The 66162-nt window shown below is 42.6% G+C and overlaps 2 protein-coding genes and 1 non-coding gene across 9 annotated transcripts; all 3 read right to left on the bottom strand.

Annotated features, from left to right (window-relative positions):
* Positions 1-21417: 21417 nt before the first annotated feature.
* On the bottom strand, positions 21418-37358 carry LOC125449466 (zinc finger protein 239-like). Of its 2 annotated transcripts, none has more exons than XM_048525275.2 (3): positions 37283-37358; positions 33232-33322; positions 21418-22886 (listed from the first exon to the last, which is right to left on the bottom strand). In XM_048525275.2, the coding sequence occupies exon 3, from the start codon at positions 22822-22824 to the stop codon at positions 21820-21822; it is 1005 nt and encodes a 334-aa protein (XP_048381232.1). In that variant the 5' UTR covers positions 22825-22886; positions 33232-33322; positions 37283-37358; the 3' UTR covers positions 21418-21819. The 2 variants fall into 2 exon arrangements, with proteins under 2 accessions (XP_048381232.1, XP_048381233.1); XM_048525276.2 differs by having other exon boundaries at positions 37235-37319.
* Positions 37359-44453: 7095 nt separating this feature from the next.
* Positions 44454-58566, bottom strand: LOC125449463 (zinc finger protein 420-like). Of its 6 annotated transcripts, none has more exons than XM_048525269.2 (3): positions 58270-58566; positions 58052-58135; positions 44454-46885 (listed from the first exon to the last, which is right to left on the bottom strand). In XM_048525269.2, exon 3 carries the CDS (start codon positions 46762-46764, stop codon positions 45388-45390), a length of 1377 nt encoding a protein of 458 aa, XP_048381226.1. In that variant the 5' UTR covers positions 46765-46885; positions 58052-58135; positions 58270-58566; the 3' UTR covers positions 44454-45387. The 6 variants fall into 6 exon arrangements, with proteins under 6 accessions (XP_048381226.1, XP_048381225.1, XP_048381227.1 ...); XM_048525268.2 differs by lacking the exon at positions 58270-58566 and adding an exon at positions 53737-53793 and having other exon boundaries at positions 58052-58254; XM_048525270.2 differs by lacking the exon at positions 58052-58135.
* A 268-nt stretch (positions 58567-58834) lies between these two features.
* On the bottom strand, positions 58835-58906 carry trnad-guc (transfer RNA aspartic acid (anticodon GUC)). Its single transcript has one exon. It is a non-coding gene; the product is annotated as a tRNA-Asp (tRNA).
* Between the last annotated feature and the right edge of the window lie 7256 nt (positions 58907-66162).

Below are 66162 nucleotides of genomic sequence, written 5' to 3'. Positions count from 1 at the left end.
TCCTCAGACTAGTAGACCAAAACTGCACACAGTACTCAATGTGTGGCCTTACCAAGGCCTAGTATAACTGCAGCAAGACATCCCAACTCCTGTATTCAAATTCTGTCACTCTGAAGGCCAGCTTTCCTCACCACCTGCTGCATCTGTATGTCAACCTTCAGTGACTGTTCCACCAATAAACCCAGGTCTCATTGCATCTCGCCTCACAAGGTCCCACATAAAAGCACATGAGATCCAGGGTAACTTGGCAAGTTGGATCCAAAATTACTTTGGTGGTATGGACAGATGGTGGTGGTAGAAGCCTGTTTGTGTGACTGGAAGCCAGTGTACAGTGATGTACTATAAGGATCAGCATTGGGTAGCTTTTAGTACTGGAATAACATGTGACTCTGCTGAGCCATCATTTGATAAATGCAATATGGGATTGTGAACAGAATGGAGGGAACACAGTGGTCTGTGAAAATTGGAAAACCAGTTAAAGATGTAGGTTTACCTCATTTCCATTTCACAGAACCAATTTGTGAGAACTTGCAACCTTCAAGTTTGAATGAATGGAGTTTACATGTCCTATTTTGTTCCGCCCTCATTGAGAGAAAAAGGTATTTTCAACAGAGGAAGACTGGGAGAGAATTACAACAGGAAGGAAAATATTAGAAGAACAGTTTTTTCTGTATATTGGCTTTTTATTAACTTGTAGTATCCCAAGAGAAGAAACTGCATTGGTTAGTAAAATCTTTTTCTTGCAGTTCACTTCTGTAATAGTGTGTATTTATGTTTTGTAGCTGTGTAATCATTTAGAATTTTATTTCTCAAGACTGTCTTGACTGAATGTATAAAGACATCTCCCCAGTTTTTTAGTTAATTAACTTTGTAATAAACAATAGCATTCTTTGAACTTTCCTGGTCATTTGCTGTACCTGTGTATCAACATCCTGCAATTTATGCAGGACACCCAGATCATTCTTGATATGTTTCTCAATCCCATTCTCCTGCCTTCTCCCCATAACCCTTGATCCCCTTACTAATCAAGAACCTATCTATCTCCGTCTGAAACACACTGAATAATATGGCCTTTGTAGCCCTCTGTGACAATGAGTTCCATAAATTAACCACCAACTTGGCTGATGAAATTCCTCCTCATCTCCATTATAAAGGGCTGTCCCTCACTCTGATGTTGTGCCTTCAAGTCTTTGTTTCGCCTGATAATGGAAACATCATCTCCACATGTACCCTCTCCAGACCCTCAATTCTGTAAATTCCAATCAGATCCCCCCTCATTCTTCTAAACTCCATCGAGTATAGACCCAATGTTCTCAACCACTCCTCATGTGACAAGCCCTTCATCCTTGGGATCATTCTTGTCAATCTCCTATGGACCACCTCTAACACACAGTTCATTTCTCCACTTGTAATTGTCTAAACATGATAGTCTAGGTATGTGCCAGATTTTCTGCTTCTCTGATCGTGGTCAGAAGTCACATGACACCAGGTTATAGTTCAACAGGCTAATTTGAAATCACAAGCTATCACAGCACTGCTCCTTCGGCAGGACAAGAGAAGAGAAGCACACAGGCACTGAGATCAAAAGATACAAATTGTGTGAGTGGAGTGTCCACAGGCTGAATAATAAGGCCCTGCAGGTGATCAAAAGTGTCAGACAGTGTGAGTAAAGTGTCAACAGCTGAATAATAAGTGAAAGGAGGACCTAAAATCCGATTAATTGAGGCGAAGAGATAATTACAAAAAAATTAATAAATAATATGGTGCTGGTGGCCAAGTTCCATTTCCATGAAGACAGCCTCTCCTGTGATCTTGAGCTCATGTTGCGCTACATGTAACCCCATCTTTACTGTCCTGTATCTGTAAAATCTTCCTCTGCCCTGTTTTGACACCATTACCTTGATAATTTACTATGATCTCTCTACCTTACTTAGTTTGTACAGTTTTCATTAAACCCTCGGCGTGCGAGTCTTTTTCCTATCATTTTATTCCAGCCATTTGGCTTTGTCTGCAGCAGATCACAAACACACTCAAGTCAACCTACAACACAGACTACACTGAGAGACTCTGCCCATCTTACACACTCTTAATCACCTCGTACACTAGCAGCAGACACCACAACCTTGAAATCGAGACGGAGTCCATATTCTCAGCTTGCATTCAGGATATAGCAGACCAGTTATAAAACACTACCAAGGAGATGAGACAATGAATCTAACGCCACCCACATTCACACCATCAACAGAAAACTGCAGAAACTTGGCATCACCACCAGCAGTAACCATGTATTCCCTGGTACCATGGTTGAAAGTGGTACCATCACAGGGAAACCCATTGTCAATTTGTCTGACCACACCCTTCAACCAGATGAAACTGATGTTCTCAGCAAAGGGCTCAATTTCTGCTCCACTACCAAAATGGACTGCATCATGGCAGACGCAAAGGGAATTCATCAGGCAAATGAGGCTTTGGGAATTCTTCTACAAACCACAAGATGTTAGCAGCGAGCCTGATGAGACAAGCAATGAACCAGAACATTTGGCTGAGAGATCCGCAGTACAGTGACCAAAGAAGAAAGAATCGAATTGGATCTCTACGGAAACCCGCTGCCCTAGGTTTGACATGTATGTGCAAGTTGTCAGAAGATGCTTCAATGCCAGATTTATAAGCTGTGCTCACAAAGTGCAGAGCGTTAACCATGCACAATGTGCAATACCATCCATGCTCTCAAGGCCAATCACAATGTCGTCATCAAACCAGCAGACAAGGGAGGAGCCTTCATCACACAGAATAGAATGGGACTTCCGCAAGGAAGTGTTCTGGCAACAGAACAACCAGGAACACTACAGACAACTACCTGCCTATCCAATCAAAGAAAACACCTGTCAACTCAACAAACTGATCTAGACCTTTGATCCAGTCCTTCAGAGTATCCTATACACTCTCATCCTGCGTACTCCTCACATGGGAGACTCTGCTGCCTCCCAAAGATACGCAAAGCCAACGCACCTGAATGCCCCATCATAGCAGGCAATGGGACCTTGTGTGAGAACTTCTCTGGCTATGTCTTGAAACCCATTGTGTAAGGGCCCCCAGCTTCTGTTGTGACACTGCAGACCTCTTACAAAAATGGACCTGTCGAACCAGAAATATTCTTCATCACAATGGATGTTTCAGCACTCTGCGCCAGCATCTCCCATGACAGCAGCATTGCCGCAACAGCCTCAGTACTCAATACCAACAAGTGCCAATTTCCAGATGCCATCCTATAACTCATCCACGTCATCCTCGAGCACAACGTCTTTACCTTCCACAACCAGCTGTTCATCTCGACTCACAGAACAGCCATGGGGACCAAGTGTGAACCCAGTACGCCAACATTTTTATGCACAAGTTTGAACAAGACTTCTTTGCTGCACAGGAACTCCAACCAACACTATTCACCAGATACAATGATGACATTTTCTTCCTTTGGATTCATGGCAAGCAACTATTGAAATTACTACAGAACAGTGTCTACAAATTTCATCCCACCATCAGACGTACCACGGATTGCTCTTCAGAATCAGTCTCATTCTTGGACGCACGCATCTCCATTAAGGACGGATGCCTTTTTACCTCACTCTACCACAAACCCATGGATAACCTCACGATGCTGCACCTCTCTACCATCCACCCTAAATATATTAAAGAAGCCATCCCCTACAGACAAGCCCTGTGTATACACAGAATCTGCTCAGATGAGGAGGAACATTATGGACATCTAAAGATGTTCAACTCATCGATCGCCAGTTCCAACGTGCCACACAAAAAACCGCAATGACCTCCTCAGAAGACAGACACAAGACAACCTCTAGAGTACCCTTCATCGTCCAGTGCTTCCCTGGTGAAGAGAAACTATGCCACTCTCCTGTTTTGACACCATTACCTTTATAACTTGTTATGATCTCTCTACCTTTTAATTAGTTTGTACAGTTTTGGATTGCCTATTACTTTGGTCAGACCCTCAGCATGCAACTCTTAAACCTATCGTGTTATTCCAGCCATTTGGTTTGTCTGCAGCACTACCTTATTTTTAATTGTTTTGTAATTACGTCTCTGCTTCAATTAATTGGATTATAGGTCATCCTTTCACTCGCTATTCAGTTGTTGACACTTTACTCACAGCGTCTAACACTTTTGATCACCTGTAAAGACTAATAAATCAGTCTGTCAACACTCAACTCACACCATTTGTATGATCTTTTGATCTCTCTGCCTATAAATTCTGTGCCTGAATGCTTCTCTTCTCTTCACCTGATGAAGGAGCAGCACTTTGAAAGCTTGTAATTTTAAATTAACCTGTTGGACCATAAACCTGTTGCCGTGTGACTTCTGCTCTTGTCCACCCCAGTCCAAAACTGGCACCTCCACATCTCTGATCATGAATTCTTGACACTCCTGTAAATAATTTTCTAAATTTGCAAAATTGGTATTTGTATTATTCTGTGATCATAATATCCATTACATTCTCCAAACATTTCTCTAACCTGACTGATCCCAGAGCGTTTCTTTCTCCCTTGAAAATCCTACAAATGTCTGATTAGTTTCTTTCGTGTGCACCAAAATCTCAGTTAAGGCTGAGTCTCCTGACGAGCCCATTGCAGGAGGCTCTACTCACGCAGACTTTGTGAAAACTTCTGCCAGTAAAAAAAAGGTGGTGCCCAAATAAGCACAATAAATATGAGTAACGGGATGGAAGAATTTCTTTGGCCATACTAATTGTTCTCGGGGTACGGTTCTTGCTTTGGGGCTTTTTACGGGACACGCATGTGAGAGGTTCCAGGTTCAAATCTTGGGGACTCCCCCACCCACCCCCACCCCACACTGACCATTGCCAGTTTCCGTTTGGGGTGGTTAGCACTGCTGCCTCAAAGCACTAGGGACCTGGGTTCGAATCCAGCCTCAGGCAACGTCAGTGTGGAGTTTGCACATTCTCCCCCCGTCTGTGTGGGTTTCCTCTGGGTGTGCAGGTTATGTGGATTGGCCATGCTAAATTGCCCATAGTGTCCAGGGATGTGCAGGCTAGGTGGGTTAGACACGGGAATCACAGGGTTACAGGGATAGGGTAGGGGTATGGGTCTGTGTGGACTTGATGGGCCAAACAGCCTGTTTCTACACTGTATGGATTCTATGATTACTGGCTGGTGTACTGCATATGCACACTGGAAGAGGTTTGGGGTGTCAGCAAATATCCTCTTCAGTTCATAAGCTTTAGATACAAGCTCACGAGCATTGAATATTGCTGCTTTGACAGTTTCATTTGCTGCAGATCGTTCTCTGATGAGATGGTGTACATTCATAGCTGAACCTGTCAAAATACTTTGTAACATTCAGGTACAAATCTCTCTTAGCCATTTTGTCTGTCCAACTACCTGCTCAAATGAAGTAAAATATGTTTTGACTCCATCATTTTTGAATTTAGGCACAAAGCACAGTCTCTTGGGTAAATCATTTTCCTCAGTGGAATCATAATCATGTTTCAGGCTACTACCTATTTCTTCCTTCTCATCTAAGCTTTCCTTTGACAAATGCATGTTCTCCAATTTCCTTATCGCTTTACAGTTTGTTTATTTTAAATCCATATCGTTTTGCATTTCTCTCTGCTTTTCTGTCTCCATTATTCCATGTTTTTCTTCATCATCTTATCCCATTACTCTCTGTTTTACATTTTCCTCAATTTCTAGTCTTATTTTTATTTTTCACCAAATCCTGTCATTTTTCAGTTTCACTATATATCAGCTAATTCCAACTGAGACAACCTGGTTCTAAGTTTCTTACAATTCTTCAAAATTTTTCCAATTCTAAATATCGTATAATGACTTGAAGTATCATGTCATTACAATATCCTACTCCAACTCAACCTTCAATTTATCTGCTAACTCTAATTTATCTTAGATAATCTATTATTATATCTTGCACTGCCAGAAAACATCCATTAGCAACATCCAAAGCCATTATTAAGTTTCGTGCAATAAATTTCCCCATTACACAATTGCTTCATGCCCCAGAACCATTCCATAGCTGTCAGTTTAACAAAACACACACCGATCTCTTTAAAATACAACTTACTCTGAAATCCCATCAAGTGCCCCTTGTTGACATTCCCTGTTATAATCTCAGCTGATTTTATTGTTGAGAGCCAAACAAAAACCTGATATTTTGATTTGTTTTGATTTTAGTAATACAGTCTCTGACTGAAACATATGCATACAATGCTGCAGATTTTGCTTTAACAATAAGACGGAAATTTATTGTCAAAAGAGATGAATATAAAACAAAATAAACCAGCTATTTATTTAATAAAAGAAATTCAAAGTTTTTTTAACAGCACATAAACGTGTAATCCCACTAATCACAATAAAATCATTTTTGTATAATACCCAAAACACCACTCATTGAAACGTAGAAACCAGGAGCAGGAATAGGCCATTCAGCCCTTCGAGCCTGTTCCACCATTCATAATGTTCATGACTGATCCTCATCTCTACCATATGCTTACTTTCTCCCTGTACTACTTGACGCCTTTAAAATTTAAAAACTTATCCACCTCATTCTTGAACATATTCAGTGACTTGGCTTCACAGCCTCCTTGGTAGAGGATTCCACAGGTCCACTAACCTTTCAGTAAATAAATGTTACCTCCTCTCAGTCCTAAGACTTTTGCATAACTCACACCAGAGTCCCTGTGTCTAACACCTTCATAGGTTTAAGACACTTGTGGCTTCAACATTTGGACTGGAGCTCGAGATATCTTCTCCATGGAGCTACACCTGGCCTAAAATATATTCAGCTTTAAATAATGGCTTGAAGTTTTAATCCCAACATCCCTGGTCTGGTACAAATGCGACCTGCTCATTCTTAGGTTACCTCGTTCAATATATCTCCTTGCCTCTTTGGACCATTGTTTTGCACAGCCACCCTATTCCAACAACCTCAAAAGGCTGTTCAAAACCCGAAGTGAAACTGAAACTCCAGTTTCCCTCTCAAAGTAATGGGCATTATCCTTAACTGTTTAAAAACAAAAGTTCTGGGAGTCTCTACCAAACCTTGCGGCCCCATAACTCTTCTTACAGGATCGCAAAACAATCTAAAATGATTGCATTTTAGCAGCCAGGCCTGCTGTGTTCATCCAGCCTCACATTTCGTTATCTTGGATTCTCCAGCATCTGCAGTTCCCGTTATCACTAAGCCAATGAGTTGTTCTTTTAAAGTGGAGGGATCACAGTGGAAGCTAAAAAGCTGCAAGTGAATGTATAGCCTAGTCAAGGGTTTTGTGGAAGAAAATGCCAGATCTCTTTAAAGAGTTGACTTCCGTGGGTAAGGTTCACTCGTGTATACCAAGAGGAGTGCGTAAAGACATTTAGATTTTAAGAGATATAGGAGCGAGCCAATCTTTGATGGTGAGAAGAGAGGAGATATGTAATTCAGAATGGGGTATAACAAGAAAAGGTGGTAATATGTGGAACTCAAGATGAGAAGAGTTGTTTTCCATTAATTAAGGTGAGATTAGAGAGACTGGTGAAAAGTGGAGAAGTGGTGATAGGAATAATAGAGCAATTTTCTGTCCCAGAGATACAGTTTATCCTCAGGAATGATGTAGCTGGATCATAGGTAAGAATGATGCCTACTGTGGTTGAGAAGCCAGTGGAAAATCAGGCAACTGAGGTGTTACAAGAAGTACATCCTGGGATTTTTCCTGACAGTGTGGTAACAAGGTCACAAAGCCATAGGCTAAAACAGGAGGAGAAATCAGGGTTTACACATAGGGACTTTGAAGTTCAGTTATCAAAAATTATTTTTGATCAAATGGTTGAGGATAAAAGAAACAACAGAAGTGGACAAAGTGGATATTTTTAGTTCAGAGAAGTTAGCTGAATTACAACAGAAAGATGAAAAATAAAGCAGTTGTATCAAAAAAACATACACAGAAGACAACTCCGAGTGTATTCCAGAATGCTACTAGCTTAAAAATGAAGTCTTAATGAGGAAAGGGAGACCATTATATGTACAGGCAGATGAAAAATGGGCAGAAGTTCAGCAAGCTGTATTACCGGTGGGTTATAGAAAGGAGGTATTGTGGGTAGCACATGAATTTACCAATAGGTGGTCTTTTGTGAGTAAGGAAAACTCAACCCAAAAGACAGAAACATTTTTATTGGCCTAGACTGCATAAAGATTTGATTGAATTTTGACCAACATGTCACATGTGTTAGGAAAGATCATTTCCTGAGGTTTATCTAAAAGCAACACCCTTCATACCCAGTCCAGCATTTTGAGGAATGTTTTACAAAAGTCTTAATTGATTGATTACGCTCTCTAAAACAAAAAGTGGGAATCAGTATTTGATGACTATATGGATGTGTCTACTAAATTCCCAGAGGCTGTTCCATTACGCAGTATCACGGCCAAAAAGATTGTGGAACAGTCGCTCAGATTTTCTTCTAGATACGGACTACCTACAGAGATGCAGTCAGATCAAGGAAGTTATGGATAGTTTAGGAATAAAACAATTTAAATCCTCTGTGTACCATACAGAATTGCAAGGAGCATTAGGAATTCCATTTGTACTTCTTGTAGGTAGGGATGCACCTAATGAATCTATCAAATTCAGTCCATTTGAATTAGTTTTTGGACATGAAGTGAGAGGACCACTGAAATTAATTAAGGAAAAACTGGTGAGTCAGTGTTTAGAACTACATTATTGGACTATGTCAGATGTTAGGCAGAGATAAAATAGCGTGGGTGAGTTGGTTAGATGATATATAAAAGTGTCACAACATGTGATGAAACAGGAAGCAGCCAAGAGATCAAAAATTCATAGTTTTACTGGTGAAGATAAAGTGTATTACTACCACTAGTAGGTGAACCTTTAAAGGCAATGTTTAGTGGGCTTTATCAAATCAAAAAGAAATTGAGTGAGGTGAATTATTTGATAAGAACTCCAGATAGTTGGAAAGCTCAGATTGTGTCATGTGAATATGCTCAAGCAGTATTCTGATAGGGAAGGAAAGCAAAAGGAGAATGTGTTACTGGTTGCAACTCAGAGTGAAGAGTCAAATCCAGATGCTTCTGAGTTTGATATTCGTCAAGTTAAATTGGACAATGAAGAAGCTCTCAAAAATTGGGATTATTATTGAGCTACCTTCCAGAGAAAAGTAAAAATGGCATGGTCATTTAGGGCGCATGGTGGCTCAGTGGTTAGCACTGCAGCCACACAGTGCCAAGGACCCGGGTTCAATTCCAGCCTCGGGCAACTGCCTGTGTAGGGTCATTCTCCCCGTGTCTGCGTGGGTTTCCTCCGGGTGCTCCGGTTTTATCCCACAGTGCAAAGATGTGCAGGCTAGGTGGATTGGCCATGCTAAATTGCCCATAGTGTTCAGGGGTGTGTGGGTTATAGGGGGATGGGTCTGGGTGGGATTCTTCAAGGGGCGGTGTGGACTTGTTGGGCCGAAGGGCCTGTTTCCGCACTGTAGGGAATCTAATTTAAAAAAAGAGTTGTTACAATGACATGGAGAGATATGTGGGAATAAGCTAGGAATTACTAAACTGATTATGCATGATGTAGATAGAAGAAATTGCTGTTCCAATTAAGCAAAATCCTTATAGGTTTAACCCTCTAAAATTGGCATAGGTTCAAAAAATGATTAATAGCATGTTCAGAAATGATACAGTTGAAGTGAGTTGCAGTGAATGGTGTTCACCCATAGTGATGATGCCAAAACCAGATAGTACTGAATGATTATGTTTGGACTGTTGAAAAGTCAATGCAGTTATGAAATCAGATTCATTTTCTATTCCACATTTGGAAGACTGTATTAAGAAGGTGGGACAAGCAACTTATGTTTTGAAGCTGGACTTATGCAGAGGATACTGGCAGATGCCTTTATCCAAAAGAGTGAAGGAAATGTTGGCTTTTTGTGACAACAAATGGACTTTACCAGTTTAAAGTCATGCTATTTGATATGAAAATGCACCAGCCATATTTCAAAAACTAACTAATAAGGTCATTTTGGAATTACCCAGTTGTATGGTGTACATAGATGATCTGGTGATTTTTATTCACACATGGAAGGAACATTTGGAGCACGTAGTGGAATTGTTTGATCAACTTAAGGAGGTAGGCTTGGTGATAAGCCTAGCTAAGAGTGAGTTTGCAAAGTCATGTTCCCAGGCCATATCTTTGGACATGGCAGATGGCCCTAAAAGATAGGACAATTCCTGGGACTGAGTAGTTTTTATCAAAAATCCATACCAAATTTTAGCAATGTGGTTCCTCCACTAACTGACTTGTTGAAGAAGTGCAGAAAATTTCAGTGAATGGAAGAGTGTCAGAAGGCATTTGACAGCCTTAAAGATGTGTGGACCACTGCTACTGTGTTAGTAACATCCACTTGCACAAAACGGTTTGACGTGGCTATCAATGTGAATTTTCAGTCATGACACGAGCTCAGAATCTTTGACTATCCACCCTGACACACCCTGTGCAAAATCCCCACATTCTCCAGTCCTTTGTATAGACAGGGGTTTAAGGGGCAAGCATGTGATCAATGTTTTAAATTTTCAAACTGTGCTAAGACATTCAACAAGAGGATAAGAGATCGAAGTTGGAAATTCAAGATTGTAATAGCTGCAATATGCACAGGACAGAAAGAGTTATATCTGAGATTAATGCTGAAAACAAGAACCTCAGCAAATATCTCCATGATCTTCCCAATCCTCTGGCGGGGGTTTTAGGGCGGAGAATCTTAGATGCTAGTTTGGACCAATTTTCAATGCTTTCAAACCGTATTGTTGTCATCACTCTTTCTTGTTTTTCCCTGTTTGTAACATGAAAGTCAGTGCTGTGCTAACATAGAACATAGAACAATACAGCGCAGAACAGGCCCTTCGGCCCTCGATGTTGCGCCGACCTGTGAACCAATCTAAGCCCATCCTCCTACACTATCCCATCATCTTCCATATGCTTATCTAAGGACTGTTTAAATGCCCCTAATGTGGCTGAGTTAACTACATTGGCAGCAGGGCGTTCCACGCCCTTACCACTCTCTGAGTAAAGAACCTGCCTCTGACATCTGTCTTAAATCTATCACCCCTCAATTTGTAGCTATGCCCCGTTGTACAAGCTGAAGTCATCATCCTCGGAAAAAGACTCTCACTGTCCACCCTATGTAACCCACTGATCATCTTCTATGTCTCTGTTAAATCCCCTCTTAGCCTCCTTCTCTCCAACGAGAACAGATCCAAGTCCCTCAGCCTTTCTTCATGGGTTCTGCGCTCCAGTCCAGGTGACATCCTGGTAAATCTCCTCTGCACCTTTTCCAATGCTTCCACATCCTTCCTTATATGGGGCGACCAGAGCTGCACGCAGTATTCCAAATGAGGCCGCACTAGCGTTTTGTACAGTTGCAGCATGACATCACAGCTCCAGAACTCAGTCCCTCTACCAATAAAACCTAACACACCGTAAGCCTAAACAGCGCTATCAACCTGGGTGGCAACTTTCAGGGATCTATGTACATGGACAGCAAGATCCCTCTGCACATCCACACTACCAAGAATATTTCCATTGACCCAGTATTCTGCCTTCCTATTATTCTTCCCAAAGTGAATCACCTCACATTTATCCATATTAAACTCCATTTGCCACCTTTCGGCCCAATTCTGCAGTTTATCCAAGTCTCCCTGCAACCTGCAACATTCTTCCACACTCTCCACCACTCCACCGACTTTCGTGTCATCTGCAAACTTACTAACCCATCCACCTATGCCTGCGTCCAAGCCATTTATAAAAATGACAAACAGCAGTGGTCCCAAAACAGATCCTTGAGGCACACCACTAGTGACCTGACTCCAGGCTGAATATTTTCCATCAACCACCACTCGCTGCCTTCTTACAGAAAGCCAGTTTCTAATCCAAATGGCTAAATCTCCCTCAATCCCGTGCCTCTGTATTTTCTCCAATTTAACATCAGATGGCTGTGGTGAACAAACCTAAAATATCTGACTAACTCATTGAGAAACATTTGTCCCAGCTTTACAGATTTAAAACATTTCTCACATTTTGTATATCTCTCAGGCTCTTGCAGATGAAATACAACAAGATGTGAACAGTAAATTGAACGGATATTTTGCATTGCTTTCACTTTCGAAGACACAAGCAATATTTGTATTTTATGCAGGACATTAGCCTCTAAACCTGGGCTGGAGTTTTTAACATCAATAAAACAGATCCCAGTAAATATATTCAGTTCTTTGTGATAAACAGCAACATACAATCAATGCAGTTACTTGTGAATTCACTGTTGTCTCAACAGGTTGTTTGACTGAGCAAATCTCTTCTCACACTCCATACACTGAATGGCCACTCTGTAGTGTGAATGTTCTGGTGTCTCAGCAGGGTGGTTAACTGAGTGAATCTGTTCTCACAGTAAGAGCAACTGAACTGCCTTTCCCCAGTGTGAACTCGCTGGTGTGTCAGCAGGTGAGATATCTGAGTAAATCCCTTCTCACACTCCAAGCAGCTGAATGGTCTCTCCCCAGTGTCAGTTCACTCGCGTACAGTGAGTTGAGATGACTTCTTGAACCCAGTCCCAGTGACAGCACCTGAATGGTCTCTCTTCAGCATGAACACGTTGATGCAATACCAGTTCCCCAAAATGTTTATAGCAATTCCCACAGTCCAAACACTTTAAAGGTCTTTCCTCAGTGTGAACTCGCTGGTATTCCAGCAGGTGGGAAGATGGAGAAAATTCCCTCCCACATTCTGAGCGGGTGAATGATCTCTCCCCAGTGTGAACTCGCTGGTGTCACAGCTAGTGGGATAATCCCTTTCCATGCAGTGAACAGGTGAACAGCCTCTCTCCAGCATCAAATTGCTGGTGATCTAGCAAATTAGGTAACTGAGTGAATCCCTTACCACACTCAGAGCAGGAAAATGGCCTCTCGCCAGTATGACTGCACCGATGATAATTGAATCCCTTCCCACAGTTCCCACATTTCCATGGTTTCTTCCAGGTGTGACTGTACTTGTACTCTGACAGGCCAGCTGATCCACACACAAGTGTACAGTTTCGGTCCACTGTGGATGGTGCTGTCCTTCCGACTTCAAAACCCCATGAAATTCAGGTTACAATTCATAGGGTGACTGTCAGATCATTACATGATGGTGGATTTGAGTTACCAGGCTGTAAATGTTCACTTTCTAATGCACTGAAAATCACTGATTGAAAACAGAACAAAGGGAGTGATAGAAAACAAACAAAAACACAAAGATAGTTTGTGAAATTAAGCAGAATTGCTCTCATAATTTGTGAGGCCGGCACAAAGGAAATGTGAGCATGAAATGTGAGCTGGATTGGACTTCTGCATTTCATCATTCCCAGGATCATGTGCCCATCACAGTAACAATAAATAACTCTGCCCAATCTCACTTCATCTCAGTTGGGCTCAATACTAGGGTTCCCCAGCCTTTTGTGGTATATATTATTAATTTGGAGGCTAATTTAGGAGGCATGATTTAAAAGTTTAGAAGTGCCCCTGTGATTAATAGCTGAAAGATACAGTAGACTTGTCAGGTGGGCAGAAAAATGGCAAATGGAATTCATCATGGAGAGTGTAAGATGCTGCATTTACTTCTGTAAAACAAGCCACAAGAGATGTAAAGTAAGTGAAGGACAGTGGACTGAAAGTCAATATTCCCTGAAGATAGCAAGACAGGTACATAAAGTAGATAGAAAGGCAATGGAAATGTTTCCTTTATTAACAAAGTTATAGAAAATAAGAACAGGGAGGTTATGCTGAGACTTTATAAATCATTAATTAGGTCAAAATGAGTAGAGTGTGCAGTTCTGGTTTGTACTTGATTAGTGAGAGTAAAGAGAGGATTTGTGAGGATGTTACAAAGGGTCCATAATTTTAAGGGGAAGGGCAGAATGTTTAAAGGCAATTTGAGAAAAGTTTTTTTCACTTAGATTGTGGTGGAACGTGCTGGCTAGGAGGGTTTGGAGGCAGGAACCCTCACAACCATTAAAGTAAATGGATCAGCAGTTGAAATGTTGTAAAATGCAAGCTATGAGCCAAGTGCTGGAAAGTGGGATCAATGTAGATAAGTCAGCACAGACACGAAGGGCTGAAGGGTCTCTCTGTGTTTTATGTGTCTGTATTATGTAAAAATAAATGAATTAGCAACAAAGGTCAGCCATTTGGCCCCTCAAGCCTGCTCAACCATTCAACAAACTCATGATTGATCTGTTTCCATTTCAAGTTCCACATTCTCATTCACACCTAATAACCACTGATCCATTTGCCCTACATGTAATTACCTCCCTCTGTCTTAAAAATACTCAACGATCCTGCCTTTTAAGGGAGATAGTACCAAAGCTGTACGTTTTGACAGAGAAAACAAATTCTCCTAATCTGTCTCCTAAAAGCCTGTCTCCTGATTTTGAATCAGTGCCCATAGTTCTGGAGAAAAGGAAATATCCATTTCACATCCACTTTGTCAAGACTTTTAGGATCTTATACACTTCAATAAAATCTTTTCTCACTCTTTTAAATATGGGTATTCATCAAGAAATCTCCTCTGAACTGCCTCCAATAAATTTACATCCTTCCTTAACGAAGGAAACCAAAAATGTACTCAGTACTTCATATGTGGTCATACCAATTGCGTTTTATCTTCAATTCTTCTTTAAATAAAGGGTAGAATTCCTTTAGCTTGCATAATTACATTCGGTTGTCAAGTCTGGAAAAATGCAGGTGCGAAGATATACTGAGTAGGCATACTCCCTGTAACAGATGAGGCTGAGGAGTGATTTGATTGAGGGGCTCAAACACAGTAAACGGATAGGACCCTTTTAACTTAAAGAGATCATTGACAAGTGATTATACATTTAAGTAACTGGTTGAAGGATTGGAGAGGATTATTCTTTCAACCAGAAAGTGGTAGGGTCTCAAATTTAGTACCTGCAAAAGGGATAGAAACCTTCTACTTATTTAAAAGGTGTCTGAATATCCTGAAACAGAGGCTGAAACCATCTGCCCATTTACAGGGATGCCTGGATATGCACCTCAAGTGCTGTAATTTGCAAGGCTACCAGACATATGCTGGAGTGTGGGATTATGCTAGAGGCTTTTCTATGTGGGTTTCCTCCCACAGTCCAAAAATGTGCAAGTTAGATGGATTGGCCATGCTAAAATGTCCTGTGTCCAGGGATGTGCAGGCTTTGTGAATTAACCATGGGAAATGCAGGGATTTGGTTGTGGGAGGGAGTGGTTGGTTTGTGTGAGATGCTCTTGAGGGTCAGTGTGGCCTCGATGGGCAGAATGGTCAGCTTCCACACTGTAGGGATTCTATGATTATTGACATTTATAAATTATGAGGGGCATAGATAAGGTGAGAAACAAAAGGTCTTTTCCTTAGGCTGAGGGCATTCAAATTTAGGGGCATATTTTTGAGGTGAAAGGAGAAAGATGTAAAAAGAGCCGGGGTTGACATTTTCACACAAATGATTTGTCTGTGAAATGGACTGCCAGAAGAAGTGGTAGATGCAGTACAGTTACAACATGTAAAAGATATTTGGATAGGTACATAGAGTGATACAGTCATACAGCACAGAAACAGATTCTTTGGTCCAAGCAGTCCATGCCGAACATAATCCCAAACTAAATTACTCGCACCTGCCTACTCCTGGTTATAACCCTCCAAACTTTTCCAATTCATGTACCTACCTAAGTGTCTTTTAAATGTTGTAATTGTACCCACATGCACCACTTCCTCAGGAAGCTCATTCCACATGTGAACCACCCTGTGTAAAATAAATTGCCTCTCTTGTCTTTTTAAAATCTCTCTCCCTGTCACCTTAAAAATGTGTCCCCTAGTCTTGAAATACCCCATCCTAGAAAAAAGACAACTACCATTAACTCTATCTATACATCTCACTATTTTACAAACTTCTATCAAATTGCCTCTCAACTTCCTACACTCTGGTGAAAACAGTCCCAGTCTATCTGGTCTTTCTTTATAATTCAAACCTTCCATACCCAGCAACATCCTAGTAAATCTTGTCTGAACCCTCACCAGTTTAATAATATCATTCCTATAACTGGATGAACAGAACTAGGCACTATTCCAGAACAGGCCTCACCAATGGAGTTTGCACATTCTCACAATGTCTGTGTGGGTTCCCTCCAAATGCTCCAGTTTCCTCCCACAGTCCAAAGACATGCAGGTTGACTGGATCGGCCATGCTAAATTGCTCATAGTTTCCAGGTATATGCAGGCAAGGTAGATTAGCCATGTGAAACGTCGGGGTAAAGGGTAGCACAGGGTGGGTCAGGGTGAAATGCTCTTCAGAGGTCAGTGTGAACTCAATAGATCAAACAGTCTTCCACACTATAGGGATTCTATGATTCAATGTGCTGGACAACCTCAACATAACTTCCCAACTCCTACACTCAAAAGGACTGAGCAATGAAGGCATGTCAAACCACCTTCTTAACCATCCTGCTTATATGTGACGCAAACCTCAAAGAATTATGTACCTGCACCCTGAGGTTCCTCTGTTCGACAGTACTACCCAAGGCCCTACCATTAATTGTATAACCCCTACCCTTGTTTGTTGTACCAAAATGCAATACCTCGTATTTATCCAGATTGAATTCCATCTGCCATTTTTCAGCCCATGAACAGGATAGAGGGAAATGGGCCAAACACTTGCAAGTGGGACTAATCTAATGTGGGAAAGTTGGTTGGCATGGACCAGTTGGACCAAAGGGTCTGTTTCCATGCTGTATGACTCTGTAAGAATGAATGTGGTGGATTACAGGGATACAGTGGACGTGAGAGCAGCTTTTGAGATCCACCATCATCTCCAGTGTGTTAGTGCAGACTTTGGCTGCCTGAGAAAAGGAATGTTTGAGAGCAACAACATCAGATCCAACACCAAGATCATGGTTTACAGTGCTGTGGTGGTTCTTGTCTTCTTATATGATGCTGGGACATGGACTATCTACAGCAAACACCAGTACCAATAATGGTGCGTGTGCAAGATTCTGCAAATCCACTGGGAAGAAAGATGCACCAACACTTGTCCACAACCAGGCCAACTTCTCCAGCATCAAGGCACTGACCATCCTTGATCAGTTACAATGGGCTGGGCATATTATCTACATGACTATCAGGAGATTCCCTAAGCAGGTGCTCTACTCCCAAGTTCAAAACACCAGGCAAGCGCCAGGTGGACAAAGGAAGCACTTCAGTGATAGCCTCATGGCCACAGACAACTAGGAGTCACTAACCCAAAAAACATCCAAAGTGGAGGAGGACCATCCGTCAAGACCTTCAGACTTGCCATCCTGAAAAGATGGAATTTAACAAAAACGGTGCGCTTCCACACCAATGTCCCACCCGATCCTTCCCATGGCCACCACCTACCCTGAGTGTAAGTCTGCAGTAGCTGCCTCAGTCTGTGGAACTACCTATGGAGTCAGCCTGAGAGGAGAAGAGTCATTCACATTTGAGAATGACTGCTGACGATGATGAGTGGAGGTGACAACACAACTGACCAGTTTGTTCAAGAGTCAATGAACTAAAGGACATCATGTAAATTCATCCTGGTATCATCGGGATAAATCTGCACTGCTCTCCCAGGACGGTTCACATGGTCTATCCTTCCTCAGGTGTGGTGAACCAGACCTGATAGAACCTTCAGGGCCTCTGTGGGTTGAATTTTGAATCTCCCAGGACTTTTCCAGTGACGCTGATCTTTTCCCAAAAACAGTAAAACCCCGATGATATTGAGGTGCTTGTTACTGGAGTGAATCTGTCAAATCTTGCCATGATCAGAGATAATGGGAACTGCAGATGCTGGAGAATCCAAGATAACAAAGTGTGAAGCTGGATGAACACAGCAGGCCAAGCAGCATCTCTCGGATGAAGGGTCTAGGCCCGAAACGTCAGCTTTTGTGCTCCTGAGATGCTGCTTGGCCTGCTGTGTTCATCCGGCTTCACACTTTGAAATCTTGCCATGATGTTTGGTTGATTTTGAGTATCTGGAAACTGCTTCCCATTGAATGTGCAGCAAAAGAAGTGTACAAAAAGCCCCTTCCTCTGTGTTCAGAACAGATATTTAGTGCATTCTCCTTCCCAAGCCCAGGACCACACATGCACACAGCTCATAGCCTATCAAAACGGCAAAGACAACTAGGAAACAGACTTTGGTGGCAGGGAGGGAGCAGCATCACTGCTATTGTAATTGATGCAAACTAGGGAAAGGTAGCTTTTTTATTGAAGTCCCAAAATCTTCAAAGATGTTTCCAAAGCTTTTCAGTCCACCCAGCAGTTCTCCTCTTCTCCTGGCCCCACACCCCAATCTTCCAATATGGAATACACATAGCCACCTCAGGAACTAGCATTGTGCATGCTCCAGTTGTAGCCCCATTCCTCATTTTCTGATTAGTTGGAGGTCTAGCCACTCATGCTGAGTCCACTGACCCCTCGAACCCCACCTAGAATTCCCTAAAGTGTGGATTGCATTGTGGATTGAATTCCAGAGTATGGGAACAGACCATTCAGCCTAAGAGTCCACATCAACAATCTGGAGAGCAGCCTTCCTAGACATATCCCTTACCCTATTACTGTAACCCTACATTTCCCTAGTTAATCCACCCAGCCTGCACTTCCCTGGCCACTAGATGGATTTACCATGCTAAATTGCCCAATCGGTACATGTGGACTGTGGGAGGAAACTGGAGCACCCAGTGGAAACCCACACAGATACAGGGAGAATGTGCCAACTACACACAGACAGTTACCCAAGGCCATAATCAAATCTGGTTCCCTGGTGCTACGTAGCAACAGTGCTAAGCACGCCACTCTCTGTCACTCTGTCCTCATTCAGAACAAACCAGACTGAAAATGAGTAACTCAAAAGATTTTATCTTGTCATGTGTGAAATGAGTGAGTCCAGCACAGAGGTGCAAAAGGTAAAGCTGCATGAAACATTTCCAAGAATCTTCAGGCAGAAATGTGAGATGATGATCCAGGCAGACTCCATGGGTCGAAGTGCCATTTTCTGTGCTGTAGACCTGGACAATCCTGAAAATAGAAACATCAGAACAGCAGTAGGCCACTAGGCCCTTTGAGCCTGCCCTACCATTTAATATGATGATAGGCATACAACATAGAAAGACAGCCTTTGGTCTGGCCAATCCACACCAACATAATCCCAAACTAAACCAGTCCCACCTACCTGCGCTTGGCTCATATCCCTTCAACCTTTCTTATTTATTTATGTATCCAAATATCTTTTAAAAATTATAGCTATGTCCAAATCCACCGCTTCCTCTGGAAGTTCATTCCACACATGAACCACTTTGTAATAAAGTTGCCCTCATGTTCTTTTTAAATCTTTCTCTTGTTACCTTGAAAATATGCCCTCCACTCTTGAAAACAACTACCATTCACCTTGCCTATACCTCTCTTGATTCTAAAAACCTCAATGAAAGGTCACCCCTCAACCTCCTATGCTCAAGTGAAAAAAGTCCTAACCTATCCAGCTTCTCCCTAGAACTCAAACTTCTGATTCCTGGCAACATCCTGGTGAATCTTTTCTGAACCTTCTTCAAGCTTGATTTATATTCTATCCATAAAAGGGCAACCAGAACCGAATATAGTATTCCAGAAGAAGCCTCACCAATGTAGTGTACCTCAACTTGACGTCCCAACTCTTATACACAGAAGATCTGAGCAATGAAGGCATGCGTTCTAAACAGCTTCTTAACCACTCTGTCTATGTGATGCAAATGTAAAGGCACTATGTACTTGAACCCCTATGTCTCTGTTCTACAACACCACCCAATGCCCTATTTTTAATTGTGTAAGTCCTGCCCTTCTTTGTGTTACCAAAATGCAATCCCTTGTGTTGTCCAAATTAAACTTCATCTTCCACTCCTCAGCCAACTGCCCCAATTTTTATCAGAAAGTACTCACTCAGCAATAACCAGCTCACTGATGCTGTGTGTTCCACCAGGGCCACTATTGTTGATTTCTGGGAAAAATCCAACTGATACACTATAATGCCCTTTAGGGAAGAAATCTGCCACACTCACCCAGTCTGGCCTACATGTAACTGCAGACCCATAGCAATGGGGTTGACTCTTAACTGCCCTCAATGGGCATTAAATGCTGACTAAGTCAGTAATGACCACTCCACAGGAGGGAGTTGGAAAAGAAATCCAGGAATGTGAAATACACAGTCTGATAATTTAGCAACAGTGAGAATAAAGAAGAAGCAGGGTTGTGTCCTGAGGTCATGTTGGTTGATTTCATTGGACATATGAGAACTTAGTGCCTTTTGATGATGTCACCGAGTGGCAGTGTGTAGGTGGGTACGGGTGGGTGTGTGTGTAGGGAAGGTAGATCCTAGGGGAACATCACATTCCAGATTATTTTGGAGAGGAAAGAGAGTTTGAAATGAAGTCAAGGTGATTGTCACCAGATGGATTTAAAGTGTAAGGTACCATACCAGACGAGAACTGTTTACAATTTCAGGTAACAGGGAGGTTGGATGCACAGCAATTTCATGGAAAGTGGGTCAAGGGACTAGGTGTTGGGTCTCACGGACATGAAGAGCTCTGGAGGTAGGAGAGGAACTGGAGAAAGATGCAGGTTCAGGACTCAGACAAGACGGAACTTCAGAGACAGTTTCAGGGAAAGGAGGGACACTGAGGAGACAGCTGATCAGTTTGTCTCAATCTGAATGAAGAAGCAGCTCCATGTACTTATATGGATGATATCTCTAGAGGGTTGGAATTTAAAAGCAGCAATGTGCTTCTGAGGCTTTATAAAGCTCTAGTTAGGCCCCATTTAGAATACTGTGTCCAATTTTGGGCCCCACACCTCAAAAGGACATACCAGCCCTGGAGCATGTCCAGCGGAGATTCACACGGATGACCCCTGGAATGGTAGGTTTAACGTATGATGAATGGCTAAGGGTCCTGGGATTGTACTCATTACAGTTTAGAAGGTTGAGGGGAGATCTAATAGAAACTTAGAAGATAATGTATGGCTTAGAAGGGGTGGACGCTAGGAAATTGTTTCCGTTAGGCAGGGAGACTAGGATCCGTGGGCACAGCCTTAAAATTAGAGGGAGTAAATTTAAAACTGAAATGAGACAACATTTCTTCAGCCAGAGAGTGGTGGGCTTGTGGAATTCATTGCCGCAGAGTGCAGTGGAGGCTGGGACGTTGGATGCCTTCAAGGCAGAGATCGACAAATTCTCAATCTCAGAAGGAATCAAGGGCTACGGGGAGAGTGCAGGGAAGTGGAGTTGAAATCCCCATCAGCCATGATTTAAATGGCAGAGTGGACTTGATGGGCCGAATGGCCTTGCTTCCACTCCTATGTCTTATAGTCTTATGGATATAGAAAGGGATGAAAACTTCAAAAGAAAGTACTAAGCACGTTAGAAAGCTTTAGTCGTCTGTTTAACACAAACCTGATACAATTGTTTTTTTTTTAAAACAGATCCATAACTAAGCTGGAGGAGTTTAAAACCAGCAGAAAAAGACCTTAGGGAACATGGTTGTGTCTTAATGTGATTAACAGCAAAATCCAATTCCTCCAGTCAGAAGGAGATCAATTCCAAGAGCGTCAAACATGTATTAGAGATTTTTAAAGTATTGTTACATTACATTTAAGACAAAACATCATTGCTAGACAATCTGGGTGGCAGAGTGGAAGGGAACTATATTTATTACAGTAAAAGCCAGTCATTGTCACTGTTCATGAACTCGCTGGTGATGTAGCAGTTTGGATTTCATAGTGAATCCCTTCCCACATTCAGTGCAGGTGAATGGTCTCTCCCCAGTATGAGTTCGCTGGTGTACAGTGAGTTGGGTTGACCACCTAAACCCAGTCCCGCAGTGAGAGCATCTGAACGGTCTCTCATCAGTGTGAACACGTTGATGGGACACCAGATCCCCAGATCTTTTGAAGCACTTCCCACAGTCTGGGCATTTAAAAGGTCTCTCCTCTGTGTGAAGTCGCTGGTGTTTCAGAAGGTTGGATTTCTGAGTGAATCCCTTCCCACACTCAGTGCAGGTGAATGGCCTCTCCCCAGTGTGTGTTTGCTGATGTACAGTGAGTTGGAATGACTGCCTGAACCCAGCTCCGCAGTGGGAGCACTTAAATAGTCTCTCATCAGTGTGAACATGTTGATGTGACCTCAGGTCACCAGATCTTTTATAGCATTTTCCACAATCTGAGCATTGAAAAGGTCTCTCCTCTGTGTGAACTTGCTGGTGTTTCAGCAGGATAGATTTCCGAGCAAATGTCTTACCACATTCTGAGCAGGTGAATGGTCTCTCCCCAGTGTGAATCCGCTGGTGTTCAATGAGGTCAGATGATTGCTTGAACCCAGCCCCACAGTGAGAGCAACTGAAGGGTCTCTCTCCAGTATGAACACGTTGATGCAACTTCAGGGCCCCAGACCTTTTGTAGCACTTTCCACAGTCTGGGCATTTAAAAGGTCTCTCCTCTGTGTGAACTTGCTGGTGTTTCCGCAGAAAGGACGATCGAGTGAATCCTTTCCCACACTCTGAACAGACGAATGGCATCTCCCCAGTGTGACTGTACTTATGTTGTGAGAGGGCAGATAATCTGCTGAAACCTTGTCCACATGTAGAACATGTGTGCAGTTTATCCTCACTGTGAATTGTGCTTTTTCCTTCCATGTTCAAAATCCAACGATATTCAGGCGACAATAAACCGGGCAGTGCCATCAGATTGTGTAGTGATATTTGGTGTCAAGCCTTTTCACTGCAAATTCTCCCCCTCTAATACCCTGTCAAATTGGTTGAAAACAAAAAGTGAAGTAAGTGAGAATGGAGGAAAAAAATAGAAAAAGACAATAAGTCTGTAAGATGTAGAAGTAGGCAATTCAATCTATAAAGTCTGCTGTCACCGTTCAAAGAGATCACGGCTGATCTGATAATCCTCAGCTCTACTTGCCTGCCTTATCCACTAACCCTTGATTCCCTTACTGATTAAAAATCTGTTTATCTCCGCCTTGGATACACTGGGCAGCCCAGCCTCTACAGCCCTCTGTAGTAAAGAGCTACAGATTCAGTACCCACTTAGAGAAGGGATCGCTCCACATCTCAGTCTTAAGTGTGTGATTGCTTAACACCCATCCCCCTATAACCCACTCATCCCTGAACACTACAGGCAATTTAGCATGGCCAATCCACCTAGCCAGCACATCTTTGGACTGGGATCAATCTCCTGAACATTCTATAGACTGCCTTTTGGAAGATAAGGAGGCTAAGACTGTTCACAGTATTGCAGGTGTGTTCTGACTAATGTCTTATACAATTTTAGCAACATATCCTTATTTAACGGGAATGGGGTATAAAAATAAAAGCCAACAGACCATTTATCTTCCTGATTATCTGCACGTGGCTGCTAATTTTTTTGTCTTTCAAGCACAAGGACTCCGTGTGTGCTGCAGCTTTCTGTAATATCATTCTCCATTTAAATAATGTTCACCTCTCCTAATCTTCCAAACAAAATGAGTAAACATTAACTTTTCCCACATTAGATTCCAGTGAGTTTTTGTCCACTCGTTGAACCTGTCGTGCTATGTCATCCTCACTACCTGCCTCCATCTACTTTGTATCATCTGCAAACTTGTCATCCAAGTGTTTTGTATATATTGTAAATAATTGTGGCTCCAGTATTGATCCTTGTAGGATTCTACAAGTTACAATATGCAATCATGAAAATTCCCCTCTTTATCTCAACTCTTGCCTTCAATTCATTATCCAGCCTTGATCAATGTTAATATGTACCCCAACCGTGTAGGTTTTTGGGTTCTTATCTTCTAAGTAGTCTGATATGCAATACTTTACTGATTGCTGCTGTTTGGAAATCCATATGTATTACATCTTCTGGTTTCTTCCTTATCTATCTTGCATGTTACCACCTTAAAATATTTCAATAAATATGTCAGCTGTGACGTCCCCTTCACGAAACCATGGTGACTCTACTTGATCGTATAATATATTTCTAAATGCTCTGTTATTCCGACTTTTATAATGGACTCTAGCATTTCCCAATGATAGAGTATGTTGTGAAATTGAGGTAAATTAATCTGGTAAGCTTGTGGAGCTGGAAAATGCCCCACATCAACTCTAGCCTCCCAGTTTGCCTCAATCCCCTGCAACTTGCCTGCTGGTGAAACAAGTCCATAATGGATATCATTCCCTAGTCCTACGCTCATCCCTGGAACATATGGATAACAGGGTCACCTATCTCAGGCTCCTCCTCATCAACTACAGCTCTGCCTTCAACACCATAATCTCTATCAGACTAATTTCAAGACTCCATGACCTAGGTCTCAGCTCCACCCTCTGGAACCTTAGCTTCCTCACCCACAGACTGCAATCAGTGAGGATAGACAACAACATCTCATTCACAATAATTGTCAACACTGCCAACCTGTAAGGATGTGTACTCCGTCCCCTACTGTATTCCCAGTACAGTCACAAGACAACAGACTTACTGATGACACTACCATTGTAGGCCGGATATCAAACAATGATGAGTGAGAACACAGGAAGGAGATAGAGTGCTTGGCATCATGGTGCAATGATGACAATCTCTCAATGTCAGCAAAACAAAAGAACTGATCATTGACTTCAAAAAAGGAGGAGGACATGCCCGTGCCTACATCAACACAGCTGAGGCGGAGAGGGTCTAGAGTATCAAGTTCCTAGGAGTGACAAGAACCAACAATCTGTCCTGGACCTCCCACACAGATGAGACAGTCAAAAAGGCATAACAACGCCTCTTCTTTCTCAGGCAGTTGAGGAAATAAGAACCCTCACCAACTTTTACAGATGCACCACAAAACCCATTCTGCCTGGGTGCATAACAGCTTGGTACAGAGAAACTACAGTAAATTGTGCACACAGCCTAGATCATCACAGAAGCCAATCTCCCATCCACGGACTCCATCTATACTTCTCGTTGCCGTGAAAAGGCTGCCAAATCAAAGACCCCTCCCACACCGGTCATACTGTTTTCCATCCTCATCCATCAGGCAGAAGATACAGAAGCTTAAACGCACACACCAAAAGGTTCAAGAAGAACAGTTTCTTGCCTGTTATTAGACTCCTGAATGGACCTCTCCAATTTCAACTCTCATGTTGACCTTGCACGTTTGTGCATCTCCTGTGCAGCTGTAACCATGTATGCCTTGCTCTAAGCACCCTATGATCTGTATATCCTTGTTTGCCATGATCTGTCTGTACTGCTTGCTTTTCACTGTACTTAGGTACATGTACCAACAATAAATCAAATCAAATGTGATTATGAAAGCTACCAGTTGTCAGAAAAACTTAAAATGATTTACTAACGTCCTTCAGGGAGGGGAACCTGCCATCTGGACCGCTTACAGAGACTCTGGCTTTCGTAATTTGGTGGGGGTGGGAGGTGGACAAGACAGAGGGAGGGAGGGAGGGAGGGAGGGCTGGAAGATTGGTCACTCAGCCATAAATTTAACAAAACCTTCCAAACCAGCCACTTCACTACCACAAAGGACCAGGCATATATGACCACCACCATCTCAAAGCTCCCTCCATCTTCTAGTGGATAAACAGAAATTTCCTCCAATTTAATCTAGAATTAGAGGGCACAGTCTGAGAATCAGGGCTAAAGTGTTCAGGAGAGGTGTTGGGAAACACTACTGCACACAAGGGTGGGAATGCTTTTGATCTCTTCAAAAAACTGCTGTTGACGCTCAGTTGTTTATTTTAAATCTGAGATAAATGAACTTTTATTCAGGAAAGGTGTTCATGGATATGGGCCAAAGGTAGGTTCATGGAGTGAGACCACAGATGAGCCAGAATTTCATTAAACGGTAGAACAGACTCAAGTTGCTCAATGGCATACTCCTGATCCTTTGTTTACTGAAAGCTACTGGCTTCAATCTCTGCTACAAACTTGCTAACTCCAACTGTATCTCCCTCCTTAGTAAGTGTCTGAACCAGGCCCTTTGCAGTATTGGTGGAATATTGGACTTGGGGATAAGCTTTTGACCAAAAAGATACATCTCACTTTCGTGTTCTATTTCCACATCAGTGACTGATCTGACTTCAGCACAGTCTCAGCTGCATGTGCTGAAAATCTCATCCAGTCCTTTGTAACCTCGAGACTGAATGATTCTAACGCACTCCTTATCCACTTCCTACTTTCAACCTCCCTGTAATCAAGCTCAACTAACACTCCACTGCCCACGTGCTCACTCACGCTAAGTCTTGTTCACCTCGTTCTGACCTAAAATTTCCTTTCCTTATTTCAAAATCCTCCATGATAGTGATCATTCTTATCTCTGTAAACTCTGCCAGCCACGCAATCCTTGACGATATCTGTACTTAACTCATTCCAGCCTCTTGAGCATGATCAATTAATCCCCCCACCAATGGTGGATATTCTTTCAGTTTCCTAGGTCTCAAGATCTGGAAATTGCTCCCTAACGCTCTTCAACCCTCTCCCCCACCTTCCTTATTTGGTAACCTGACCTAGCACCTCATGGTTTGACATGGTGTCAGATGCTATTTTGTAACATTTCCATGAAATACCCTGGGGCATACCTTAAATGGGAAATTAGCGATGTAAGCAAAAAAAAATACTCTTGTTATTGTGGGTGTCTTCAATCCGAATATAAATTGGGCAAATCAAATTATAAACCATACCATACAGGAGGGATTCCTAGGGTGTGTATGACATCGTTTCCTGGATCATTACATTGAGAAACTAAACGGAGGACAAGCCATCCTAGACTGCATATTGTGGAATTGGCAGGGGCCAGCTAGCTCAGTTGGCTCGATGGTTGCTTTGCAATGCAGAGTGATGCCAAAACCGCAACTTCATTTCCTGTACCAGCTGAAGTGACCACGAAGGTCCCATGTTCTCAACGTTACCCCTTGCCAGCAGGATGGGTGACCCTCAGATTAAAGCACTGCTAGTCATCTCTTTCCAATGAGAGAGGAACTCATGGTCCTGTTGTACAATGGCAATTTAAGTTCAAATTTTTAATTGTATAATGAGAAAAGAATAATTGGCATTCTAGTTTTGTGAGGTTCCTTGCGGAAGAGTGAAGAACTCAGAATAATGGAACTCTATCTTAATAGAGAGACTAAGAGGGTTGACAGACAAAAAATTCCCAGTTTTTGATAATCTACTCCCCAGAATACTTAACAAAGTGGCTCAAGATACAGTGGACGCATGCTGAAACTGGGAGCTTAAACTAAATAGAGAAAATTGATGATTGTCTTTCAAGATTCTATACACCCGAACAGTTCCAAAACAGTAAATGTAATGCCATTATTTAAAAAAGGAGGTAGAGAGAAAACATGCAATTGTAGACTAGTTAGCCTGACATTGATAGGGAAAATGCTAGAGTCTAATATTAAAGATTTAAAGCAGTACACTTGGAAAAGTGACAGGATTGGACAGAAACAGCCTGGATGCATGAAATGGAAAACCATGCTTGACAAATCCACTGGTGTTTTTCAAGAATGCAACTTGTAGAGTTGTGTAGGAGGCAGTGGATGTGGTATACTGGAGCTTTCAGAAGCCATTCAAAATGTCCCAAAGAGATTGGCATGATAAAATTAAGTACATGGGATTGGATGTAGCATACTCACTCGTTCAGAGAACCGTCTGGCTCTCACGTGACCTTGCACTATAGAAAATTGTGCAATAACCGCAATACTTAAAGTAATGGGGACAAAATCACATTATAGCCAATACAGGTAAGAAATTTCATGTTTTACAAACAGTGTTCTCCTATTCTTTGACTGTGTTCAGTCAATTTGCATTTACTGATGTGAGGAAACGTAAATATCATATTTCCAAGCTTGCACATAACATGAAGCTGGATGGAACAGTAAACTGGAAGGAGGATGCAGATATGGTTCAGTGTGATTTGGAGAAGTTGACTAAGTGGGTAAAAGTGCACAGCAGATGAAGAATAATGCAGATAAATGTGGGGTTATCCAGTTCGATCGCAAGACCAGGAAGACAGACTATTTTCTGAATGGCGACTGGTTGGAAAAGGGGGGCGTGCAGCAAGAATTGTGACCTTGTACACAAGTCACTGAAAGTAAGTATGCAAGTGCAGAAGGCAATGAAGGCAGCAAACGGTACATTGGCCTTTACAGTGAGAAGATTTGAGTACAGGACCAGTGATGTCTTGCTGCAATTGTACAAAATCTTGTTCAGACCACATCTAGAATATCGTCTGCTGTTCTCAAATCATTGTCCGAGGAAGGATGTTATGACTATGGAAAGAATACAACAGAAGTCTACCAGACTGATTCCTTGGATAGTACGATTGTCGCATGAAGACAGACTGGATCGGTTAAGACTTAAGTCACTGGAGTTTAGAAGGATGTACTCAATGACTGGGGAGTCCAGAATCAGGGGTCACAGTCTAAGGATATGGGGTAGGCCATTTAGCACCGAGATGAGGAAACATTTTTTTACCCAGAGTGGTGAGCCTGTGGAAATCTCTACCACAGAAAATAGTAAAAGCCAAAACAATGAACATTGCCAATGAAAAAATTGATATAGTTCTGAAGGCTTAAAGGATTGAAGCAAATGAGACGAAAAGTGGAAACAGGCCACTAAGTAGCATGATCAGCTACTGAATAGTGGAACAGGATTAAACACCACAATGGCCTACTCCTGTTTCTATTTTCTATATTTATATTTTGTTAAAGGTGGCATATAAAAACAAATTGATTGTAACTGACAAAGTTATCAGCACTGCCTTAAAACCACTCGATGAAAATCTATTAACTCCTTACCAAACAGCAATCCAGGAGCACCTTCACCATATAGAAAGTCAAGGTGGTGCAGAGGGATTCTGGAAGCTTCTGGACTGACTGCTCTGTCTCTCGTTTTCTATCCAATTATCAATTGTTGAATGTTCTGAGAACAGAGCCAGTGTGTAGAAAAGTAACTAACTATGCATAGACGTTTGCTGAAACTATTGACATTCACTAGTGACTTAGAAATTAGATGTGCATGTGAAAAATTCATTATCCAAGGACTGCACAAAGGCTTGGCATCCATTGCTTGAAACTGTTTAATTCAACTGATAAACAGAAAATTAGAGAAATGTAAGTTAATTTATTCCCTGTGTGTGACTATTGGTCAAAGTGGGGGTTATAAACAAAAGAAGACTGGGCTTAAATCATTGGCATTTATCAAATCGCCGAGTTGTTCATCTTCATTTTGCTCAAGTTATTGTTATTTCTTCTTTAAGTTAAAAACTTGGTGTCCAAGGTCTGTTATTCAAAGTCTGGTTTGGAACATTGGGGCAATTTTGACAATCAAAGTTTCAATTTCACTGTGTTGTGAATCCAGTGTAGTGAGGCTAATTTGGTTTGGTTTCTATACTTGTGTCATAACAAGTATCTGATGGTCAACAGTAGCTCAGAAGCAGAAATCATCTCCAGTACATGACAAACAATTCCTGACCATGGGAAGAAAAAGCTGGGAAATCAGCAGCATATAAACAGAGATAGTAGGAACTACAGATGCTGGAGAATCTGAGATAACAAGGGTTTAGGCCCGAAACATCAGCCTTCCTGCTCCTCTGATGCTGCTTGGCCTGCTGTGTTCATCCAGTTCTACACCATGTTATCTCTTACATATAAACAGAGATGGGCAGCAATAGAAACCTCATTGAGACACACTCAACAGAAATAATAACAAAATACCAAACAAGGTTTAAATAAATCCAGTATTAGAGGATCAGACAACAGCAGAGATGATGTGCAGAGGTAAAACAAAGCAATAGATGGACATGGATTCAGATCCACAGTAAAGGACTCATGCAGTCATCAAGTCATACAGCATGGAAACAGACCTTTTGGTCCAACCAGTCCATGACGAACATAATTCCAAACTAAATTAATCCCACTTGCCTATTCCTGGTCCATCTCCTTCCAGACCTTTCCTATTCATGTGCTTATCCAAACATCTTTTAAACCCACATTCACGACTTGATCAGGAAGTTCACTCTACATGCAATCTACCCTCTGTATAAAAAAAATTTGCCTCTTTGCCAACTACCATTAACTATCTATACTTGTTACTATTTTATAAACTAACATCAGATCACCTATCAACCTTCTGCACTCCAGTGAAAAAAAGAGAGTTCCTAGCCTATCCAGCTTTTCTTTATAATTCAGACCTTTCATTCTTGGCAAAAGCCTGGTAAATCTCTTGTGAACCCTCTCCAGCTTGATAATATCCTTCTTACAACTGGATCACCAGAACTGGACACAGTATTCCAGAGGACACCTCACCTATGTCCTGTACAACCTCAACATGACTTCCAACTTATATACTCTAAGGACTGAGCAATGAAGGCAAGCTGCCAAATGCCTTTTTAACCACCCTGTCTACATGTGATGCAAACTTCAAAAGAATTATATGTGCAGCCCTAGGTCCCTTTGTTCTACAACACTACCCAAAGCCCTACCATTAATTGTATAAACCCTTTGATGTACCAAAATGCAATACCTTGCAGTTATCCAGATTGAACCTCATCTGCCATTTTTCAGCCCATTGATTCGTTTGATCAAGATCCCTCTGTAATCTTAGAAAACATTCACTGTCTACTATGCCACCAACTTAGGTGACGTCTGCAAACTTACTAACCATGCCTTCTATATTCTCATCCAAATCACTTATAGAAGTGACAAACAAAACAGGACGCAGAACCAATCCTAGGAACACTGCTGATCACAAGCCTCCAAAAAGCAACTCTCCACCATCACGGTCTGTTTCCTGCTGTTAAGCAAATTATGTATCTAATTGGCAAGGTCACCCCGATTCCCATGTCAACTAATTTTACTAATTAGACTACCATGCAGAACCTTGTCAAAGGCGTTACTAAAATCCAATTAAACATTGTCTACTGCTCCGCCCTCAATCTTTTTAGTAACTTCCACAAAAAAAACTCAATAAAGTTTGTGAGAAACAATTTTCCTTGCACAAAACCAAGCTGACTATGCCTAATCAATTTTAGCCTCTCAATGTCCATAAATCCCATCTTTTATAATCATCTCCAACAATTTACCCACAACCAAAGTCAAACTCACCAGTCTATAGTTGCTAGCTTCTCCTTAGAAGATTTCTTAAAACAAAGGTACAACATTCGCCACCCTCCAGTCATCAGGCAACCCATCCGTAGTTATAGATGATGCAAATATTTCTGCAAGGGGTCTCAAATTTTTTCCCTTACTTCCCACAACATTCTGGAATACATTAGGTCAGGTCCGAAGATTTATCCACCTTTCTATTCTCAAAGACCTCCCAAACTTCCTCTTCTGTAATGTGAGCTGTTATTTAAAAACATCAAAGTTTATTTCTCTGCATTCTCTAGACTCCATTTCTTTCTCCACAGCAAAAACTGACATAAAATATTCATTTAGTATCTCTTTCATCTCCTGGAGGTTCATCACAAAGACAACCTCCTTGATCTTAAAGAGGCCCTATCCTCCCTCTAGTTACCCTGTTGCTCTTAATGTAGTTGTAGAATCTCTTTGGATTATCCTTAACCTTATTTGCCAATGCTATCTCATATCCCCTCTTTACCTCCCTGAGTTCTCTCAAGAATTACCCTGCACTCTCTACGTTGATTAACCGATTCAATTGAACCAAGTTATCTATATCTAAAATAAGATTCTCTTTTATTCTCGACTAGAACCTCAATATTTTATTCATTCGTTGTTCCTTAATCTTACCAGCCTTACCCTTCACTCTAACAGGAACAAAATGCCTGTGAACTCTCGTCATCACACTCTTGAATGCCTCTCACCTGTCAGACATCCTTTTTCCTGTGAGCAGTCTACTCCAATCAGCTTTTGAAAGTTCTTGTCGCATAACCATTAAAGTTTACCTTATATCAATTGAAAACTTAATTTTTATGGAAGATTTATCGTTTTCCATAACCATTCTGAAACTAATAGAATTATGATCACGGGACCCAAGGTGTTTCCCTACTTTTATTGAGTCATCTTCCCTGCCTTATTGCCCAAAAGAAAGTCTAGTTTTGCTCATTCTCCAATAGGAGCATCCATATATTGATAAAGAAAATTTTCTTGGACACATTTGACAAATTCATCACCATCCACACCCTAACACTATGGTAACTCAGTCAGCGTTTGGAAAATTAAAACCCTCATTACTGCAACCTTATTATGCTTACATATTATTGGAGATTGCCTCATATTTGTTTCTCAATTTCCCTCTTACTATTGGGGAGCCTTTAGTAATATCCTATCAAAGTGATGTTTCCTTTCTTATTTGTAATTTCTCTTCATATGTTTTCACTGGACAATTTTTCAGAAATATCTTAGAGTTCCATCAGTAATGTATTCCCTAATCTAAAATGCCACTTACGTCCCCCCACCCCTGCAACTTTCTTGCCTCCTTTTCTAACCTTCCTATAGCAACATTGAGCTGCTAGTCTTGTCCATCTCAGCCAAATTTCTGTAATAGCTACGATGACCCAATCTGATGTTCTTAAACATGCCTCGAGTGCATCAGCCTTACCTGCAAGACCCCTTGCATTGAGATAAATGCAATTTAGTTCTTCTGAGTTACTACTTACTGATTCTTTCTTGTCTCTTTCTTTTCTAATTGACATGCTGTCCTCACATTCAGAACCATCCCATCAATCCTTCTGTTTACACTTCCTTAGAATTCCTCTACTCCTCCTCTCTATTAGAATAAAGTCTCCTTTAATAGAATGAGCAAATCTCCCTGCTAAGATAGTGGTCCCTTTCCAGTTTAAGTTGGACACATTCTTTTTGAACAGGGCTTTTTTTAAAAATCCCAGAAGACAGTCCAATTGTCTAAAAACCTGAATTCCTAAACAATGCACCAGCTCTTCAGTCACTGTTTTATCTTTTTTAACCTTCTGTTCCTTCCCTTGTTTGAGTTTGGCTTTGGGGGTAAACCAGAAATTACTACTTTCAAGGTTCCATTTTTGAAACTTCTACCTAACTTCTTAAATTCACTCTGCCACATCAGCATCAGGGCTATGGAACCACAGCACTGAACAGAAAAATTGAAATTGTACATGAATGCTCAAAAATACTCACCTCCCAAAGAATCCAACAGTTTCAAATCTTCCACTGGAGCCTGCAGCTGGAAAGATATCAGAAACCAGGAGCCTTGAAATCACTTAAATCCCTAGAAAATGAGATAACAGAAATCAGAAGTTTCAGTCAAGGTTACAAATGCAGCAGACAGGGTTCCAGGGGATTGGAGGGAAAGTAGAGTTGAGGTCAAAATCAGATCAGCTATGAAGAGCAGAACAAGCTCAAAATCATAGAAACCCTAGAGTGTGGAAGCAGGCCATTCAGCCCATCATGTCCACACTGACTCTCCAATAGAAACCCACCCAGACCTAGTCTCCTACCCTAGCCGTGTAACCCCACATTTCCCATGGCTAACCTACCTAGCCTGCACATCCCTAGACACTATGGGCAATTTAGCATAGCCAATCCACCTAATCTGCACACCTTTGGACTGTGGGAGGAAACCTGAGTGCCCAGAGGAAACCCATGCAGACACAGAACGAACGTGCAAACTCAACACAAACAGTTGCCTATGGATGGAGTCGAATTTGGGTCCCTGACGCTGTGAGGCAGCAGCCCTAACCACTGTGGCAGTGGGTTGAATGGGCCAAATAAGGCCATAAGATATAGGATCAGAAACAGGCCAATCCACCCACTGAGTCTGCTCTGCCATTTGATCATGGCTGGTATGTTTCACAACCCCATTTTCAAGAACCAATCTGTCTGAAATACACTCAATGAGTTGGCCTCTACAGTCATTTGTGGTGATGCATTCCACAAATTCATCGCGTTCTGACTGAAGAAATTCCAACCCATCTTAGTTCTAAAGGGTTGTCCCTTCACTCTGAGGCTTGCCCTTAGGTCCTAGTCTCTCCTACTAGGGGAAACATGTTCTCTACATACATTCTGTGCCGGCATCTCGGTGTTCTGTCAGTTTCAATGAGAGCCCCCACATCCTTCTAAACTCTGAAGTACACATCCAGAGTCCTCAACTGTTGCTCATGTGACAAGCCCTTCATCAGGGATTGTTCTTGTAAATGTCCTCTGAATTTCCTCCAACACCAGCACATCACTCTTCACTCAAAACTGCGCACAATGTTCCGAATGCGGTCTGACCAAAACCTTATGCAGTCTCAGCTATTTCTCGGAGGGCCCCATATGTACCTTCCAGTATAATCCCCCTTTAAAACTGACAGTTGTTAACCCCAGCCTGCGCTGAGCTTCTGTTGGCAGAGTGAGAATAAAATCAATGGGTCAAAGATTTTCTCTTGGACACTGGGACTCTGAAGACCCTCCTTCTCTGTGTCATTTCACCATGATCCTCACAGATGCTCAACACTCCCTGGTGAACTATGATGGTTATTGTTCACCTAAGTGTGAGATTATCCATTTTCAAAGAAGGCAATAGAATGGGCGGGGGGGGGGGGGGGGGGGGAGGCAGCAGAAGGAGGCAAGGCCTGATGGGTGGGGTGGGGGTGCACCAGTGTCACGAAAGGGGGTCTGGGGAGGCAACAGATTAGTAAACAATGAGCCAGAGGTTGGTGCGGTTTAGGAGCAGAACGGCCCCAATCTCCAAAGCCCTCATCCCACTCAGTTCTTTCCCCACCACTACCAGATCCGTTCTCACAGCATCTTACAAGTGGGCAGGTAGCTCAATGACAAAGATGCATTAGCACATGCACAAGTGTCTCCCAAGAGCATTCCGCATATACTTCTCAACGAACATGGCACACCAGCTCAGCTGCCACAGTGCTAGGGACCAGAGTCAGATTCCACCCACGGGCAACTGGTGTGGACTTTGCACATTTTCGCACTATTTCCATGGGTTTCCTCCAGGTGCTCCAGTTTCCTTACACCGGTGTGAAGTCGGGTGGATTAGGTAGGTTGGCAACTTCACATGGCCAGTTGTGCCCAGGGATATGCAGGCTAGGCAGATTAACCTTTAAAAAAAAAGTTGCAAGGACAGTGTGGGTCTGCTATTCAGAAGATCAGTGTGGACTCAATGGGTCAAGTGGCCTGCGTCCACACCTTAGAAATTCTGTGAACACTGCAATGTCTGAACTCAGTAATCTTTGATTTCAGCCCCATGCACATCAAAGTCAGATAAAATCATAGAATTGTGCAGCACAGAAAGAGACTCCTCAGTCCAACCAGTCCTTACTGACCATAATCCCAAACTAAACCAGTTGCACCTGCCTACGCTTTGCCGGTATCCCTTCAAACATTTCTTACTCATGTATTTACCCAAGTGTCTTAAATGTTGTAACTGTACTCGCATCCACTAGTTCCTCTGGAATTTCATTCCATACATAAGCCATTGTGCAAAAACAACAATGCCCCCATGTCTTTTTAAAATCTTCCTCTTCTCACGTTAAAAATATGTCCTCTAGTGTTGAAATCCACCACCACAAGGAAAAGACACCTGCCACTCAACTTATCTACACCCATGATTTTATAAACCTCTAAGACCTCTCAACCCTCTGTGAAACACCTCCACATCAAACTAGTGAAAAAAAATTCCCAGCCTATCCATATAACTCAAACCCACCCCATTCCTGGCAACATCCTGCTAAGTCTCTTCTGAACCCTCTCAAGCTGAATAATATCCTTCCTATAAGACAGCAACCAGAACTGGACACATACTCCAGGAGAGGCCTCACCAAACATCCTGTACAACCTCAACATAACATCCCAAGTCTGATACTCAAAGGCCTGAGCAATGAAGGCAAGTATGCTAAACACCTTAAGGGATAAGTGATAAATAACATCAAGTAAAAAATAAACTGACCAGAATACTTCAGTAATTTCCATGATGCATTCCTTCACAGGTACATAGGATTGTCAAACCTTAATGCTGTAGCGTCAACAGTCAAACTCCTTTTCTCAGAAAACCACAGTTCCAAATATTTGGAAAAATCTCCAACCCTCCCTTCTGTTTTATCATGTTCTCTTCCAGACTTGCTAGGCAGGTACTGACCCCATCAAGGGCCAAACAACCCCTCTCTAGATAAGCACGCTTCCATAATCCGCAGTCTACAGAGTTCTTCGATCAAGGACCAATTTACAATGAATTTCCAGGCCTGACCTCAAAAACAAACAGCTGCCTGTTTATTCTTTTCAACACAAACAACTGCTCATAGTCCAAAAGTCACCACTCAGCTTTCAGATTCAAAACAAAAATTTTAAAAATCAGTGAAGGTTCTAACACAGAGCACTGACTATGGAAAGAGTTTTAACTTTACTGAAATGAATCACACCATTCACAGTCGAGAGAACCTACATGGATGTTCTGTCCATTAGACTGGAATTTATCTGATCATCCAGCCAGGACAGACAAGAGATCGCTACACGATGGAGATCCTGTGGAAATATCAGGGAAATGACAGAGATAGTTTCCCACCTGAGCTGGCCACCCGATGGTGCAATGATACTAGGGACAAACCATTCCCCTGCGTCATGTGCAGGAAGGATTAAGTCTTGAGACCTCTAAGTTTACAGGGGGTTGCAGGAGTTGGATTCTGGCAGGATTGCTGCTTTTTAATCACATCCAGCATCATCTCACCTTCGTATTGCACTTTTACCGCAGTAAACCCTCCCATTGGGAGTAATCAAACTGCAGAGCCACAGATGGAGACATTCGGGCATTACTGGGTGAGACTTTGAAGAACAGGAAACGTGGTGGGCTTGGGAATACAGCCCCGCCCACTCTAACCGCGCCTGCGCACGCCTCCCCTCCCTTCCCCCAACCTCTCCAGCTGAACAAAGAACAGTGACCGTTAGCCGGGGTAACAAGGTGTGGAACTGGATGAACACAGCAGGCCAAAGCAGCATCTTAGGAGCAGGAAAGCTAACGTTTCGGGCCTAGACCCTTCATCAGAAAACCGTTGACCAGGGCCCCGTTTCAGGAAGACTCCTGAGGTGTCTCTGACACCGGAATACCGACGGTTGGGGACTGAGACGTTACTCGGCAATCACGAATTCTTCTCGCCGGAATAATGCACCGAACGCTAGTCTCCGCATTAACCTTTTACACACAGCCGTTGGATACGGTAGATGTACATTTACTCCCTACCATCGCTCGTGGCACGCACGTTCGAAATCCAAATCAGCTATGCGATTGCACCAGCACGCCACCGGCTTGATTGACGAGGTCTCAGGGCCAATTGTAAATAGGGGCGGGATTAGAGGCTGAAAAGGGCGTTGCTGACTATCCAACCAGAGTGAGAAAGAGGGGCATGAAAGCCGCTTCAACCAATCGGAGAAAAAGGAACCATCTGGACCTTACGCCTATCAGAGATTGTGAAGGGCGGGATTAAACTCTCAAACAATCAGGGTACGGGGACTCGGGGATGCAGCTGTTGTGACTGGAGCATGCGCCATCCGGGAGCTGGAGCTGGAAATTTTGAATCCTCCTGGACTGAGTGTAGAACATAGTAACGTAAAAGTAGGCGCAGGAGTACGTTTTTCGGCCTTTCGAGCCTTCGCCACCATTCATTACGATCATGCAATCTCAGTATCTCATTTCCACCCTTTCCCCATACCCCTTGATCCCTTTAGACGTCAGGGCCACGTCCCGCTCCCTCTGGAATGTGGCTCATAACTGGCCCCAACGACTTCCAGTGGGAGAGAATTCCACAAGTTCACAACTCTCTTGAGTGAAGAAATTCTTCCTCACACTGAAGCCTCTTAGCATCCTCCTGGCAGCACACAATGCCACCCTGCTTACTGTCATCTGCAAATTTGGATTTGTGGCATTCTATTCTTTCATCCAAATCGGTAATGTATCTTGTGAATAGCTGAGGTCCCAGCACTGAAGTCTGCGGCACCTCACTTGTCACTGCCTGCCTCTGTGAAAAGAACCTGATTTAGCACTGTACAAAACAGGAACATGCCCTTCGGACCACAACGCTGTGTCAAACATGATGCCAAATTAAACTAATCCCTCTGCCTGTCCTTGGTCCATATCCCTTCATTCTTTACACATACACATGCTTACCTAAAAGTCCCTTGCATGCCTGTGTTTTGTCAGCCTCCATCACCAACCCTAGCATTGCATTCCAGAAGCCTACGACTCTGTTTAAAAAAACTTGGCCCTCACTTCTCTTTTGAACTTTCCCCCTCACCTTAAATGCATGTCCCCTAGTTTTAGACATTTCAATTCTGGGAAAAAGATTCTGACCGTCAACCCTAACTATGCATCTTTTAATTTTATAGACTTCTTTCAAGGCTCCCCTCAGCCTCCCCCTCTCTAAAGAAGACAACCTGAGCATTTCTTGCCTCTCCTTATAGGCCATACCCTCTGATCCAGGAAGCATCCTGATAAACCTCTTCTGCACCCTCTCCAAAGCCTCCACACACCTCTTGTTATGTGACGACCAGAATTGAATGCAGTGCTCTTTAACTGTGGACTAACCAAAGTCTTATAAAGTTGCAACATGATATCCTGACTCTTGTAGTCAATTTCCCAACCAATAGAAGCAAGCATGCCACACAACTTCTTTAACACTCTCTCTCCTTGCATGGCCACTTTAAGAGGCTTAAGTCCCAAGATCCCTCTGTACATAAAAGCTGTTCAGGATTGTGCCATTAACTGTATATTCTTCCTTAATATTTGATCTCCTAAAGTGATCTCCCTTACACTTAACCCAGATGAAATTCCATCTGCCATTTCTCCATTCATATCTGCAACTGATCCATATCCCGCTGTATCCTTTGACAACCTTCCACACTATCCACAACTCCACTGATCTTTGCATCTTCTGCAACCTTACTAATCCACACACTTACATTCTCATTCATGTCATTTATGTATATCACAAATGGCAGAAATCCCAGTCCGGATCCTGTGGAACATCGCTCCTCATGGACCTCCAGCCAGGAAAACATCCTTCCGCCACAGCTCTCTGCCTTCCATTGGAAAGCCAATTCTGAATCCACATAGCCATGTCATCGTGGATCCCATGCATCTTAATCTTCTGTATAAGCCTACCACGATGGACCTTGTTGAAAACCTTACTAAAATCCATGTAGACAATCTCCACTGTGCTACCCTCATCAATCACCTTTGTCACCTCATTCATTCATTCAAGTTAGTAAGACATGACCTGCCCTGAACAAAGCTATGCCGACTATTCCTAATTCAGCTGTTTTTCCAAGTGTGTATAATCTCTAAGAATTCTCTCCAATAGCTTCCCAAGCACTGATATGAGACTCACCGGTGTGTGGTTGCCTGCATTATCCCTATTTCCCTTCTTGAACAGAGAAACAACATTAACTACTCACCAGTCCTCCAGGACCTGTCTAGTGGCTCACTGATGTTGGTCAAGGCCCTAGCAATCTCCTCTCTCACCTCTCTCAATTACCTGGGGTAGATACCATGTGCCCCTGGGGACTTTTGAGAAACCCAACACCATTTCTTTCCTGGTTTTGAAATGCCGTACATATTAGCATGCTGCACACTAATCTCACTCTGGATTCTTCCAGCTCAGCGAGCAAACTTACATCCAGAACCTCAACCTGAGCTACAAATCTTCTCAAAACCCGCTACTAATCTCACTATCCTCCACATCCTTCTCTTTGGTGAACACCAATGCAAAGTACTCATTTAGGATCTTGCCCACGTCTTCATTCTTGCATGGTCTTACCTTCTACCTCGTTATCTTCTTATTTTTAATGTATTGAATACCTTGGGATTCTCTTTAACCCTGCTTGCCCGTGGTGATTTCATGGCCCCTTCTGCTCTCCTAATTCCCTGCTTGAGGGATTTTTTTCCTTTCTTTCCTTCTGTCTTTCATGCTTTCTTTATATTCCTTGCTGGCCTTGTCTGATTTTCTAAACCTTACATATCCTTCTTTTGCTGCTTTTGACTAACTTCACAACCTCCCTAATATCTAAGGTTCCCTTACCTTGCCATCCTTGTCCATCCTAATACTGAAACATGCCAGTCCTGAATTCTTATCAGTACATCTTTAAATAATTCCCACGTCAAATGTGAACTTCCTTGATAACAGCTCCTCTCAATTAACACTCCCTAGCTCCTGCTTAATACTGACATAATTTGTCTTCCCATAATTTAGTACTTTCCCACAAGGTCCTGAATTATCCTTATTCATAGTTATCTCAAAACTTGAGGAGTTGTGATCACTCAGAGGTAGCAAGAACTGCAGATGCTGGAGTCAGAGACAACACAGTGTGGAGCTGGAGAAACAGCAGGCTAGGCAGTATCAGAGGAGCAGGAAAGTTGATGTTTTGGATCAGGACCCTTCTGTTTCTGTTATCACTGTTTCCAAAATGCTGTCCCACTGAAAGATCAGTCACTTGGCCAAGTTCATTAGCCAATATTCATATTGTATACTTGTCCAGTATGGCTCCTCCTCCAGTTGGACAATCCACATACAGTTTCAAGAAATCCTCTTGGATGCACTTAACAAATTCTGGGCTGTCTAAGCCTGTTGCTTTAAAGGAGGGAAGCTTTCTTCCACTCTATTGACCGCATATTCAGTGACAACTATTAGACAATAGGTGCAGAAGTAGGCCATTCGGCCCTTTGAGCCAGCACCACCATTCATTATGACCATGGCTGGTCATCCACAATCAGTATCCTGTTCCTGCCTTATCCCCATAACCCTTGATCCCACTATCTTTAAGAGCTCTATCCATCTCTTTCTTGAAAGTATCCAGAGAGTTGGCTTTCACTGCCTTCTGGGGCAGAGCATTCCATATATCCACCACTGTCTGTGTGAAGAAGTTTTTCCTCAACTCTGTTCTAAATGGCCTACCCCTTATTTTTAAACTGTGTCCTCTGGTTCTAGACTCACCCATCAGCAGAAACATGCTTCCTGCATCCAGAGTGTCCAATCCCTTAATAATCTTATACATCTCAATCAGATCCCCTCTCATCCTTCTAAACTCGTGTGTACAAGACCAGTTGCTCCAATCTTTCAACATATGATAATCCGCCATTCCGGGAATTGACCTCGTGAACCTACGCTGCACTCCCTCAATAGCAAAAATGTCCTTCCTTAAATTTGGAGACCAAAACTGCACACAATACTCCAGGTGCGGTCTCACCAGGGCCCTGTACAGCTGCAGGAGGACCTCTTTGCTCCCATACTCAGTATTTCTAGATCATCAATTCCAAGCAGATATCACAGCAAGATCGAATAGAGTCACTCCGCTCACAAGCATCTATATGTCATCGTTCTTTCATCATGCAAGGTAAAACATTTGTTGGTCTGTGCGAAAAGATTTCCGAGATTAGTGTCACTGGAAAAGTGTCAGTGGTCTGGGTGCTTCACCTGAGGAGAGACTGGGGAGCAGTGAGAATTTGTCCCACTGATTCCTGGATTATATTATGAGCAGACACTGCAAAAGTCAACCTTGGATCATAATGGCACAAAAAGAAGTAATATGGCTTGTTTTATCAGTACCAACTTGCTGTAAAGCAATGCAGTCTAATTCCCTTGTGCCCTCCCCAAAGCTGTGCAATTTTATTTCTCTTAAATGCTTGTCTAATTTCCTTTTGTTAAGTCATTGATTCTCTTCATTTCCACCCATAAGCAACAAATTCTGGGTCGTACCACTCAATTGAAAAGAAAGCTTTATTCCCCCATCTCTCTTGCCTGTCTTGTAAATGGCTGGGTCTAACACACTACCCAAACTTTTAGACTTCATATGAATCACTTAACAAGGAGATTGAAGGCATGGTATTGAAAGATGGATAGGAAACTATGTTATGGTGAAGACATAAGGAGATTACAGACCAACATAGGGAGATTTAGTGAATAGGCAATATATCTTGCAGATGGAGTATATATGTGGAAAAATGTGAAGTAATTCACTTTGGCAGAATAAATAAAAGCAGAATATTCCTTAAATGGAGAATGAGCCACAAAGAATTAGTTTGCAGATGCAGTATGGTGTCAAGAAATGTTGGGCTGCACCCTCTCTTATGACAGGAATTGAACATAAATGTCTGCTTCATTTCTGCAGGGAATTGGTGACATCGCATCTCAAATACTGTATGCTGATTTCATCATCATCTTCTTTCAGGAAGTGTGTAAATTTAGTGGAGTGATTGAGAGGAGGTTTCCTAGATTGATACCTGGAAAATTTGACTGTGACAGTGAACCTGGGAAGCATCATCGGGGGGGAGATTTGGGGTAACCAAACTTTGATAAGGAGGGAGCATGTCGGATATAGTAACTTATATTTTTAAACCAAGTATGTTCACACCATTCAGTATAATGTGTTCTGAATGTCTGTCATGTACACACAATACCTTTTGAGAAACCATATTCTTCTTGAGTAGTCAGTGAGGTTTGAAGATGACTTTCTTCCATTCCAGTGTTATGGGCCCTGAGGTTATTAAACAGTCCACAAGCACTGCCACAGGTGGGTGCTCAGATTTTCATGTTTTTTCCATTGCTAATGTCTGCTTGCCATCTTGCCTGTTGGAAATCTTCAAAATTATTGACTTCTTCACAGAAGCCATTTCTCCAAAGTGGATGAAATTAGGCCAGTGATTGCCCCAAGTGAATGGAGATATTGCGTTTTTTGTTTCAGAGAAAACATGGAGACAGTAATGTATTTGTGTGCCAACCTGAAAATCTCTTAACATGAGGATGCTTGTTCAGATTACGGAGCTTATTTTGGAGGTCTTGTGATGATGTGAACTGCCCAATGCAGCTTATTTATCATAACCAGTGCCTCAGCTCAAATTTTTTTAGCTTGATCTGCACTTTTAATAACATTTTATAAGGATGAGGTATAGAGTAAAATAGCGAGTTTTGAGAAGATTTGTAGCTCCGGTTGAGGTTCTGGATGTGAGTTTGCTCGCTGAGCTGGAAGTTTCGTATTCAGCCGTTTCGTCACCATACTAGGTAACATCATCAGTGAGCCTCCGACTAAGCGCTGGTGTTATGTCCCGCTTTCTATTTATCTGGTTAGGTTTCCTTGGGTTGACCAACCCAAGGAAACCTAACCAGATAAATAGAAAGCGGGACATAACACCAGCGCTTCGTCGGAGGCTCACTGATGATGTTACCTAGTATGGTGACGAAACGGCTGAATACGAACCTTCCAGCTCAGCGAGCAAACTCACATCCAGAGTAAAATAGATACCAATGCCAAATCAATAGCCCACAAGGTCACCCGATAACCATGAATAAAAATAATTTCTCTCATGGAGATAGAATTTGTCAACGAAATGAGATCAGTGCTTTTAAAGTCTAGAAAGGGATTGTATTGATTTACCAATTCCCAAAGTTTCCTGACGTGACCCTTTTAATACCTCAGAATCTGTGTCACCCAAAACAGCGGCTCAGTGGTCAGCACTGTTGCCTTACAGCACTGGGGACCTGGGTTTGACTGCACCCTGAAGTGACTGTGTGGAGTTTGCATGTTCTCCCCGTGTCTGTGTGGGTTTCCACTGGGTACTCAGGTTTCCTCCCATAGTCCAAAGATGTGGAGGCTAAGTAGATTAGCTATGCTAAATTAACTTGATGGACTTGATCCACTATAGGGATTCTATGATAGAAGTAATTTTTTTGGGAAGGAACTGGGAATTGCTGATCAGTGGGGAAGGAGAGGCAGGTGGAGTGTTAATGGCAGATTATTAATGTATTTGGACCTTGACTATTAATGCAATAACATCCAGTTTATTCATCATTTGCAAACAGCAATGAAGGTAACAGAATCCTGATTATGGTGTTTTATGGCTGTGGTTATTAATTGTAATAATTTTGTCATTCTACATATTAGTAGTGATTATTGATAAAATGATTTCCCAATTATTGAAGGAAGAAACAACTGATTATAAATGAAACTGTGTCAATAATTAAATACTGATTCATCATAAATCCATAAAATAGAATTTTAAGACCAAGGTGGTCACCATTTGGCCCATTGCACTCGTACTGTCTCTGAAAGTGCTGACAAGTGTCCTACTCCCAACCTTTTCTTTAAACGGTCTATCCTTTATTCTGAGATAAAGTCCCCTCGTTCTTAAACTAAACAGCCAGGGGAGATCCAGTCTACATCCACCCAGTAAGAACCTTGCTAGTTTTGATGAGATCATTGATCATTCTCCAAATTTTATGATCCCAGTGATGGTAATACGGTACTAGTTAGATTTCTGAATGAAACCTGGCTTGATAGATCATAAGTTTTATTTTTGCAATTAAGTTAGGATGATGGTTAATTACTGAACATACTCACATGAGGCTGACAATATTCTTTTAATTAAACAACATGTTTATTGCACAAAATAAAAAAAGTCTAGATATGACAATTTCGAAAGACCTTAACATAAATGGCAATTGAAACCATTTTCCCAGCAACATCCTTTGCAAATACTCAATCTCAGTGAAGTATCATTGCTCTCATTTTTAAAATCTGTTCATGGGATATGGGTGTTGCTGGCTTGCCCAGCATTTATTGCCCAACCTTAACTGCCTGGGAGAAGATGGTGGTGTGATGCCTTCTTGAATGTCTGCACTCCTCAGGATGTTGGGACACCCCCGACACTACCATTCTATTACTTTCAAACATGATTAAACATTCCACAATATTAATGTCACTATCCCACAAAGGTTCCATCACAGCAACGTTATTAATTTACCTTTTCTCTTTACAGAATACTAAACCTAAAACAAGCTGATTCCTACTTGGTCCTTCAATGGTCTACTTCAGAGATGTTCAGCACAAACTCCAAATTTCACCCTCCACAGCATGCGTGCTGGCTAGGTTCACTCAAGTTTATATGGGAATTAAAAAGTTACCCATTGTTACTGTATCACCCATATGAGTTGTACATCTGGTTTTCTGATTTATATTCATAAAGTAGTATTTGGAATATGAAGTAGATCCAGCAAGCTGTGATGTTAATGCAAAGTCCAAAAACTTATCCTTACACAATGTATTAGCACCTAAAGATGGGCTGGATGTTTTAACATGCTTCTGATTGCACTGTGATTAGCAGCAAATTACAGCTCCTGAAATCACTCGTGGACTTGCTGCTATCTCCACAGGCGTGCCATGAGGTGGGATTTCTGAATGAATCCTTTCCTATATTCAGTGCAGATGAATGGCCTCTCTTCAGTGTGAACTTGCTGCTGTACAGTGAGTTGCGATGACCATCTGAACCCAGTCCCATACAGAGTGCACCTGAGCGATCTCTCATTGGTGTGAACACTGTTGATGTAGTGTCAGTTCCCCAGAATTTTTAAAACACTTCCCACAGTCTGGGCATATAAAAGGCTTCTCATCATAGTGAACACGTTGATGGCGTATCAGGTCCCAGGATCTTATATAGCACTTCCCACAGTCTGTGCATTTAAAAGGTCTCTCCCCAGTGTGAACTCGCTGGTGTGTCATGAGGTGGATTTTCTGAGTAAATCCCTTCCCACATTCAGAGCAAGTGAATGGCCTCTCTCCAGTGTGAGTGCGCTGGTGTGCAGTGAGACGAGATGACCACTTGAACCCAATCCCACAGTGAGAGCACCTGAATGGTCTATCGTCTGTGTGAACCCGTTGGTGTAACTTCAGTTCTCCAGAGCTTTTATAACACTTCACACAGTCCGGACATTTGAAGGGTCTTTCCTCATTGTGAATTCGCTGGTGTGCCTTGAGGTGGGATGACTCACGAAATCCCTTTCCACACTTTGTGCAGGTGAATGGCCTCCCCCCAGAATGAACTCGCTGGTGTGTCAACAGGGTGGAAAACCGAATGAATACTTGTCCACATTCAGAGCAGATGAATGACCTCTCTCCAGTGTGAAGACGCTGGTGTATAGTGAGTTGGGATGATCGTTTGAACCCATTCCCACAGTGACAGCACCTGAATGGTCTCTCATCAGTGTGAACTCGTTGATGGACGATCAGCTCCCTGGAACCCTTAAAGCACTTCTCGCACTCAGAGCATTTAAAAGGTCTCTCCTCAGTGTGAACACGTTGATGAGACTGCAGATAGCTGGAACTTTTAAAGCATTTCTTGCAGTTTGGGCATTTAAAAGGCCTCTCCTCACTATGAACCTGCTGGTGTGCCTTGAGATGATATGACTGAGTGAATCCACTTCCACATTCAGAGCAGATGAATGGCCTCTCCCCAGTGTGGATGCGCTGGTGAACAGTAAGCTGAGATGACCATTTAAAGCTACTTCCACAGTCGGAGCACCTGAACCGTCTGTCCTCAGTATGAACGCGCCGATGGGACATCAGCTCACTGGAACTTTTAAAGCACTTTCCACAGTCTGAGCATTTAAAAGGTCTTTCCTCAGTGTGAACTCGCTGATGTGTCAGCAGAGTGGAAAATTGAGTGAATCCCTTTCCACACTTGAAGCAGATGAATGGCCTCTCTCCGGTGTGAATACGTTGGTGAATTTTCAGTGCAGAGCGGTGACTGAATCCTTTCTCACAGTCCCTGCATTTCCATGGTTTCTCCCCAGTGGGACTACATTTGTGGTTCTCAAGGCCAGTAGCTTGGCTGAAACCTTTTTTGCACACAGAACACGAGTATCTATTTCTTTCATTGTGAACAGTGCTTTGTCCTTCCATGTTTAAAATCTGTTGATATTCCAGATGTGGTAAATTGGATGACTCGATTAGGACATGATGTAATGTTTGGTTTAAGTATCCTCACTTCAAATCATTCACTTTGCATACCCTGTAAAATTGACTTAAAACATAAGAAAGGAATGAGAATGAAGACACAAAAACATACAGGAAGTTTGGAAACTTGTACAGTGTGAATTTGGCAAATTGCTAGCTGGCAATTGGGAAAAATTACCATGCGTGATGCTGGACTGTCATTGAAGCTTAACTGTGTCCAAAACTAATGTCAATCAGGGAAGCAACCTGTTACCTCGAGGCTTACACCATGCTGTGGAAACTACATGGATCAGACTGTGAGACAAAAGAAAGGGTGGGGGGAGGGGGAGGAAGTAGGAGAGGCAGGTGGCAAAGGAATGGGATTTTATATATCTGCAACTTATCCAGAAATTTGACAAGATCTCCAAATCCTCAAATCTCTACCAGTTTAAAGGATCAGACTAGCAGATCGATGTGAAAATTATCACCTCAGAGAGACACCATCCTGAACTGTCTGACATCCAGCACTGTAGGAACAAAGACTTCCTTCGACTAAAGCGTGAAAGTCAGTGCCCTCAAACCAGATACATACTCCAATTCCCAGCCACTGAAGGGAGACTATTCAGATCTTTGGTACCATACTTCACCCAAACTGAGGTTCCAACCACATGTCCACATCAGTAAAACCGCCTATTTCCACCTCAGTTACATCACCCGACTCCGTCCAGTCTCAAGCTCATCTGCTTCTGAAACTCTCCAAAGCTGCGGCCGTTAAAACCTGGGCCTCTTCCCGGGATAAAGACCCAGATCTCCCAACAAGGGGCCTAGAAGGTCTTATTTAGAGTTTGCGGCCTACACGAGCTGTTTATGAGGACTCCCCGCTCCTCTCTCCCAATCACGCTCCTACACCCCAGCTCCCCTTTCGCACGCCGACCACAGCCGCTGAAGAAAATGGTTCCGAGCCTCTCTCAGCCCTGAGCGAAATGACAGTGCGCAGGCTCCGCTACAATCCACACTGCGCATGCTGCGAAGCCCCTTTGTTGGGTTAACAGAACACATTCACGCCTTCAAGGATAACAGGACTATTACTAACACTCACTATAGGCACTTGAAACTGTCTTACTCGATTTCCGTAAATTAACTAGAAAGTAGCTAAATTATCGTATTCATAGTATCCTATAATACTCAAAGTCTCATCAATTTCTTAAGAAGATCTAATGCTCCACTGTCAAGTGCAACGATCGAAGATTGTTAAACTTTCATTTCTTTTTCTGACCAGGACACGCAACACCCGCCCCGCCAAACCCCCATTTGTCTACAGCAAATTACTGCAGATTCTGGAATCTGTACTGCAAACAGAAAAAAATCACAGCGGGTCGGTAAGCGTTCATGGAGAGAGAGCCATGAGTCTAGATAACTCTACATCACAGTTGACCTGATGTATGGAGTGAAGTTATGTATTTATATAATGGTTGAGGAGGTGGAGTGCTGGGGCAGGCGGGCGGGGCGGGGGAGAATGAGTGTTGGTAGACCAGATTAAGTGATCGGAATGCGAGAATGGCAAAACATTGGTGTGCTTAACTGCGAAATGAGACAGGACAGACAGTCCCATTCTGGTAAGGGTGGGGGCGGGAGAGAGCGCATGGTAATGGAGAACGTACAGGTAAAGCTTAAAGAAAGGGGTGGAATGCAAGTCGGTTCACAATCTAAAGGTGTTGAAGTCCAGAAGGTTGTAAAGTGCCTAGTCAGAAGAAAAGATGTTGTTTCTCCTGTTTGGCCTGTGAAGACAGACAAGGAGGCAAGTGTGTTAAGCAAGTTTGTCAAGATGACCAGCTGTGGGGTCATGCTTACCAATGGACTAGGTGTTCTGCAAAGCAGTCACCCAGCCTACATTTGGTTTCTCCAATGTACAGTAGGCCACACTGAGTACAGCAAATGTAATACACAAGATTGGAGAAGGTACAGGTCAAATGCTGCTTCACCTGGAAAGACTGTTCGGGCCCTTGGACGATGAGCAGGGAGGTGGTGAAGGGGAAAGTGTTGCAACTTCTGCCATTACATGGAAAGGTTCTGGATGTGAGTTTGCTCACTGAGCTGGAAGGTTAGTTTTCAGACGTTTCGTCACCATTCTAGGTAACATCATCAGTGAGCCTCTGACGGAGCGCTGGTGTTATGTCCCGCTTTCTATTTATCTGGTTAGGTTTCCTTGGGTTGGTGATGTCATTTCCTGTTCTTTTTCTCAGGGGATGGTAGATTGGCTCCAAGTCAATGTGTTTGTTGATGGAATTCCGGTTGGAATGCAATGCTTCTAGGAATTCTCCTGCATGTCTCTGTTTGGCTTGTCCTAGGATGGATGTGTTGTCCCAATCAAAGTGGTGTCCTTCCTTATCTGTATGTAAGGATACGAGTGATAGTGGGTCATGTCGTTTTGTGGCTAGTTGATGTTCATGTATCCTGGTGGCTAGCTTCCTGCCAGTTTGTCCAATGTAGTGTTTGTCACAGTTCTTGCAAGGTATTTTGTGGATGGCGTTCGTTTTATTTGTTGTCTGTATAGGGTCTTTTAAGTTCATTAGTCTAAAAGACCCTATACAGACAACAAATAAAACGAACGTCATCTACAAAATACCTTGCAAGAACTGTGACAAACACTACATTGGACAAACTGGCAGGAAGCTAGCCACCAGGATACATGAACATCAACTAGCCACAAAACGACATGACCCACTATCACTCGTATCCTTACATACAGATAAGGAAGGACACCACTTTGATTGGGACAACACATCCATCCTAGGACAAGCCAAACAGAGACATGCAGAAGAATTCCTAGAAGCATGGCATTCCAACCGGAATTCCATCAACAAACACATTGACTTGGAGCCAATCTACCATCCCCTGAGAAAAAGAACAGGAAATGACATCACCAACCCAAGGAAACCTAACCAGATAAATAGAAAGCGGGACATAACACCAGCGCTTCGTCAGAGGCTCACTGATGATGTTACCTAGAATGGTGACGAAACGTCTGAAAACTAACCTTCCAGCTCAGTGAGCAAACTCACATCCAGAACCTCAACCTGAGCTACAAATCTTCTCAAAACTCGCTAACATGGAAAGGTGTTATTGGAAGGGAGTTTGATGCTGGTGGGTCAAGAAATGGCCTAGGGTATCCCAGAGGATGTGTGTGAAATAAAGTGCTTTGCTCTTTTTTTCTTTTAAATATCAAATCAATAAATTAATTTCTTTTGAAGGCCTCTCCCTGTTCCCTTCTTCCTCTATCTCCATTTCCAACAAGTGCAAGGAGCTCATGCATTTGTCTGTCAAAGAGTTTGGATTGTCTCACTCAGCTGCTTCTTTCCCTTTCACTAGCTTACTGGGCCAAAGAGTATCTAAAATTCTTCCTTCTCTGAGCCCCAGACTAGGATCTTACTTCAGTGTCTGCCCGACCTCTCAGCTCACGCTGACCATGAGACCCTCCTCCAGTGAGATTGAAACTAGTCAAACGAATTTCTGAGTAGTCAGTTTCCCCATGCTGTAAATGGTGATCTCTTCGGGCACTGATTCTTTAAATCCACCATCACATCAACCTAAAAAACTAACCCTTCCTTGCAAACTACTGCCCCATCTCCAACCTCTCTTTCTTTCCTTGTTTAAAAAAAAGTCACCTGTAAAACGGCCTTTATAATCTTCAGTGTCCTTCAGGGTTCAACTATGTCAGGAAGTTGCAGGAGAACTTCAAAGAGAAATGAGGAAATCTGTGTCACATTAGAACACAGCCCACAGTTGTGTTCAAACCAACAGGACATCTGTTTATATCTGTCAGTGAGGACTTCAACATCTGCAATTTCAGTGGGGCAGCTCTGGTGATGGTTGGAGCAAACACATAGTACAATGACTTTGGATTTGTATTGGTCTTTTGCTAATTTTCTGGGCTACTTGCACATTATGTGGTGTTTGAGCTGGTGGGTTTATGTTGTGCATTGGGTTGGCTTTGCTTTTTGCTTCAATGACAAATATCATCTTTGCTGAGTGGGTCTCAAACCAGTCTATGTTGTGGGCTCCACTAAGTCACTAACAGCTATCAGCAAGGATTAATCAGCATTTTCTAACTGAAGATTGTAATGAGCGGAATCTCTCAGACACTAAATTGTAGATTCCGTAACTAAAATCCATTTAGGATTGAAGTAAAAGTTCACCATGTTATTGAAAAGAAGATTGAATTGAGAGTTTTTGAGGTAGTGGAAAGATCCAGGATAGAGGTTTTAAAAAGGAATACCACAGCCTCAAAAATCAGCAAACATTCAGGACATTAAGATCCAGTCAGTCATAGGGCTGTTAATATCAGAACAAACAAACTAAATGTTTCCAAACTCCTAGATGTGATTACCAGTTGCATCCAAATGATGCCATCACTTATAAACTCACTGATTTAATGTCACAAATAAGTGAATCCCTTCCCAAATACAGATGAGGTAAACAACTTCTCCCCAGTTTGAGTATGTTGCTGTAAAGTGGGGGCTGGATAACTGCTTTAAGCTTTCAGAAGAAAGCACAGCTGAATGGCTTCTCCTTCGTGTGAGCTCAATGTTGTGACTGAAGGCTGAATGACCGAGCAAATTCTTTCCCACACACAGGGCAGGAGAACTGGTGTCTCAGTAAATCAAATGATTAAGCCAATTTCCTTAAACACATGAAGCAAGTCTGCCCTCGCATCTCTGTGAATTCACAGTGGTGAGGGTGCAGCGAGGCTGGGTGAATTGTTGAATTTCTTTCCACATAAATGCAGTTGAGGGCTTCTCTCAGTGTGAACTCTCTGGTGTGACACCAGAAAGATATTTGAGTAAATATTTTCTGATTTAAGGAAGAGACAAATGGTTTCTCCCCAGTGCCACTGTGTCAATGGTTTCTCAGCCAACATGAATAAGTAAATCCTTTACCACAGGGCTCACACTTCCAGTTGGTACCAGCATGTTTTCCAAGTTGGACAATCAGACCAACCTTCCACACAACACAAATACTGTGTCTCCCTGCTGTCAATGTTGTGATGATTTTTTCAAGCTGTATGAAAGGTCTTTCCACAGTCAGTGCTGCACTGGAACTCTTTAACTCAGGTCTTGGTGATTTTCCAGTTATACTGATTGCTGAGCCCTTCTCCCACAGACAGAACAAACATTCTTCCTTTCCCATTCAAAGGCCAGTGACATTCCAGTCTGAATTAATCAAGTGGCTCTGTTACAGTTTAGTTCAAGATTTAGACCGAGTTGCCCATCTATAAATCCTCCCCTAATATCCTGTAAAAAGGTGTTTACAAAAATCACCACTAAGTCCAGGATACAAATGCAGAACAGATAATTTCAGTTTCTACTGAACACTTCTTCTTTTGTCTCCAACATCTATAAATCCCAACCCATACAGTCTCCCACTTCCCTGGGCTGAAATCCAAATCCACCTCCACCATTACCTTCCTCCACTTCCCGTGGTCACCCTGCACTTTCTATTTGGAGACATTAATCTGCGGAATATTTCAGACACTGAATTGTAGATTTTACAGAAAACCTCAATTTAGTATTAATTAAAACCTAATAATTTCATTGTCTTCAAGTTCTTAAGAACGTTTGAATGGGGCAAGTCACACATGATGCATTTCAAAAGGTCATAAGTCACAGCTCCTTCATCAGGTGAAAGCTTGTCATTTCAAATAAACCTGTTGGACTACAGCCTGGTGTTATGTGACTTCTGACCTTGTCCACTCCAATCCAATACCAGCATCTCCACATAATTTTAAAATGAACATTGCTGAATTATGAGGCTGCAATCTTGCCAGATAATTAGTTAAACCAGTTAAAGGGTTGTTAACATTAGAAGAAACAAACCAAATATTGTCTCTCGATTTGATTAGCAGCAGCAATACAGCAAAATCCAACTATTGCAGTTATTTGTTAATCTGTTGGTGTGTCAAAAGGTTTGATGACTGAGTGAATCCCTTCACATGCACACAAATTCTCCCCAGTGTAAGCATGTTCGTGTAAATGCAAGTTGCCGGGTTGAGTGAATCTCTTCGCACATACAGCAGGTGAATAGACTCTCCCAGTGCAAGTGCGTTGGTGTACAATGACAGTAGGTGGCTGAGTGAAACTCTTTCCTCACAAAGTATGGGTGAATGATTTCTGCTCAGTGTGAATTCACACTGGCATATCTGGAGGGTGGAAGTATGAGTGAATTTCTTCCCACATACAGAACAATAGAATGGTTTCTCACCACGTGAATGCGGGGTGTGTTCCAAGAAGACGTGACTGCCTGAAACCCTTCCCACATGAAGTGCAACTGAACACTTTCTTCTTGGTGTGAATTCGCTGATGTGGCAGCAGATTGGTTGACTGAGTAAATTCTTTCACACATGCTGACCAGATGAACATCATCTGCCCAGTGCTTGCATACTCAAAACCCAAGGGGACACCAACACTGTTCGAATCTTTGCAAGCTATCTCCTGCAGGTCTAATTCTCACATTTCTTGCAACTGTTCTGCACTTTTAAACCTAAATTCTAAGTCTGTAAAAATTACTAATAACGTTCTCTTAGATCTACTTACAAGTCTGAAGATCCTGCAAATGTCCGCACCCACATCATACCAACGCTGGATTCCCAGGGCCAAGGCAAAGCTACCGGCTTCCTGCAGACCCCAAGAGGATACCGGAAGGCCCAAACTCTGACCCTGCAGCAATCCAATACAAAACCGGCCCCTACACTAACTCGACTCCGCAGAGGCCCATTCAGCCCTGGACTGAACTACGAACCCACATCGACACAACCTCGAGGGGGCCCAACCAACCTAGGCCCCAACTCCAAGCCCTCGGAGGTGGGCCAGCCAGATCTGCGCTCCAGTCTCAGAGCAACACAATCCCAGAGCGACCCAGTCTGATATGACCCAACTCACTTACCTTCTGGAACAGCACACTTGCACGACCAACACTGGGGACTTCCCAGAAGCAGGAAACCTACCAGAAAATGTGGAAAATGAACTGGTCTGCAGCAGAGACCAAAACAACACAGTTTCAAGTCCCCTCTCCCCAGCATAATCCTGAAAAATATCCTAACTATTGAAAAGAAAAATGAACAAACTCAGTCTCGACTTATCTTCCAAAGGGATCTGAGAGTCTGCCATATCCTCTGTTTTACAGAGACACAGGTCACTGTTGCTATACCTGACTGTTTCTTGCAAGCCGAGGAGTTTTCCACACATCGCATGGAGTCCAGAGCATCCCCAGGTAAGGGTAAGGGTAGTGAGTCTGCCTCAAACTCAACACCTCTTGGTGCTCAGACATAAGAACCCTGGTGAGCTACTGCTCCCTGGACCTAGAATATCTCTCAGTGAAATTCCGTCCCTGTTACTTGCTGCATGAGTTCACCACCATCCCGAAAGCAGTTTACATACCACCCCTGGCAGAAATGAATGCTCTGGGTGAAAGTTGCACTGGGACAAATGCTCTGGAGCCGAAATTCCCCAAGACCCTATTCATTGTGGTCGGAGACTTCAACAGGCCAACCTCAAGAAGGTGCTTGGTAGATACTACCAACACATCTCCTCGCCCACTAGAGACCTGAACATCCTGACCTTTGCTACATAACCAAAGACACCTACTGCTCTATACCCCATCCACCCTTTGGAGCATCAGATCACAATGGTGAGTTCCTCCTCCCAACTTACAAGTTGAAATTGAAAGGGGAGGATCCTTCCCAAAAAGTAATTCAATGCTAGTCAAGACAGCAGAAGAACTGCTATGAAACTGCTTGGAATCAGTGGACTGGACCATATTCAAGGAGGTAGCAGACAACCTAGACAAGTACACCACCACCACCATCGTGGACTTCATGCCAAAGAAGACACTCCATGTATATGCCAACTGGAAACCATGGATGAACCGGGAAATTCACTGCCTACTGAGGACCAGACATGCAGCATTCAGATCAGACAAACTAGACCTATACAGGAAATCCAGATACGACCTCCGCAAAACCATTAGATTTGCAAAGAGGCAGTACTGCACCAAGTTACAGGCCCAAACTAATGATATGGACACTCACTAAGTGTGGCAAGGCCTAAATAACATAACAGAATACAAAATGAAGCAGAACAAACTAGCGGACAAAAACACATCCTTCCTGATGCACTCAATGCTTTCTATGCTTGGTTTGAGCAGAATGCCAGCAGCACAGTATCACCTGCTCCAGAAGTCCAGGATGCTCCTGTTCTCTCTGTCACCAGTGTAAATGTCAGATTAGTCTTCTTGACAGTAAACCAAGGAAAGCAACTGACCCAGTGTCCCCAGCAATGCACTCAGATCCTGTGTGGACCAGCTGTCTGAAGTATTTGCTGACATCTTCAAACTCTCCTTGCTACTAGCTGAAGTCCCCAGCTGCCTCAAAAAGCCTACCTTCACCCCTGTACTAAAGGAAACACATGCAACATGCCTCAACAACTACTGCCCGGTGAATCTGACATCCACAATCATGAAGTGCGAGAGGTTTATCATGTCCCACAACAACTTTAGCCTCCCAGTCTGCTTTGACCTCCTGCAATTTGCCTACCTACAAAATTGGTCCACAGTGGATATCCCCAGCTCTGCACTCATTCCTGGAACGTCTGGATAACAAGGACCCCGATCTCAGGCTCCTATTCACCGACTACAGCTCTGCCCTCAACACCATAATCTCTCCAGAATAACGTCAAAGCTCTGAGATCTAGGCCTCAGCGATCTCCTCTGCACCTGGATCCTCAGCTTTCTGACTCAGACTGCAAGGAAAATAGAAAAACTACACCTCTGCTACAAAAATCGTCAAAACAGACACCCCACAAGGATGCGTACTCAGCCCCCTACCACACTCCCTGAACACATGACTGTGGAGCCAAATCCCAAACAAATGCCATCTGCAAGTTCACTGACAACATCATTGTTGTAGGCCAGGTATCAAACAATCATGAGACAGAATACAGGAAGGAGATAGTGTGATTGTTGTCATGGTGTAATAATAACAACATTTCTCTCAGTGTCAGCAAAACAAAAGAAATGATCATTGACTTCAGGAAGGAAGGAGGATATGCTCCTATCTACATCAAACAGAGTTGAGTGGAGAGGGTCAAGAGCATCAAGTTCATAGGAGTGATGATAACCAACAATCTGTCCTGGATCTCCCACATACAGGTAACGATCAAGGTGACAAAACAACACCTCTTCTTCCTCAGGTGGCTTAGAGAATTCGGCATGTCCATAAGTACCCTCACCAACTTTTACAGACGCACCATAGAAAGCATTCTGTCTGGGTGCATAACAGCCTAGTACAGCAACTGCTCTGCTCAGCACTGTACAAATCTGCAGAAAGTTGTGTCCATAGCCCAGACCGTCACAGAAGCTGAGCTCCCATCCATGGGCTCCATTTACCCACTTCGTTGCCACAGAAAAGCTGCCGATATCATCAGATACCCCTCCCACCCCAGTAATCATTCTTCCAACCTCTTCTTTGTTTTTCTTTATTCATTCATAGGATGAGGGCATCCCTGGTCAGGCACCATTTATTGCCTATCCCTAATTGCCCTAAAGGCAGCTACAAGTCATACAACATTGCTGTGGATTTGGATTCATGTGTAGGCCTGACCATGTGTCAGGGCAGCAGTTTCCTTCCCTAAAGGGCATTATTCAAACAGATGAGTTTTTCCCAACAATCATCATTAGACTGTTTAATTCCAGGTATTTAGTGAATTCAAATTCCACCATTTGCTGTGGGAAGATTCAAACCGAGGTCCCCAGAACATGAGCTGGGTCTCTGGGTTAACAATCTAGCAATAATTCCACAAATTCATCTTTCTTCCCTTCCATCAGGCAGAAAATAAACAGACTTGAACACATGTACCAACAGGTTCAAGAACAGCTTCTTCCCTGCTGTTATTAGACTACATTTGGATCGCTACAATTTCAAACTTAACGTTGATCGTACTTTTTGCATCTCCTGTGTAGCTGTTATGTCGTAATGCCTCGCTCTGTCTAAGCACCCTATGAACTGTATGTCCTTGTTTGCTATGATCTGCCTGCACTCCTTGCAAAACAAAACTTTTCACTGTACTTAGGAACATGCAATGACAATAAATCAAAATAAATCATTTGCTGCTGCGTTTAAGATTGTGTGGGCACCTGAACCTCCTTTCACAATCAGTGCAGCTGAACAGCTTCCCTTCAGTGTTCATCCGCTCACGTGAGGGGAGGGGGTTTCGCCCCAGTGTGACTGTGATAATTTTCCAGTTAGGAAGGATAATTGAATGCTTTTCTGCCATGCCCACACTTCCACTGTTTCTCTATGGTGCTGGCCTCCTAATGACTGGAGAAGTGTTTTTTCCAGCTAGGATGATAATTAAATACCTTCCCACAATCCTCACACTTCCACCATTTTGCCATGGTGCCAAGTCTTTTTGTCCCTCCAGGTTGGATGGTCTGTTTACACACAGAGCATGTAGTTTCCTTCCAATGTGAATGGTGCAATGTATTTACAGGCTATATGACTGATTAAATCTCTTTCCCTATTTGGTGGAATGGACACTCTCAATCAGATGCGGTTGTGCATCTCAAAGTATTTGCAACCACATTGATCTTTGATATTCAGGTCATGTGATCATCAAATCTTGACGTGGTGTGTGGTTTGAGTTTACCATCCAAAATTTGTAATACAGTGTAAAAAGGAATTCACAGGATAAAAACTCAAGAGACAATTCTAGTTTCTACTGAACACTTTTCCTCTCTACTACCTGAAAAAAGTAAATTCCAGTCCTACACAATCTCCCTCCCCCTTGAATTAAAATCCAAATCCATCTTCACCATTGTTTTCCTCCACTCCTAGTAGTCACCCTCTTTTTCCCATCTACAAACTGAGAATATTAAAACTACCCACTTTCTAGTCCAGCCCCACAAATTACAAGGTCAGAAGTCAAACAATGCCAAGTTAAGGCTCAACAGGTTTATTTGAAATCACAAGCATTCAAAGCACTGCTCCCTCATCAGTTGACTCCACCTGACATAAGAGCAGCACTCCAAAGCTTGTGATTGCAAATAAACCAGTTGGACTATAAACTGGTTTACAAGGCCAGTGCTCTAACCACTGAGGTATGGAGCCTAATGTGACTTCTGACCTTATCCACCCCAGTCCAACACCAGCATCTCCAAATCATAACAAATTATCAGTTTCATTCACATCAAATTCGTAACCCACCTTCGTGTTTTTTCTGGATATCTCTATCACTCCGCTTCCTGTTTAAAGGGCATACAGTGTAAACTCAGAGCCAGGTCTTTCAGACTGAAATGAGGACAGTCTTGTTGATACAAAGGATGCCCTCAGGTTGAAATTTTCTACCAGAAGTTACACTTCATTGTACCCTCACCAAGATGTCCGCCCGCGTTCCTCGGCCCCTCAACATCGACTCGCCTTACCCTGACAAAGATGGCGGCCGGTTGCCCGGGTAACTCGAGAACACCATCCTATGCGTTCGTAAACGTGGGGCATATTCTTCCAGGCCTCAGGCCTCCTCTAGGAATGATAAACATCCCAGGTCCCCTCCTGTCGCAGCTTCCATTCCTACCCCATCTCACAATCTCCTAACCCGGGGTCAGAAGTAGGATCTTTCAGCTCGGGCATGGCAACCTCCCTATCTAAACGCCAATCCCATACCTCCGCCCCCTACAACCACCTCCGCTGCAGAGCCGCACGCCGCAAGATCCTGTTCACAATAGGCGGGTCGCGTGGATTGAGGTCACATAGGGGCGGGGCTGAAATGCAGTTTGTCCTGCGACCAATCGGAGAGAATGAGGGGCGGGGAGATCTTGTGGACAGCGACTTGAAAAGCATTTTTAAATTTTAGGCTAATTTTCAAATAAACCTCTTCAGAGATGGTATTCCAGACCTCCACAGCAGGCAGAACTTGAATGAGACCTTCCGGTCCAGGATGAAGTCATTACCATACTTCCATGAGATGGTCATAAACAAAACAAATTTGATCTCCCCGGCGGGGAATTGAACCCCGGTCTCCCGCGTGACAGGCGGGGATACTAACCACTATACTACCGAGGACGCAAGTTGTCGCGAGGGCTGTAAGTATACGAATGTCAAATTGGCTTAGTTGGATGATTCTTTTTCAGAGTTGGCATAAGCACATTAGACTGAATTAGAGACAAAAAGATGCCAATGTTAGAATCCAAGGTACACAAACAAGAGGCTGGAAGAAGACAGTGTGCCAGGCAGTCAACATTTTGGACTGCCTAGCCTGCTGTGTTCTTCCAGCCTCCTGTTTGTGTATGCTAGGCTGAATGGCGACCCTTTGTACTATAAAATACTAACATACGCTAAATCAGCTAATCATCTTAACTGCAACACATGAACACAGTCACCCTGGGAAGAAATCGGAGGTACGTAGAGGCTGTAGAAAAGGATTCAGTTCCCCATTTGAGCTGGACAGTCGTTCACACATACACACCAGGGAGTGGTGATCCACCTTTTCTGATGAAGGGTCCAGGCCCGAAACGTCAGCTTTTGTGCTCCTAAGATGCTGCTTGGCCTGCTGTGCTCATCCAGCTACACACTTTGTTATCTCAGATTCTCCAGCATCTGCATTTCCCATTGTCTCTGAGGTAATCCACCTGCTCCCCATGTGGGAAATGTTTCAGTCTGTTGTTCACGGTGGCTCAGTGATTAGCACTGTTGCCTTACTCTGGGATCTGTCCCAGAATTGTATAACTGTCTGTATCAATACTCAAGTTTACAAATACCGCCAGCATCTGCATGTATTTCCTCCCACAGATGTACATGTTAGATGGATTGTCCATGCTATATTGCCCATAGTATGCAGGCTAGTTGGGCTAGCCATGGCAATTACAGGGATTGGATTGGGGAGGGACAGTATGGGCTGAATGGTTTGCTTTCATGCATAATTTGCAGCTTTTTGCACTGTGCTGTCATTCTATTACTCTGGCCCTGCTGTGATTCTTTTTCATAGATTCATATAGCACAGCAACAGACCCTTTGGCCCAACTTGTCCATGCCATGGATGTGAATCCACTTCTACTGCTTTGTTTAACCCCTCCTCACCCTGATCAACTCTTGGCCAATGTGTAACTATATCGACCTTTAATACTAGGAGTATTTAAAGCCTGTTTGGTATTAATCTGCTATTTTTACCAACTGTATCAAAATGACATTTCCATTGCTACCCATCATCTAACAATGTGCTGCTTTTTCACCAGCTTTACCTTGCAATGGTCAGCAATTGTGTTTTCTGAACTAGCAATGATTTCTCTTCCACTGCTGAGCTAATGTGAACCATAATTTGTAGATTTATCATTCACAATATTCATGCAGCACATTCTCAAATGTTACCTTTGTTGCCTTCACTACAAATATTACATGAGCTGCTGAGCTTTCCAGTGTTTCATAATTTTTTAAAATTTCAGATGCCCGACAGTCTGCAGAATTTTCAATGATTTATTCCAGGAGTTTCACACAGAACCAAGTCTAGAAGCACAAACAGACCAATTAAGAGGTGGTTTGCAGTAGGTAGGTGTTATTTCCAGAGGGTTACTCCCTGTCTCCAGTTTAAATCCTTTTTCACAGAATCAAGGAATTACAGAACAGAAGGAGGGCATTTCAGACATCATGCCCCTGCTGACTCTCTGCCGGAGCACTTTAATGAGTTTCACTGCCTTCCCTTTCAGTTCAGCCCAGCAATTTTTTTTTCATTTCAGGTGTTTATCCAGGTCTGTTTTGAAAGCATTTGTTAAATTAGTTTGAGCTGGAATAGAGATGGAGCAGGAGATCCTGGGTTTAGCCCTGAAGATGTGTCAATTTGAGTAGAGATGGAGGAGAAGTTGCTGGATTTAATCCTAAAGCCATTGAAATCCAGACACTTCCAGGTATTTCTGACCTCTAATTGTCAAAGAATGGCAAATTTTAGGGGAGATGAGATTGCAAATTGGACACTATGCATACGATGTAATGAGGTGCCCCTTTAGGAACAATATTTCAATGTGTAATTTTAATCCATCATATATGTGTATATTTTGAACAATTGTTCTTGGGATTTGAGCATCATTCCAAGACCAGGAGCTTATGCTGTTAGCCCCCACTTACCTTTGGAGGAGATGATGTTTCTTGAATGCTGCAGTCCAGGTAGTGCTGAGGGGACATTTGGACAAAGTGGTCAGTTTTAGGAAATATCACGAAGGAGGATGTGAGGTGGAGAGATTTACGGACATATTTCCAGAGACTGGGCCTAAAAAGATGACTGAATGGTCACTGTTGGTGGAACAATTTAAAATTTGGGAAATTCAAGAGGATGGAATTAGATGAGCACAGATTTCTCTGAGTATTGTGCGGCTGGAAGAGATGAGAGAGAGAAGAATGATGGCAGCTGGGGAGGGATTTAAAAACAATGCTGAGAATTTTTAAGTGTTCACACTTTGTAGGCTGTGAGCGTGGCTGTAATGGGTGAGCAAGGGTTGGTGTGAGTAAAGACGGAAACAACAGAATGAGGGTAGCCTTGAGGTTACAGAGAAGATGTGCTAGAACGTTTAAGTCAAGTGCTTACAAAGAACTGGATGGGATTTTCAGATGAGTTGAGACCAGGTGGAGTTGCATGATATTATTCAGGTGAAAATAGACAATATTGATGATGAGAGTATAAGGTTGCCCTTTTGGCCTCTCTCTCAACCCCCTACACTATCTCACTGCCCTCATTACTACGCTTGTACCTCACATTCACTACCGCCTCTCACTCTTGCCTTTTGGGCAATGTCTTGTCTCTTGCACACTCTCTCACTCCTCATGTTCACTCTCCCCACCTTGTGCTCTCTCTTGCCCCTCGTGTTCTCTCTCACACCTCATGCTCTCAATTGCCCCTCATGCTCACTCTCATCCTTCAAGATCCCTTCTTCCCTACTCTTCCCAGATTCCCTCCCCTGCTTTGTGGCCTCTGCTAACACATACACCCCTCTCCCACCAACTCACTCAGTCTCTGGTCTCCCATATTGGTCAGAGATTTTTGTTCTAGACTGAATGGCAAGTTCCATCCCTTGGAGGACATCAGAGATCTGTTCGGTTTTGATGAAAATCTGGTAGCTTGCATGGTCACTATTTCCTGTGACGACCCTATATATTACCCGATTTATTCAACTCAGTTTCTCAACTTGTCTTTGCGATTTTGTGTTTTTTCTGTTTTAATTCAATTGTTTCTGTTTCTGTTCTAATTCAGTTTCACAGAGTATTCAAAGGGGAGGATTTACAGTCAGAAAATTTAAATGAAATATCGTATCAGGCTCTGATGGAGTTATCCAATTTAGCAGAACCTGAATACCATTGGATTTTGAGTATGGAAGAAAAAGCTGAGAGAAACTCAGCATGTGTTATGGATGTGGACAAGGCTTCAGTTAAATCTTCTGACCTCAGAAATCACATGTGCCCTTTTTTTTTTCTGGCCAAAACAGACAACCTCGCACTTGTTCACAGTAAACTCAATCTGACAGATTCTGGCCAATTCTCCTGGCCTATCAATATCCATCTGTAAACTCTTTAGCTCCTCATCACAACCTGCTTTCTTATCTATTTTAGTACCGTCCATGAATTTTGCTATGTTACATTCTTGTCCTTGCTTGCAGATCATTTGCATAAATTATAGATAGTTGAGGTCTGAGAACCAAACTCTGTGGCACCCCAGTAGTTACAGCTTGGCATCCAGAAAAGGACACATTTATCCTGATCTTCTGTTGTCAGTCAGCCAACCGTTTATCAAAGCCAGTACTTACACTTAAACCCCTGGGATCTAACCTTCTGGATCAGTCTTTTAAATAAAACCTTGTCAAATCTCTTCTGGAAGCCTAGGCATGCAACATCCACCAGATCCCCACTATCCATCATACTCATTACATCCTCAAAACACTCCAGCAAGTTTGTCAAATGCAACTTGCTCTTAATGCTGACACTGGTGAATTGAGCTTCATATTTCCAAGTGTTCAGTTTTCTTCTCCTTTACAAATGAATCTAGCAACTTACCTACTACAGAAGTCAAACTAACTGGCCTATTGTTTCCCACTTTTGCCTATCCCCTTTTTTTGAATAAATGTGTCATATTAGCAAGCTTCTAATTGACTGGTACCTTTCCAGAATCCATGGAATTTTTGAATATCATAACTAATGCATCCACTATTTTGGCTGCCATCTCCTTTAATACCCTAGGGTGCAGGCCATCAGGCCCACAGGATTTATCTGCCTTTAATCTCATCAATTTCCCATTATTGCCTCACCATTTTCATCCTCCAAAGGGCCAACACTTAGTCTCACTGTTCTCTTTCTTGTTATATCCTTATAGAGGCTTTTGGTATCAATGCTTATGTGTTATGCTAGTTTCCTTTTGTAGTTCATCTTAGCTCTTTTGATTTTGGCTTTTAGTAACCCTTTGCTGAGGTTTAAAATTTTCGCAATCCCAGACTGCCACTAACTTTTGCAGTATGATATGCCCTAGACTTTGCCTTTATGTTATCCTTGACTTCCTTTTTCAGCCAAGGATGATTTTTCACTTCCGTAAAATTCCTCTTCCTCTCTGGAATATAATTTAATTGACAGGTATTTAATATCTCCCAAAGCATTTGCCACTGTTATTCAACTGTCCTGCCCTTTAATATTTTTGCCCAGTCCACTCGAGCCAACTCCTTCCTCAGACCAGTATAATTATCTTTGCCCGACACTATAACTCTCACATGTGACTCTATCTTCACTCTTTCAATCTGAATTTGAAACTCTAGCATGCTGTGCTCACTCCTCAAAGAGGATTCTTAACTACAAGACCATTTATCAATCCCTCCTCATTACATAATGCCGAATCTAAAGTAGTCACTTCTCTGGTTGGCTCTGTGACATGTTGCTTGAAGAAAAAACCCCTCATACACTCTATGAACCTTTGTTTGGGTTACCCTTGCCTAGTTGATTAATCCAGCCAATATCATCCATAATTATCATTATGCCCTTCTCACAAGCACCTGTTATTTCCTCATTTGTACAATGCCCGATTTCAAATATAGTGTTTGGGAGCCTGTAATTTCCTCACCCCACGGGTTTTCTTCCCTTGCTTTTTACTTCCATCCAAACTGATTCAACATTTAGTCCCTAACTGCTTTAAAAGGCTTTCAAAGTGCTTTAAAAGGTTTGAGGCACAAACTTCCCATCAATGTGTTGGCACTGTCTAGAGACTATTCAAATGCTGTCACTGTGAGTCACTGTGGATCATCTCACCTCATTTACACCAACACATTCACAGTCTGGAGAGGCCTGCTCAACAGGTCCAAGTGCAGGAAGGTATTTACTCAGACTTTTTGTCTGCTGTTTTACCAGTGACCTTGGGATTTGACTTAATCCCATTCCAGGGCTGAACCATGTTTATCAATGCCTTTTTCTGCTGGTCAGTACATTCAAGTTCACTTCTTTGGTGTTAATGTTCTGAATAAAATTCACATAAATCAGCTTTCATTAAACAGCATTGAGGTTTTTCAACATTTCTAACACAAGTTAGTTCCTACTGAAGGGTTCACCTTCTGCCCTAACTCCTCCATCCTTACCTCCAACAACAAGTATGAGGAGCTCATGGATTTTTTTTGTCACTAACATTGAGAGACTCCACTCAGCTGCCTTGGCAGCCATACAGCATTCCACAAGCCCATCTGTAAAATTCTTTACTCTCCGAGTCCTGTATCAGATCTTTCTGCAACTCCTCTTCTATTTCCTATCATCCCCTGTTGGAGCCTGACTTCTCCATGAGACCCACTTCCTGCACCATTGACCCTATTTTCACTGAACTGCAGATTGTCTGATTTCCTCATGTTCAATAATATTGTTAAGAGTTCTATAAGCAAAATACTGTTGATGTTGCAAATCTGAAACAAACAAGAAAATGCTGCAGACATTCACAATGGAATTAAAACATTGACTGTTTGTCTCTCCTGAGATACTATCAGACCAGCTGATTTTTTCTAGCTTTTTTTTATAGTTTTGTCTTCCTCTCCTGGTATTGTCCTCTCACTTTTAAATGTAGCAGCATTGCACGTCCTCAAAAACATTCCCTTGTCTGCACATGGAACTGAATTTGCCTCTCAAATACTCTCCACCTCTCCCCAGATTAATGTTGCTTGTTACAATCTGCCTTTCCAATTGAGGATTTGGCCATCACATCATTTGATGTGACTGTCAAATGTTGCTTCTGAAACTCCTCTGATTCACCTTTCTATGTATTATTGCGTTAATTGTGCTTTTAAAATACTAGTTGTTGTTGTTTAGTGACACCAGTTTATGCAAGTAAGATTTCACAAGCAGCAACCAGATGAGGGACTGACCAATTAATTTAAGTTTATGGTGGTGTTAGTTAAGGCATGAGTGTCAATCCCACTGTACTGGAAAAAGTCCAGTATGAATAGTGTGTGGAGATCTGGCTCAGTGGTTAGCACTGCAGCCTCACAGTGCCAGCCCCCGGGTTCGATTCCAGCCTTGGGTGACTGTCTATGTGGAGTTTGCACAAACTCCCTGTGTCTGTGTGGGTTTCCTCCAGGTGCTCCGGTTTCCTCCCACAGCCCAAAGATGTGCAGACTAGGTGGATTGGCCATGCTAAATTGCCTGTAGTGTTCAGGTGTATGTGGTTTATAGGGGAATGGGGATGGGTTTGGGTGGGATGCTTCACGGGGCACTGTGGACTTGTTGGGCCGAAGGACCTGTTTCCACACTGTAGGTAATCTAATCTAATCTCCTGAACTGTGAGTAAGCTAATTGACCTCTTGGGCCTATATAGGCCTTGATGAATTGCTGCCTAGTATCTTTCCTCTTTCTTCACTGATACTCATTTGAAGGAGTTTATGCTGTAAAAGAGTTCACTTTGTATATCAATCCCAATGTAATCTTTGAAACAAAATCTATGTAATCTGTTTCTCTCCCCACAGATGCAGCCAGAAGTATTGAGTTTCTCTCGCACTTTCAAGTCTTCTTTCAGCTGTCGAGAATCTGCAGTACTTTGCTTTTTAAAATTGTTTGTCTGTTTGTTTCTTATCTTTCACAGCATCTGAAAGGACTTTGGAAGGATGAATGAGGAGATGCAATAAACTAAATTGTTTAACCTTAAGTGACCTTACGCATACAAATCTTTGAATGCAACAGGGTCATGTTCATGAAGTGGTTTTAAACAATGCATAGGATTCTTGGCTTTATTAATGGAGGTACTGAGCAAGCAAAAGCAATGAAATTGGGCTGTGTCTTTATAAATCCATTGTTAATCCTCAGCTAAAATTTGTGTTCAGTTCTGA

Source organism: Stegostoma tigrinum, chromosome 42, assembly GCF_030684315.1.
Source record: "Stegostoma tigrinum isolate sSteTig4 chromosome 42, sSteTig4.hap1, whole genome shotgun sequence".
Classification (NCBI taxonomy): domain Eukaryota; kingdom Metazoa; phylum Chordata; class Chondrichthyes; order Orectolobiformes; family Stegostomatidae; genus Stegostoma; species Stegostoma tigrinum.
The sequence above is the reverse complement of the archived record's forward strand: the minus strand, read 5'-3'. Positions and strand labels throughout refer to the sequence as shown.

Coding starts and splice junctions, on each gene's coding strand:
- LOC125449466 (XM_048525275.2), bottom strand. CDS start 22,824: ATGGCACTGCCCGGTTTATTGTCGCCTGAATATCGTTGGATTTTGAAC.
- LOC125449463 (XM_048525269.2), bottom strand. CDS start 46,764: ATGGAAGGACAAAGCACTGTTCACAATGAAAGAAATAGATACTCGTGT.